The sequence below is a fragment of the Chanodichthys erythropterus genome, chromosome 10, assembly GCF_024489055.1.
Source record: "Chanodichthys erythropterus isolate Z2021 chromosome 10, ASM2448905v1, whole genome shotgun sequence".
Taxonomy (NCBI): domain Eukaryota; kingdom Metazoa; phylum Chordata; class Actinopteri; order Cypriniformes; family Xenocyprididae; genus Chanodichthys; species Chanodichthys erythropterus.
In genome coordinates this window covers 26917122-26979142 of record NC_090230.1, presented here as the reverse complement: position 1 = coordinate 26979142, position 62021 = coordinate 26917122, and the positions used below count along the sequence as shown (strand labels likewise).

General features: G+C 34.6%; 4 protein-coding genes across 6 annotated transcripts; 1 reads left to right on the top strand and 3 right to left on the bottom strand.

Moving 5' to 3' along the window:
* Positions 1-1558: 1558 nt before the first annotated feature.
* On the top strand, positions 1559-17359 carry LOC137029294 (lens fiber membrane intrinsic protein-like). Of its 2 annotated transcripts, XM_067398865.1 has the most exons (6): positions 1559-1640; positions 2796-2849; positions 3110-3291; positions 10621-10779; positions 15634-15771; positions 17224-17359. In XM_067398865.1, the coding sequence occupies exons 2-6, from the start codon at positions 2821-2823 to the stop codon at positions 17259-17261; spliced, it is 546 nt and encodes a 181-aa protein (XP_067254966.1). In that variant the 5' UTR covers positions 1559-1640; positions 2796-2820; the 3' UTR covers positions 17262-17359. The 2 variants fall into 2 exon arrangements, with proteins under 2 accessions (XP_067254966.1, XP_067254967.1); XM_067398866.1 differs by lacking the exon at positions 10621-10779.
* A 13915-nt stretch (positions 17360-31274) lies between these two features.
* LOC137028232 (uncharacterized) lies at positions 31275-35941 on the bottom strand. The gene is made up of 3 exons (XM_067397002.1): positions 35668-35941; positions 35403-35567; positions 31275-32956 (listed from the first exon to the last, which is right to left on the bottom strand). The coding sequence occupies exons 1-3, from the start codon at positions 35939-35941 to the stop codon at positions 31926-31928; spliced, it is 1470 nt and encodes a 489-aa protein (XP_067253103.1). The 3' UTR covers positions 31275-31925.
* Positions 35942-41413: 5472 nt separating this feature from the next.
* gpr35.2 (G protein-coupled receptor 35, tandem duplicate 2) lies at positions 41414-44686 on the bottom strand. Its single transcript, XM_067397001.1, has 2 exons — positions 44647-44686; positions 41414-42378 (listed from the first exon to the last, which is right to left on the bottom strand). Exon 2 carries the CDS (start codon positions 42368-42370, stop codon positions 41414-41416), a length of 957 nt encoding a protein of 318 aa, XP_067253102.1. The 5' UTR covers positions 42371-42378; positions 44647-44686.
* A 6549-nt stretch (positions 44687-51235) lies between these two features.
* Positions 51236-58292, bottom strand: gpr35.1 (G protein-coupled receptor 35, tandem duplicate 1). 2 transcript variants are annotated; one of them, XM_067398864.1, is made up of 2 exons: positions 57847-58292; positions 51236-54827 (listed from the first exon to the last, which is right to left on the bottom strand). In XM_067398864.1, exon 2 carries the CDS (start codon positions 54752-54754, stop codon positions 53801-53803), a length of 954 nt encoding a protein of 317 aa, XP_067254965.1. In that variant the 5' UTR covers positions 54755-54827; positions 57847-58292; the 3' UTR covers positions 51236-53800. The 2 variants fall into 2 exon arrangements, with proteins under 2 accessions (XP_067254965.1, XP_067254964.1); XM_067398863.1 differs by having other exon boundaries at positions 51236-54761; positions 57847-58290.
* Between the last annotated feature and the right edge of the window lie 3729 nt (positions 58293-62021).

The window sequence follows — 62021 nt, the reverse complement described above, 5'->3', positions numbered from 1 at the left end:
CAGACAAGCTTGATGACCCCAACGGCGGAGCAGACGACCACCACAGCAGCTCAGACGAGCTTGATGACCCCCATGGCGGAGCAGACGACCACCACAGCAGCTCAGACGAGCTTGATGACCCCCACTGCGGAGCAGACGACCACCACAGCAGCTCAGACGAGCTTGATGACCCCCACTGCGGAGCAGACGACCACCATTTTAATTTTAAAATGAGGTTTGTTGAAAAATAATGTTTGTTTAGCATTTGAAATTAGTAAAAAACATATCTATATTATTATATCAAGTGATATCAACTGAGCCGTTGCTCTGTTACGCACAGTCACGTGTCCAAAATGGACAGAGGAGGGAAGCGGTCTGGGGCGCAGAACAGAAAACGTAAAAAAGAAAATGAAAAACAGTGTCTTAAAATGAGGACATCGATGTCCAAGTGAATAACAATAAATTGGTAAGCATAACCTATATCACGACACTGTAAGTGTTTGATGTCATACACCAGTTGGTCTGTGTGTAGCGCCGCTTCAAGTCTTTTATGAATGGTCCGCTGAATCACTTTTGTTACATTCAAAACGCAGATTCAGAAATGCGTGGAGACGAACAGTTCTGCTTTGTCTTTATATTTTCATTGGCAAAAATTTAACAAAAACAGACAATATTTTGTCTCAAGTAACACAATAAACTTATTGAACTGTTGTATAAAATAAGTAGCCTATTGCATTTTGCACTCACTTTATTGGACAAAACAGCACTCGTGTAATATTGAAATCTGTTAATTTTGTGATACTGCTTAACTCATATGATAAATAAAACATTTGTTGGTTATCCTGGTAAAATAATAATAATAATATTGCAAGTTTTGTTCAATAAAGGCATGAATGAAAATTATTGTTTGTGTTGTTGTGTCACATTGTGTTTTGTCTATACGTGTGACTTTGATGAAGATCAGATGACAAGGGGGGGATCATATACCCTGCAAAAGAATTTTTAAGAATGAGATTTAATGTAGGAGACTTATGCCAAATATGCAAGTTAGAAACAGAAAGGTCGAACACTTGTTTTTTTCTGTGTAATATGGTAAACACATTCTGGAAGGATGCATTCAGCGAAGAATACCTGCAAGATTAACAATGTCATGGGAAACTGTTAAATGTGGCTTGTTAGTTAAGGATAAAAAGATATCTTATGTAATAAATAATATGTTGCTTGTGTTGAAATTTTACATACACAAATGTACATTTTTCAAAACTCCCCCATGATTATTGGTTTTTAAAGAGGAATTTCGAGTAAACACTGAGAGGGATGAAAAATCCCAAAGCATTGTATCTGTACTTCTTACTGAAAGGTTTTATAACTTAAAGAAAAACACATCCTACATTTCATTTTTATTTTTCTCTCTTTCCTTTGTCTTTAACTTACTTATTATTGAGAATATGTTGATTGAAATCTCAGTCCTTGTTTGTAAATCTTTCAATTGTGATTTTGTTGATGTTTACTATGCATATGAATAAAAAAGGTCAGGCTGAGGGGGCGTGTTGCAGCTGGAAAATGACGCCAATGCATACCCTGACGCGCGTTTAAAACCCTAGAGGCGCGCGGACGGAGCGCAATCTTCGCAGGAAACAGTATACAGTACTGTCATAAAGGTACGTGAAGCTAGATTTGATGTTATTAACTGATGTAAAACTTCTTCCACTTCGTTGTGTCTACTTTATTAGATGGATTATAAGTACGGTCCGTGACTTTTTGTGGAAATCTGAATATGTTTGATTGACTTGACATGATGTTATCATCGCATTTAAAAGCGTATTTCGAGCCAAAAACTGATTCCACAGAACTGCTTTTGTTTACAGACGGGATGACGCCATCACTGTACTAAAAAACCTGACTTTAAGATCATTTATTCAGATGATTATCTCTCCAAAAGAGACATCAGTAATATAAAGATGTTTAGACAACTAATAAGACAGTATTTATTATAAGCTAAGTAAAAGGTGTATTTCCATGTTATTGTTGGAATATAATGATAAAAGTAAAATACTTATTAACATAGTATTATATTTTAAATGATTCAAATATATAATTATAAAAATAAATCTATATTATTCTAATATTTTATTCTTTATCCAACTTTGGTTTCGCGTATATGCTGTGAATTTATTTTAAAATATGAAGTTAATTGCTCATATGACTGATGGATGATGATGATAATAATTGTTGTTGTTGAAATTGTGGCATATTTATTATAAAATTATAATTTTATTTAATAAATTATTTTTGTTTTTACTGTTAAAATTTAACATTTTTATTTGGATTATTTGTGTTTATTATAAAAATATAAATGGAATTTATTCTATTACTATTATTATTTAAAATTATGTTTAATTATATTAACATTTTAGTGTTAATATTAACGTTTTTATTTTATATTTTATTATTGTTTTTACTGTATATTTCGTATTAAAAATATAAATGTAATTTTCCTATTATTTATTATTAGTATTATTATTATTGTTACTGTATGTTGTGTATTTATAATAAAATTTTATTGGATTAATTTTATTATTTTATCAATAATTTATTACTATTATTAATAATATTTAATTTTTTTATTTGTATTATATACTAATTTACATTTTATTGTATATATATTATTATGTTGTATATTTATCATTACAATTATGAATGTAATTTTTTCTATTTTTATTATTATTATTATTATCAATAATATAAATAATTTACATATCAACAAGAAGGTCTCTGGTTCGAGTCTCAGCTGATCCAGAAATTATTTCCTTCAGATCTGGTTTCTCTCACAATCCAGAGATGGGTGATTTGCTAGGATGTAGTGCTGGGTAAGTTACTCAAAAAAAGTAATCCACTACAAATGACAAATTACAAAATTAAAATTGTAATTTGATTACATTACTGATTACTGCATGCAAAATGTAATCAGATTACTAATTACTTTACATTCAAGTTACTTTTAAAACCTATTGACTCCAAGCCCTATTGTTTAGTACAATCAACACAATATTAGATATTAGATTAAACATAAGCTGTTCTTTCCTGCAGTCTCTGGAAGGTTGACGTGTAACCGTGTGTGTTTGTGCAGGATCCTCTCATGGATGCTGTTCACTCTGGCAGGCTGGGCATCACTGTGTGGTGTGGCGGCCCACGTACTCCTCATCATCTCCACATCAACGGACAATTGGATTGCCTTTGGGAACGAATCCATTAGAGGCCTCTGGAGGACCTGCGCAACTGGGGAGTGCAAAATCCTCTCAGGCGCCATAGGTGAGGAGAGTCAACATTGTTCAAATGTTTTATAATACTTTTATATTTGTTATATATTTTTTTAATTGTTAAAAATATAAAACGTAAGTTTGTGTTCTTTGAAAATGTAAAAATATTATTTTATCCATCTGGGGGGAGGTTAATATTGAAAGAACATTAAATTATTTATCATTTGAATTTATTTTAAATACTTGTGTTTTCATTTTTTATGAAATACAACATTTAAAATATATATATATTTTTTTATAAAAACATAATTTGATATCAAATTCTGAGCTATATAAAAACAACCCCCTCTGCTACTGAACTGACCAGATCAATATCACAGAAATTTAACTGACTTGATGCTATTCTCTGATTAAAAAGTGCTCCTTTCATTTTTTTGAGTAGCGTATATAAGTGGAGCACACAAACCGCCTTGCGGTCTCAAACAGCTTGTGAGTCGCAAGGAGCAAAATGAATGGCTTACAGCGCTTAAACAGTCAAATACAGACGAAATTATGTCGAAATACCCATCTTGGCGAGTATCCAGTTAAACATGGTCTGCGTAATGCATGTTGTGTAACAGTATATTGGGTCTGTGCATAAACTCTTAAAGTGACAGCAGCCTAATATTCCGGCTGCTGTTAATCAAAGAAGACAAAGAGAAAATCACTCTCTCCTCTTGACTGAATAACTTTTGTAACTAATTGTAAGCAATAATCTGTATTTAATTTTTACAATGAAAACTATCCAGTGTTTATTTTACATTTGATTAATTTAATTTCTGTAGTATTTCTTACCTGAATATACTGTATACCAGTGGTCTTAAACTCAGTTCCTGGAGGGCCACAGCTCTGCGCAGTTTTGCTCCAACCCTATCAAACACACCAGATCCAGCTAATCAAGGTCTTCAGGATTACTAGAAACTTCCAAACAGGTGTGAGCTGGAGCTGGTTGGAGCTAACTCTGCAGCAGGGGCGGAGCCAGGGGTGGCCGTGGCCACCCTTGGCCTAAGCTTGGCCACCCCTTTGGCCACCCCGCTCACAACCGCTGTTTCAGAATCAATTTTTTTGTTGACAAGAATTGCGTTTATTTAAACGCAGAACCGTCTCTTTAAGACCACAAAAAAAAAAAAAAAAACGGTAGACTTTTCAGACGCGCACTCCAACTTCGCCTCAGCGCCAGGCTCAAGTCAAACGCGCGCGGAAATGATACAGGTGCCGAATGAGCTTCAGCATAACAGCAGTGAAAGGCGAACATTATATATAGCTTACGTAAATGTTTCTCGACTGGTGGGTTGCAAGACGCGCAGTTTTCAATTACGCGCAAATACGGCGCGCTGTATATTAGCGGTCCGTGTACCTTCGTATAATTTGTTTTTTCGTTTTTGTCTTCTAAACGGAAAAAGGAAGAAAGCATTCATTTATCACATATTCGACCCTCCTCACGAGCATAAATAAACAAATCTCGAGTCGTTTTTTCATTTTTTTATTTTCGTTTTAATCACACTTTGTTCTAATCCACCAAAAGGAAAAACAATAAAACCAAAATGGATAAACGGCTTGAATATTCGATTTCTACATGGGCGGGATATAATAGGAAAATTAATAGACAGCGTTTGTTTTGGCTTTGCAGCAGCTATAAAGTCTATCGAGCTAAAGGTTTTGATTGAATCACTTTCGTTGTAAAAATCAATAATTATTAACTTAAATGACGCTTAAATTACACATTTTTTAACTGAAAACAGAACAGAAACAGAAACTTTCAATGCGTCTTGCCGTTCATTACGTGTTTAAGGGTTATTGCCATCTTTTACCGTCAAAAAATTAATTAGTAAAATAAGCTATATTTAAAATAGCTATATATTATTAAAGGCATGCCATTTTTAATTTAAAATCTTACATTTAGTCAATACAATTATATTTTTTTACATTATTTTGTTTCAAAGGCATCTTGCACTGCAGAGGTGGCAATGCAGCATATGAAGTTGCTTTTAGATGTATTTACACAATTAATGCTGCTTAGAGAGGTCCGCTAATACATTCACACAGCAGAGCAAATACATAATGCAATTACATTAATTTTATGTTTTATACAAAATGATTTGAATACAGAAATATTAAATAAATTACAAGATGAAGCGAATATAAAATATCGCCAGTAGGTGGCAGCAAGTCACTCTGTTAATGAACGAGTGATTTTATTCAATCGATTCGCTCGAAACGCTGATTCATTCAGTAATAAAAGGCTGTATGGCTGGTGAATCACTCAAAGACTCGGATTCATTCACGAATTTACTACTATAGGCTACTCTGTGCGCCTTATATCAGGATCGCACAATGATCTGTGACTGATTTAGAAATTTACCTGGCAGAAAAAAAATATAACATTGTTTTTGAGGGACATACTCAGTGTTAATGAAATAAACGGTTCAAAACAATGTCAGGACTGCTGATCTGCAGTTCACTACAATGTAACACTCTGCGCTGTTCGTCGTGCATTTTTGGTGCACAGATTTCAAGAGATGATCAGCTAAATAAAACAGGCGGTGTGCCAATTAGGGGTAGTTGTGACAGCAGATGCAATATAAATAAATTAATATTTAATATGATAAACTAATTCCACCGCATGTAAATGTATGCGCAGGCAGAAGAAAGCTATGGTCTGCAGGGTTTGTGTCGAGCCATTCATTAATCTGGTTGTTTGATGAGATATAGACCCAGATGAAATGCCTGATACATTGGTCCGTGTACGTTTTGATAGTTTGTTTTCCAATTTGAAATGAAATACGCAGAAACGAGAAAATGGTCGTTTCCCGTTTTTTCGTTTGTTAAAAAAAACGGAAAAACGAGATTTTGACTCGATTTTCGTTTTTTCGGGTTACGGATAGAAAATGGAAACACGACTTCAAAACTCGTTTTCCACATGTGGGCGGTCATTACACGCCCCTTTCAGCCGATTGGTCAATCAAATCTGAGCCAGTGACGTCATCTTCAGTTCGTTCAACAAAATAACAGTCCTCTGCCGCTATATCAGTATGTCATAAATCGGCTTTCTTCTGTGCAACCTAACGCGTATTTCACAGAAATATTTATTTCAGAAATGTTAATCAGCACACAGACTGTTGTAATGCTGTTTGTAGTTTAATAGTGAAACTACCCACACAGAGGAGCGGATTAAAACCAGAGATTAAAAAAAAAAAAAAAAAACCTACAGGTTTTATTTTATTCTATTTTGAATAAATAGAATAAATCACAATAAATAAATAGCAATTTTGAAAAACGAACAATCGCTCATCTCTATTTATTTATTTTATATAGCCTAATTGCCTGCTGAAATGTTAATAACCCTTTGGTTAAAAGATTTAGGGAATATGTAAAGATCAAACATTAAAGATCAAAATTACAGCTACATAGCCTTTTTAGTTATGACAAAAATAATATATAAATGTTAAGCCAAAACGAATTAATTTAAAGCTGAACTGAAACAGAAACCGGCGTTATAACTACCTCTCTAATTTGACACAAATCCAAATGTTTCAATATTCACGATTTGGAGGCTAAACTATATTTATTATTTAAACGCTTTTATTGTAGCCTACACAGACTACTTAAAATGAGCAGTAGGCCTATAACGTTTTATATATTTGGTTGAATGTACATATTTTGACAGTTAACAGGCTGTGGCGTCAAGTTCCTAAAACTGATGTTGTGTGTGCGTGAGGCGCCGACGCGTTCACTTGAATTTTCTTATAAAAGCGGAAACAACTTAATACTTAGACATTTATGGTCAAATATATGTAACACCATTCGAATCTGTGAAAGGTTAAATAGGCCTATTATTTTTGTACACTCACAAACAAAACATTGCTCGTAAAATAAACAAAGAAATTTTCTGCCGTATTGGTTTCCTTTCTGTGAACTTCTCAAAAATAAACCGACACTCATATTGTCGCATTTTTTCCCCTTTCATTTTGGTAATATTAATTACTTAAGTGAAATAAATTTCGCGCATAGACATAGGCTATTTAGCCTATTCCTTTTTGAATCCTTTGTTCTCCGTTCACAGAAGCGCTGCAGGTGCGTGATGATAATGAATCCTCATGTTCTGTTGTTTATTCTGCTATTTGTTTATGTAGGCTAAAACTAAACCCCTGGAATTTTTTAATGATTCACAGACATTTATCAAATTTCGTTTAATTCTAATTTAATATAATTTTATCGGTTAATGAAACGATGATCGCATCAGTTGAAAGTCAGGGGAAAAAACAGAAATTATATTGACAAGGCAACAATAATTTTCGTTTAGTTTAAACTTTTCAAAACATCCACAGAACTGCATACAGTAAATTTTCCCGCTGTTTAAGCCACGAATATTTACAAAATAAAATAATTACAAAGATAATAAAACTTCTATGTTTAATATACGAGAGTTTTTGTTTTGCTGTTGTCCACTGAAGCAATTGACGCAGAATCGCCAATAGCCGTTAAATCGAAATTGAAAGTAAAATGTTCAGGGCCATTTATAGCTAATTCATTCAAAAGCGAAGGAAAGACAGAAAAAGTGAGGATAGCAAGTAAACTGTGACATATAATAGTAATGTTCACTGTGTTCATAAAAGTGTTTAATTTAAGAGATAAAATCTGTATGGCCATTTATAAGCTAAGGAAAACTAAAAAGCCCCCCGATGGTGATACCGTTATAGGTGTTGCCACCTAGTGGATAGCCTATTTTCTAATATGACTGTAGTCTACTGCAAGGAATGCGTCTGCTAAATTATTGAATTTAAATGTATAAAATGTAAACAAAACATTAAAATAAGAAAAAAAATGAGTGCAGTAGCCACTGATCTATAATAGATAATAGTCTGTCATTATGTATAGCCTATTGATCGGTGGTAGTAGCCCAAAGGATGTCATGCGCTTAGTAACAGATGTAGAGGCATTTACATTTTAAAAACAGCTTAAAAACAGACTTAATTAAATTTACTGTAGGTTTTTTAAAACTTTTTTTTATCTGTGCAAACATATTTCTGTGAAATACGCGTTAGGTTGCACAGAAGAAAGCCGATTTATGACATACTGATATAGCGGCAGAGGACTATTATTTTGTTGAACGAACTGAAGATGACGTCACTGGCTCAGATTTGATGGACCAATCGGCTGAAAGGGGCGTGTAATGACCGCCCACATGTGGAAAACGAGTTTTGACGTCGTGTTTCCGTTTTCTATCCGTGACCCGAAAAAAACGAAAATCCAGTCAAAATCTCGTTTTTCCGTTTTTTTTAACAAACGAAAAAACGGGAAACGACCGTTTTCTCGTTTCTGCGTATTTCATTTCAAATTGGAAAACAAACTATCAAAACGTACACGGACCTACATTCTCTCCGCACTGTCCAGCGCGTCGCGTTGCTCCAGCAGAGATTTTTAGAATTGGTCAGCTAAATAAAACAGCGGTGTGCCAAGCAAATACATAGGCTAGGAGTAGTTGTGAGAGCAGATGCCACGTAAATTAATATTTAATACGATATAAATCCGCCAAATATTAATATTTAAACTTAAGCTTATAAGAAAGCTCTGTTTAGGCTCTACCCCGGCATGGGTTGTGTCGAGCTAGGCCTATATATTAGTCTGGCTGTTTGATGAGAACTAGATTAAATGTAGTTGCAATAAACTCTGTAATATTCCGTACAAATGTATCGGATATATAGTCTACTGTTGCGCGGAGCAGATTCTGGAGCTGAGAACTGATGGCGCGGCTTTATCTTTGGTTGACCAATCAGCGGAAAGGGGCGTTTTATTCCCGCCCATGTAGAAATCGAATATTCAAGCCGTTTATCCATTTTGGTTTTATTGTTTTTCCTTTTGGTGGATTAGAACAAAGTGTGATTAAAACGAAAATAAAAAAATGAAAAAACGACTCGAGATTTGTTTATTTATGCTCATGAGGAGGGTCGAATATGTGATAAATGAATGCTTTCTTCTTTTTTCCGTTTAGAAGACAAAAACGAAAAAACAAATTATACGAAGGTACACGGACCATTAGCCTACTCACAATAAATAAAGCGTAAAAGAAACTACGAGCATGCAAAGTCGTAGTTCTGTCGTCTGTTAAGTTATGAAATGACAAAAAAGCGATTAAAGCTGCATCAAAACTGTGCATGCATGTATGTAGGCCTATTTGAGATTTATGCGTCACATGTATGGACTAAAAAATTCTGCTATGTCAGATCACAATATAGGCCTAAGGCACAAACTGATATGTACTTTTTTAATGCATAAATAAATGTAAGAACTGTGCATTTGTATTAGAAGATGCTAATTTTGCAATAATTTATAAAGTACAAACAAAAGTTATAACATTTAAATGCTTAAAATAATTAATTTTACATTCTGGCATTTATGTGCTGTTGACTTCTGCATCAGCAAATGGGAATTCAAAAGAGAACACTTTTTTTTCTTTGTATGAGATTAATTTAGGCATGATAGAACTGTTGCAATTATTTATTTTGACTATATAGAAAGTTTAAAATTTAGTTATTACTTTTTTGGTTAATTTTTGAAACAGAATCATCTTTGAACTACAGTATGTAGTTATCTGCATGTCTCGATATGCAACAATGGAGAACAAGTTATTGGGGGTTTTGAGAACTAGAACAAGCTGACTGGACAAGTTGAAATTTAGCTATAGTGTGAGCCACTTTACTAATATGCCTGCAAGTGAGGAACGCAAAAAAAATAAAATAAAATAAAATAAAAAGGTCACATTCACTCATCTCAATTAATTAAGTACAAATGAACTGTATTAGTTGTGTTGTAGGCACAGTTCAGTACTTTATTGTCAGACTCGTTTTTATGTTGAAATAATGAAGATTTCTGTGCCACCCCAGACTGGTTGCTGGCCCCTGCCTGGCCACCCCTATGAAAAAATCCTGGCTCTGCCACTGTTCTGCAGAGCTGTGGCCCTCCAGGAATTGAGTTTGAGACCACTGCTGTATACCCACCTGAAAAACTTAAAGAAATTTTTATTTCATAGCCTATCTCTCTTTATTCTATTGCACTTATTTGTGCTGTTGTTTGAAATTTGGTTATTTTATTTTTTTTTATTGTCTTTTTTTAATGAAAATAAAATATTGCATTGAAGAAAAGTAGATTTTTGTTTGTATATGCTGTCAATTGTACTGTAGTTATTTGAAAGAAAATTGGCATCGGCAGGTTACGCTTACAAAAAAAAAAAAAAATGGAATCAACCAAGAAAATTGCATTTCTTTAAGTTAGGTATTATTTTATTTTTGTTACATAATTTTCAAATTATTATTATTTTCTTTTTTAAAAATATTTCATTCAGCTTCTAAAGATTCAGCTCATGTATACATTGACGTCACGCGTGCCTTCATGCTGCTGTCGGTGCTGGGCTGTTTGGCTGGAGTGGTTTTGGGCATCAGTGCGAGGAAACAAGTCCAAAGTATACGAATGCGGATCGGAGGAATCGCTCTGCTTCTGGCTGGTGAGGATTACAGCATACATTCATTATACGGGTGTAATAAAGGGTGGGGGGTGGGGGGGTGTTGAACATTGGTGAGTTGCCTGATATTGTTTTTTTAATTAAAAAATAAAAATAATCTGTTTTATGAGTAGCGTTCTTGGATAATTTATTTCTTCTTTATCTATCTATCTATCTATCTATCTATCTATCTATCTATCTATCTATACTTCATAACTTTATGAAATTTATGTATAATCATTCATCAAATTCTAACATAAAAGTGATTCTAAAAATAAAGAAATTATGTTAAATATTGAAACCGCCAGTAGGCGGCAGCGATTCTCTTTTTTATTAAATCGTTCATTCAGCCAATTCGTTCAAAAGTCAGATTAGGCCCCTTCCACACGGATCCGGCGATTTCGAAAGGTGAAACCGGCATTTTTAAACATTTTTGCTTGTGTTCGTGCTGCAGAAACTACTGAGCCAAAATAAAGTATTATTTCTAAGCTTTACTAAGTTAAGTTTTTATACAGCGCGCAAGGTTTATGCGCATGCTCCGAGTCTTATTCGCTGTTTTAAGTGCATCTCTGTGGCAGAATTACAGTGCCACATACTGGTCTGGCATGTATACTACATCGTTTTGAGTCGTTTCAGTGGTTTCGTGTGGATGCAGATATTTCGAGGGAAAAAAAGAAAGATCGGATTGGGTAAGCTCCGGCTTCGTGTGGACGTAGCCTTAATTTAGGAAGAAAGCAAACACCGACGTGAATACTTTTGTCATTGATAATTACAGGCACTATTGAAAAATGAACTAACAAAACAGACGGCTGTTTTGGTAACTGGTTACAGTTACACTGTTATTTATGGCTAAACTGCAATGGATTAGCTAGCTAAAATATATGTGCAGTGTATTACACAACATTCTCATACCTCTGCTTTATTCTTTTTAACGTTCCTCTTTGACCAGCAGTTTAATATAGTTGGCTAGGCAGCGGTTCTCTTCATTCTACTGTGATACAGTCTATGTGATGTTCATGTTGAAATATTGGGGGGTTGTAACTGAAGCATTTGAATATTGGGGGGTTACCTGAAATGATGAAAATATGTCCCTCCATTTAAAGCCAGTTCTCCTAAAACTTGAAAGATCTTAAAAAAATAAATAAATAAATAAATAGGCATCGTAAAAAAATTAAATCAAGCGGCCCAATCCAAATCAGGTTTTCTTAGGATACACAAAGGAGATTTACAACGCACATACAAACACGGAGGTTTGATGCACATGTGTATGTGACACGTGAAAATTACATGAGGGGATGAGTAAATGAAGAGAGAATTTTAATTTGCCTGCAGTAAAAGCGCGAGTCCCAGCTAACAGTAGTTTGTTATAAGAACGTTCTCCAAATATTCAGTGTTTGTTCTGGGAACGTAAAAAATGTCCTGTTTTCTTGATGTTAGAGGGACGTTTTTAAAAGATATGATATGTTCCTCAAATGTTCTTTCAACTTAAAGGTGCCATAGAATTGAAAATTTAATTTACCCCGGCATAGTTAAATAATTAGAGTTCTGTACATGGAAATGACATACAGTGACTTTTGTGTATACCAGCCCATGTTCAAGGCATTTGACAAGCCAGTATTAACATCTGGACCAGCACACAGACTTTATGCAGGTAAGCAAGCAAGGACAATAGCGAAAATGGCAGGTGGAGCAATAATGATCCATGATATCATGACATTTTTAGTGATATTTGTAAATTGTTTCGTTAGCATGTTGCTAATGTACTGTTAAATGTGGTTAAAGTTGCCATTGTTTCTTAATGTATTCACGGAGACAAGACTGTCGTTACTTTCATTATTAAACACTTGCAGTCTGTATAATTCATAAACACAACTTCATTCTTTATAAATCTCTCCAACAGTGTGTAATGTTAGCTTTAGCCACGGAGCACTATCAAACTCATTCAGAATCAAATGTAAACATCAAAATAAACACTGTACTTACGCGATTAGTTATGCTGCATGAACACTTTGTAAAGATCCATTTTGAGTGTTATATTAGCTGTGTGAACTTTGTTTATGCAATGTATTATAGAGTTGCAAGCTTGGGGGCGGGGAGCGCGAGCATTTAAAGGGGACACACACAGAATCGGCGCAGTTTTAATTATGCCCCAAAATAGGCCGTTAAAAAATTCTTTGTGCTGAAACTTCACAGACACATTCTGGGGACACCTTAGACTTATATTACATCTTGTGAAAAAGGGTTCTAGGGCACCTTTAATTTTGATTATACATTGTATCCATTGGCATTCGTATCCTTATTCTGTCGTTTCTTTTGCTCTGGAAGTTTATGGTAGGCCATAGAACTGCTTGCGGAAAAGAAATTTGGCACACATATGTCTGAAATTTCACCATAGCAAATTTGGAGTCTCTAGGTCAATCCCTCTAGCGCCACCACTTGTCCAAAGTTCCACTCACGCTTATGCTAATAACTCAAGATGATTCGATTGCACCCCATGATGACATTTTCTGTGATGAAAATTTCCCCGCCATTTTGAATTATCGGAAAAACCTACTTTTTTGAACTCCTTCTAGGCCATTACTCCGCTTTTCATGAAAATGTAACCAGATCATCTTCAGACCATGCTAACAAGAAATTATGGAATTCAAGCCAATTTCTTAAACCGTTTTCGAAAAACATGCAAACAAATTTTACATAGTACTTGTGAAAATAGACATATGGCTGTATCTTCGCAACGCTTTTTCATATTCAGACCAAACTTGGTACGTGTCATCACAAGCATGAGCTGAGGCAACATGCAGTGCCACCTCCTGGTCTGGTAAAAATGGCTATTTTTACTTATAACTTCTGATGGGTTTGTCTAAATTAGGTCTTGTTATATTTGGGGCAACACTCGGTATGGTTCATCAGCTTGATGCCCTGAAGGAGCCTGAGAAGTTTTGGACCAGCACCACCTAGTGGAGAAATTTTTTTATATGTTTATAACTTTGGATGTGGTTGGCTTATTTTCATCTCCTTAGACTCCTGAATCCTTGCTGAGTCCAACAATACCATACTACAGTGGCATGAAAAAGTATGTGAACCCCTTGCAGAATCTGTGAAAATTAGAATTATTTTAATAAAATAAGGGAGATAATACAAAATGCATGTTATTTTTTGTTTAGTACTGTCCTGAGTAAAATATTTTACATAAAAGATTTAGTTCACAAGACAAAACAATAGCTGAATTTATTAAAATAACCCCATTCATAAGTATGTGAAGCATTGATTCTCAATACTGTGTGTGGTCACCTGATGATCCACGACTGTTTTTATGTTTTGTGATGGTTGTTCATGAGTCTCTTGTTTGTCCTGAGCAGTTAAACTGAGCTCTGTTCTTCAGAAAAATCCTGCAGATTCTTCAGTTTTCCAGCATTTTTGCACATTTTAACCCTTTCCAGCAGTGACTGAATGATTTTGAGATCAGTCTTTTCACACGGAGGACAACTGAGGGACTCAAACTCAACTATTAAAAAAGGTTCAAACATTCACTGATGCTCCAGAAGGAAACACGACGCATTAAGAACCGAGGGGTGAAAACTTTCTAAATTTCACGTACTTTTTCATGCCACTGTAGGTTTTGACTTACGGTTTGTGCAACGTGGTGATTTAGCCCTTAAATTTTTTTTGCGAATCTCTTCAAAACCGTTAGTCCGAACGAGATGAAACTAGTGTAGGAAACAATGCCAGAAAACCTTGGTTGGTTAACTTACAATTCCATCCCAAATGTCAAAATTTGATAGGAAGTGGCAAAAAAAATCAAAACAAAGTTGTCCATGGGTCATTTTTTATGTTCTAATACATATAAATGTTTATAATTCCAAAACGAAATTAGATATTTTCATCAGATTTAACACACGCATGTATGGGCTCACTCTTGGTGGCGCTATATTATTGAACAAAACGTGAAATTGCATTAACTACAATACAGTATTATGATATAAAATGCTGTATTTTATGAATGCATTGATGTACCATTACGAAACTCAGTATGTGTCATCGGCACCATGCTCTGAAGGTACACAGTAGGTTATGAGACAGCACCTCATTGTGTTCAAATGTTTTAATGACATTTTAAAAAATTCTAATAGCTTTATGTAAATGTGGCCTATTTTAATGAGACTGGTCTTATTAGATTCTGTGGGTCATTGCCATAGTCAGCCAAACTTCCTGTCTGTCATTTGGTTTTCTTTTAAGTCATACTTTTTCAAACTACTCCTAGATATCATCTTTGTATCGTCTTCAGACCATGCCGACAAAAGTTATGGATTTTGTGTTGATAGACAAAACGGTATTCATATACTGCAGCAACGAATTAAAGGCTTGATGTCAAAACGACTGTATCTCTGCAATGCTTTCACATACTGACACCAAACTTTGCGAGTGTCATTGTCACCTCGCTCTGACCATGCCGCATTAATAATGTGGTCACAGCTCCACCTATTGGTCGAAAGTGATAAAACAGTGAATCTTTACTATTGACTGTATTTATGATTTTTCTGCTATTTTGCCTAAAAATATCTTAATAGGTCTGTAATTGCTCACTGTTGCAGTTGGTCTGATGGTCACAGCCATGTTTGTTGTGCCTTCTTTGTGCTTGGCACAATTACTTGTGCTTGTTAATTTACACACAGAAGGTTCATTTAAATCTTGTAAATTCTTTATTAGTTGTATGTACAACAAAGTTAGTGAAAATTGTTAACGTTTTGGAAATAAATTATTTAAATTTTCATTTTCATGATTTGTGATTTTCATGATTTCGCGATTTGTGTGATTGGTTGGCAGTGATGATGTCATTGCTGTTTGTGTTTTCTGCAGGATTTCTTGCGTTCTTGGCTCTGGTGACCTACACTGTGATGAGCTTCATCGAAAACCAAAATGATAAGAAAAGCGATTGGAAGTTTGGATGGTCCTATATTCTGGGATGGATCGGCACCATATCAGCTCTGGCAGCAGGTAAATATCACTTTTTTGCAAAAACAGAAATTCCATTTTGAAAATCTAATTTAAAGAATAGATTTTTAAAATATTCAAATAAAAATTTGCACTCCTGTTTTTTTGTCTTTTTCTGCAAAATAAATAAATAAATAAATAAAAATATGTATAATGTAATGAAATTACTTCTCTTTTGAATTTACCATAGCAAATACTGGAGTCTAAGGGTACGCTTGCACAAAAGCGATGTACTAAAAATGGGAAAGTTTCTCCTATGCATCTTTCACGTACAGAAAAGCGCTGTTAAAACGATCCCCGTACACACGGATCCGAGAAAATGACTAAAATCACTGTATTCTGCTGCCAGTAGATGACGACGTCATTATGTTTTTGTAGTTGATACGGAGACAATAATGGTATTGTTTTCAAAAATGTGCACTTTGAAATCCGTTTTCAAACGTTTGTGTTTTCATGCCCCAAAACACTGTTTTTGTGTAAATGAACCGCCAAAACACATAAAAAGTTTTAGGTTAAAACGAACGGTGTCATGTAAACGGCTCCCTCAGAGTGATGATGCAAACTAATAATTGAATCAGAGTTATGAATCAGTGAATAGACTAGTTTAAATCGATTCCATTGATTCAGTCAATCAAAATAATTTTAATCGAATCAGTGAATCAAATGAGTCAGTTCACTGAGTCAGATTTATTAAACAACTATTTTAACTCATTAGGAACTCATTAGGAGTCAGTTGAATGAATTGAACTGACCAACTCAAACACCATTTTCGCTGCTGAAGAATGTCAATAATCAAACAGTTGATGGACCCCATCGACTTCCAGTCCAGCAAAGACTTACTTACAGTGCTGCTGTAATCAATAATTTAAATCTAACTCAGAGATTAGGCTTTAAATGAGTTTGTGATTCAGGTCAAATGATGATTATTTTTTGTGTAATGATTTTGAATCAAATTCATGAATCAAATGAGTCTATTCACTTAGTCGAATTTATTAAACAACTACTTGAATACTTTAAGAATCAATTCACTAAACCAGAGTCAGTTGAGTGAATTGAACTGACCAACTCAAACACCGTCTTTGCTACTGAAGTTTATGATTTGAATGGCCAAAATGCATAAAAAGTTTTCAGTTGTTAGTGTAAAACAGTGTAAACACTTCTTTCAGAGTGATGATGCAAACTAATCATTTAATCAGAGTTTCGAGTCAGTTAATCGATTCGGTTGATTCACTGAATTGGTTCATTTGAATCAACGAGTCAATTCATTTGATTCATCGCCAACTACTGGCCTGGCATCATATTGCAGCGTTTTTGGTTTTCGCAGATCCGTATGAACGGGGATTGTTTTGACAATATTGTCATCTACACGGAAAACACCAAGGAAAAACTTTTCTGTTTATAGTACAAGGTTGTCGTGTAAATATACCCTGAATCCCTCTCTTCTCTGTATTCCAGGAGTTCTGCAGCTCTGTGCTAATAAACACAGCGACTGAAACCTCTCAGCATCTGATCATCACAAGTGCTTCAATGAATTAAATAAACTGCTTTTGGAAATAAACTGCATTCTGAATTAAATAAACTGCTTTTGGACTCTTTCTTGGTGGATGTTTTATTTTTCCAACAGAACTGATGGTGCAACATTTAGTCATTCCCAGGTTAAAAACAGGTTTGTCTGTCCAACAGATGGCGTACAGACGCAAAACACCATATGATGAGGAATATATATTTAGCACACAGACACTGATTAATAAGTACAGGAACACATCAGTAAACAAAACTTTATAAAGTGCACAAAAACACCCTGTATTACAATATAAGTTTGTCTTTTTTATGAGGTTTATATGGAAAAAAGATATACAGTATTTACACTACATAATCTTTACTATTTACTTCATATTTAAATGATATATAAAAAAATGGCATATTGTAAAAATTATACAGTTGTGGGTTGAATATTTATATTCATTAATACCATTGTCAAACATTACACTGACGCTTACATCCTGTCATGTTTATGTTTTATGTTTATAAACTAATCAGCATTATGACTTTTTTTTTATTTTATTTAACAAACATGTTTTCAATTTGGATGAAATCAATGTTTGATGAAAACAATTACAGTAGGCAGAAACCAAAATATATAAATAAATATATATCTTTACAGCATATGTAGTCCAAATTAAATGATTACAGAGTTATAATTTATATTAATATTTTGTATGTATTTTAATTTATTTTGTATATATATATGTATCAATTCCTTTTATATTTATATTTCACATAAACTAAGTATTGTTTAATACTAAATATTAAATAAAACATGTTAATTTTTCCTGCTTCATGAGACCACTTATAAAGTTAAAAAAATAGTGGTTTTCATCTTGCCGCTTTCTAGGTAAAGAAAACACTTTTTTACTCAAATGAGTCAAAATGGAGTTATTGCGTTTTGGAACCAAACTCTTCAAATATTATAAAGATTATAATTGTGAATGAAGATGGCGGCGTACATGAGAATGTGGAGATCATACTGCCCAGCGTCCAGAAACATCAGCACAGCTTCATCAGCCAGACCGGTCATGATCAGAGCCGGATTAAACATGTTATTCCCGTGGGATCCGCTTCATCCACATCCAGTGCTCATATTCCAACATTTCCAGCAAAAAGTCATTACACAACGTGAAAATCAGATCTTTTAATCAGATCTTGAGAGATTTAAAGTCTTTTACCTTCGGTTGATTTCAGTTAAATGTTTTTGGCTGAAGTCAGTTGTAGTTCTTGTGTTTGTCTTTTCTTCAGTGATTCTGCTTGTTAACAGCAGGTGTTCATCACTAATGTTCAATCATCACTTAATTAATTGCTTAATTATCTCATTAACTTTAACTCTGCTTCAGTGTTACTTTAACACTATTTAGAGAGGGACCATATGTACTCCAAGCAGAGTTGATTTAACTGTTTTTGGAGTTGTTTAATCCTCTGCTCAGATCTTGAGAAATGTCTTTGATTTGATTTGCAGTTGATGTTTCAGTGGCTGAAATCAGATCAGTTATTATTTGCAGTAGAAATGAATTTAAATGGGAATAAAGTGGTTCATTAAACTGAAACATTGCTGAAACATTTGAAATAAAAGCATTCTTTACGATTGACAATTGATAATTATTTATTTGGTTGAATTAATAAAAGAAGCCACATTAGGTTACATGAACATGAACTTTGGTATTGAAAACTAGCTTAAATAACCAAATTTGTCAAGTTAAAAATACTTAATATTCTAAGTAATTAAAACTTAAAGAAGTAAGTGGAAATTAGTTCCTCAAAAAGTTAAGTTGAGTGAACAAAAATCATTTTACAGGGAACGTTTGTACTGAAAACTTAAAAAAGTAAGTTCACCTTACATTCATAAAGTTAATCCAACTAAACTTGTTCAAACAACCTTATATTTGGCAAGTTGAACATACTTAAAGGATTAGTCCACTTTCAAATAAACTTTTCCTGATAATTTACTCACGCCCATGTTATCCAATATGCTCATGTCTTTCTTTCTTCAGTCGAAAAGAAATGAAGGTTTTTGATTAAAACATTCCAGGATTTTTCTCCATATAGTGGACTTCAATGGTTGAAGGTCAAAATTAAAGTTTCAGTGCAGCTTCAAAGAGCTTTAAACGATACCAGACGAGGAATAAGGGTCTTATCTAGAGAAATGATCGGTCATTTTAGAAAAAAATACAACTGTATGTGCTTTATAAACGCAAAATATTGCCTTGAACGTACTTCCGCTTTCCACATTCTTCAAAAAGCTTACGCTGAATGTCCTATGCCTTCTCTATTCAACTTAAGGAACGAATGCGGCGCCAGTTCCATTTTTTTTTCCGTAAGTAGAATAGGGAAATAAAGTTGTTGTTTTTTTTTTTAAATGACTGATCGTTTCTCTAGATAAGACTCTTATTCCTCATCTGGAATTGTTTAAAGCCCTTTGAAGCTGCACTGAAAATGTAATTTTGACCTTCAACCGTTTGGAGTCCACTGAAGTCCACTATAAGGAGAATAATCCAGGAATATTTTAATCAAAAACCTTCATTTCTTTTCGACTGAAGAAAGAAAGACATGAACATCTTGGATGACCTGGGGGTGAGTAAATTATCAGGAAAAGTTTATTTAAAAGTGGACTAATCCTTTAATATTCTACATAATATTCTACGTAAATACAACTAAACTGAGTCAGAGCAAAAATATTTTTTACAGTGTAACCCTTTAACTCACCAGAGACGGTGACAAAGAAAACAATCCTCACACTGTTGATCTGTAGTTGATAAACTCCAGCATGTTCAGTTGTGGTGTTTGTGGTCAGAGATCCAGTTTGATTGTCCAGTTTCAGTCTGTCTCTGAATCTCCCATCAAGAACATCATCATATACAGTGAATCTGTCGGCCGTTACATTGATTTCAGCTATTAAAGTGTATCTAAACTTCCACTGAATCACTTCATCATCCTTCATTTCAGTAATTTCAGAGTTTATAGTGACTGAATCTCCCTCCGTCACTGATATTTCAACTGTATCATCAAACACACACATGCAGAACAAACAGAAACAGGTATATAGTTAGTTATTTACAAAGTAAATAATAGTTATTTACAAAAGTAAATGGTTTGAAATTTAAATTTGAAATGAATATCATCATTAAAGGTGCCCTAGATTCAAAATTGAATTTATCTTGGCATAGTTAAATAACAAGAGTTCAGTACATGGAAATGACATACAGTGAGTCTCAAACTCCATTGTTTCCTCCTTCTTATATAAATCTCATTTGTTTAAAAGACCTCTGAAGAACAGGCGAATCTCAACATAACACCGACTGTTACGTAACAGTCAGGATCATTAATATGTATGCCCCCAATATTTGCATATGCCAGCCCATGTTCAAGGCATTAGACAAGGGCAGCCAGTATTAACGTCTGGATCTGTGCACAGCTGAATCATCAGACTAGGTAAGCAAGCAAGAAAAATAGTGAAAAATGGCAGATGGAGCAATAATAACTGACATGATGCATGATATCCTGATATTTTTAGTGATATTTGTAAATTGTCTTTCTAAATGTTTTGTTAGCATGTTGCTAATGTACTGTTAAATGTGGTTAAAGTTACCATCGTTTATTACTGTATTCACGGAGACAAGAGAGCCGTCGCTATTTTCATTTTTAAACACTTTCAGTCTGTATAATTCATAAACACAACTTCATTCTTTATAAATCTCTCCAACAGTGTGTAATGTTAGCTTTAGCGACGGAGCACTATCAAACTCATTCATAACCAAATGTAAACATCCAAATAAACACTGTACTTACGCGATAAGACATGCTGCATGACGAACACTTTGTAAAGATCCATTTTGAGAATTATATTAGCTGTGTGAACTTTTTTTATGTTGTTTAAGGCAAGCGCGAGCTCTTGGGGCATGGAGCACGAGATTTAAAGGGCCACACACCCTGAATTGGCTCAAAAGTTATGCAGGAGCTCAAAATATATTATGCATTATAGGACTTATATATTCTCCTAAATTCCTAAATCACTGATTACTGAAATGTTACTGGTTCTTATGCTGTTGAATCACAGATATAGTACAATTAATAAAGATAAAATACCCATTAATTTAAAGCCTAGACACAGAAATAGATCAGTGAATTAAACAAGTCCAAGATTATTACAGCATCATCACAACAGACAAAACACCTGATCAACTTCATGTTGGCTTTTCCCTGCCATATCAAATGTGTTTTATAAACACTCAGTCACAGCAGCCAGAGAAAGATAATGTTAAAGAGTCAAGAGCCCAACTAAAGCAGACACTGGTCACCACGATGGTGACTGCAAACTTCAATACATTTTTATTTTCAATAAAATATCTGTTAATTCTCAACAAGAACTTCTGTACATGTATGAAAGAAATAATGTCAAACTGGTTTGTGAACTGGTTTCATACTCAGTTGTATTTCTTGTGTTTCTGCTCGTCTCTTCTCTTTTTTCAGGTCTTGTTTCTCTGTCCTTCAGTGATTCTGCTAATCAGGTGTTCATCAGTGTCTGAATTCACTCACTTCTTTTCATTCACTCTGTCAAGTGGACTATATTAGTGAACTAATGTAGGGAATAGTGAATGAGGGTATAGGGTGTGATTTAGTACACAGCCTCTGAGTGTCGACTTTGAGCGATGTTAACTCACAGTATATTCCTATAGGCTACTTCTCTAAGATGACAGATATTACCCAGAATGCATTATTTTCTACAGTATATTACTGTTTTAATGGAAAATGGTTTGTTACTGTCAGAATTTGGCCATTTTTTACAGCAAGGTCTAACAGTGTAGTTAATGAAGCCCAAGTGTACTGCCACATGTTTTATTATTCTCACTATTGTTGAGATTGTTGAGATAACTCAATTACATAAGCCAAGCAAAATCTACTATTAAAAAGTCAAGGGTCAAGAGCTCAACTAAAGCAAACACTGATCTCAATTATAGTGACTTAGAAACTTGTTATCATCAGGTGTCTTCAATAATGGTCTATCATCACTCAATTAACTTCTCATTAACTTTAACAATGCTTCAGTGGAGTGAATGGAATAAAAATATGCAGTACTTTTTCTTTCTGACCCCTGGACTTCCTCTGTTTCCTGGTTTTGTTTTGTAACCCTCATTATTGTCTATTATTGTTCATTACTGTCTTGTTTTTGTATTTGTTATTGTTGCATAAAAAACACCAAACGTCTCTTACTCTCTAGCTCCCTATACCAATTAAACCCACGCTCCACCCAGTGTCCAACAGTGGAACTGCAACAGCCAAAAATAGAGCATAATGGCTAATATTACAAAAGTAAATGGTTTGAAATTTACATTTGAAATGAACATCATCATTAAACAACTGAAGCAAAATGGACACTGGATCAATAATTGTATCTTTGAGCTGATTAAAATATAAAACAGGTAAAACTGATATTTAACTCACCAATGACAATGACAGTAAAATACTTCTTCACATTGTTGATCTGTAGTTTATAATGTCCATCATTTTCAATTCTGGTGTTTGTGATGGTCAGAGATCCAGTTTGATTGTCCAGTTTCAGTCTGTCATCATATACAGTGAATCTGTCGGCCCGTTTATAGATTTCAGCTATTAAAGTGTCTTCTTTTCCAAACCAACACTGAATCACATCATCATCCTTGATTTCAGTAAGATCAGAGTTTAGAGTGACTGAATCTCCCTCAATCAATACCTTCAATTCTTTAACACCAAGTGATTTTAAAGCTTTAATCTTTTTTCTTCAGGTATGTTTGATGTTGGTTTGATGAAGCTTCACTGAAATACTTTTAATCACACTGTTACAACGTATACAGGCTTTGTACAGTAAATTATTTACTGTTGATTGTACAGTTATTTACTGTAATCTGCAGTATGTTACTGTAAAGATACCATGGTATCTTTACAGTACATCTATACACTGTACAAAAAACAAAACAAAACAAAAACAAAAAACAGGAAATTTCTAACTTTTTTGAGTTATCTTTTTACATCGACTCAGTTAAGTTGTATATGCTTAGAGTTTTAAGTATTTTCAACTTGACAACTGTAGTTATTTGAACTTATAAAGTTTAGTTGGAATAACTTTACAAAAGTAAAGTAACTTATTTTTTTAACTTTTCAATACCACAGCTCATGTTCATTTAATCTAACTTGACTTATTTCTTAGTTAAACAAAACAGCAACAACAAAAAAATTGTTCTTGTTATATCATTGTTCTTCAGATATCATGTTCTTGTCAATTGTAAATAATTCTTTTATTTCAAATGTTTCAGCCATGTTTTGTTGAGATTGTTGAGTTTCATTCAAATTTAATTAATAATTGATCTGATTTCAGCCACTGAAACATAAGCTGCAAACAATTAAATTAAATCTCTCAAGATCTGATTAAACAACTCCAAAAACAGCTGTACCAGCTTCACTTATTTATTTATTTATAATTGAAAATAATATATTTTTAAAGTCACCATTTGGGACTGTTTTAACACTGTGTTTAAAAAAGACATTTGTGTTAAATAAAGCCAGAAATCAGATGCTTATACTTATTAGCAATATGAGCATCACAGAGTGGTTTGATTCATTGATCACATCTGGAACCTCATCACTGATTGTTTGGGTTTAGTGTTATTACTGCATTTAAACTTTCTACTGCTCTTGTGTTTCTGCAGCATTTGCTCCAGCAGCGTCATGACAATCTGATCATATGAAGACTAAAAAGTAAAAAACTAAAAGTTTTCATTCAGACACACATAGACATCAAGAATCAGCCTGTGAATCTCAACGACGGTGACAAGCAGCATATTCTGATCAACAGATCAACTCTGAACATTAGAAAACAACCTGCTAAAAAGTCACATGAAAACAGAACAGAATAAAATAGTGAGAATAAAGGAAATTTCTAAGACAATTCAGCTAATAATTTATTCATGTAGCAATGCATGATGGGAGCCATGGATGAATTTTGGCACCCAGAATGCACTGCAACATGCTTTATTTTTCTCACCATTGTGACCAATTTTTAAGAAATATTTTGGATTATATTGATAAAGCAGATCTTCTGCTGTAGAATCACAGTTCTGCTGTAATCAACAATGTAAATCTAACTCAGAGATTGGGCTCTAAATGAGTTCAGTGATTCAGATCAAATGATGATTATGTGAAAACACTAATCTCCATTGTGGTGACTTAAAATTGTGATTTTCTCCTTTGGTGATTCTGCTTCATAATAGATCACATTTCTGACACATTTACTGTGTTCAAATCATCACACAATGAATGTGTCAAAATTAGCACAATGAGTGTTGTCCCTAAACTCACACGCTGATGTGTAAGAATTTAGCCAATTTGAGTCCGTTTTTAACAAATGCTTTTTGACACATTCTGAATGTCTGTGTTTGACACAGTGAATGTGTCAAAATTAACACAAGTGTTGTCCCAAAACACAAACAGTGATGTTTTTTGACTGGACTTGATAAAGAGACCATTGCAAATTTGATCTTTGTGTTCAAAAATAGCACAGGTGTTTTATTTTGTTGTTGTGTTTCTCTTTCCTTCAATGATTCTGCTTGTTAACAGCAGGTGTTCATCACTACTGCTTGATTAATGACTTAATTATCTCATTAACTTCCCTCTTGATTGGTCTTGGTCTCGGTCTTGGAGGGTCTGGTCTTGACTACACCTCTGGCTAACCTTCCTGACACATTTACTGTGTTAAAATCATTCACTCACTGAATGTGTCAGAATGAACACAACGAGTGTTGTCCCTAAACTCACCCATTTATGTGTAAGAATTTAACACAGTATGATTTAGTTTTAACACATCCTTTCTAAGAGTGTACAGGCCAGTCTGATGATACACTGGAGGAGGAAAGATTCATGTTGGTAGAGGAACTAAAGAATAGGACTAAAAATGAGATCCTCATCAGTCAGAAAATGAGCCTGACATTTTCAAGAGATTGGGGAAGTGGTGCCAATGGTGTCTGAGGTGCTGGAACGATGGCCTGCCCTGTTTCTTCAGAATGAGGTAGAAGTAATAGTCTTATGAAAGATATGACTGCACACTCACAAAGTTTTATTCACCAACGTTTCGGCACAAATCCTTTGTCAAGGTATAATTTCGCTTCAAGTAAAGAGAGCATAAATAGACAATCATTAACAGGTGCATACAATTAATCCCAATTAAATATACAATCAATCAATTGATCATTCTAAAAAAACTGTCAAAATAGAACATGAAAAGAATAAATACACAACAACATCATCCAACATTTGTCAACAGAAACTTCACCAACATCAAAAAGTAAAAAACATTTATAGAAAACAGCTTAGATCAAAGTTGACATTCAGACAGTAAGGAGCATCTGTTCTTAAATTATGTATCCAGTAAGCTTCATGTTTGAGTAAAATACGATCAACCTCTCCTCGGTAAAGGAAATTGCTCGATACCTACATAACGTAGAGAGGCAATGGGATGTTAGACTCAACAAAATGTGCAACCAATGGATAGTTCATGTTTCTACATCGCATTGTGCTACGATGCTCAGCAATGCGCGTTTTCAGCTCGCGAGTTGCTTTACCGACATATGATTTCCCCCATGGGTGTGTTATAAGATAAATGACTGCTGTAGTTTTACAGCTTATTATTCCTTTAATAGGGATGGGTTTCCCAGTGTGCAGATGTTTAAACGAGGCAAGTATAGCTACTTTGGCTGCATGATAGTTACCTTCAGGAATTGGTGTTAACAAGGAAGTATTTTAGCTGTAGTTTTTTGTGATGTTTTTATGTTTGTTAAACAATTTTATAGCTGAAACCTGTTTATTCTCTCATCAGATATTTAATGAGTTCAAACGCATTACCAATGAGGGCCTCCTCGATACATTCAGATCATCGTTACACCAACATACACCACAACTTCTGAAGATGTACAGAGAAAGACAGGGGGCTTTTTGAAAAGAGATCTTTTTAACAAGCTTGATCAACAGGTAACATTTTAATGACAGCCCTGTGTAACCTCTAAACTGTATGATTTATCATAGCGCACATAAGCAGAAGCTCAACCAAACCTGAATGACGCACAAGAACAAATTTCTTCCGGAAACTCAAATGTGCTGCATTACACTGTTGGGGTTCATATGAGTCCACACTAAGAATCACTGAATCAGTGTTGAAGTTAAGTAGATAATTAAGTGATTAATTAAGTTATGATTAGTCATTAATCTGCTGTTAACAAGAAGAATCACTGAAGGACAGAGGAACAACAAGAACAGGAAAAATGAAAACTAGAGCTTTCTTCAGCCACAGCCTTAGATGAAATCAACTGAAGATAAAAGACATTAAATCTCTGAAGATCTGATCAAACATCTCCACAAACAGCATTACCAGCTTCACTTATTACTAACCAGACTGACTTTATTTCTGTCACACGTTTACAAAAGATCTTACTGAGAATGAACAGAGGTTTAGATGCTGATGAGATATTGAAAATAGGTTCTGGCTGAAGTCACCATCACAGCGGTTAGTGCTTGCTTTAGTTAGGCAGTTTGACTCTTGACTTTTTAACATTACCTTTTGTTTTCACTGTGTTTGTTATGGCAATAACAATAATATAAAATGAGATCAGATGATGTTGGATTGATGATAAGGATGTAATCATCATGTAATGTCTCATTTACTGATCTTATTCAGAGTCTAGTTTCTGGTTTTATAGGTTGTGTTTTAAGATCTGCATATAATAGATTACAGTAGCTCTGTCACTGCACATCCTGATATTCATCACTGGTGATCATAACTTGAGAAATAACTTAAATGGACACCATCTGAATACACACAGATATCAAGAATCAGCATATGAATCTCAATAATGGCGTAATGCATGATGAGAGCCATAAGTTTTACACTATGGAGTCTCCCAGCATGCATTGTGTCATGAAACATGTCACCATTGTTGGGATTCATATGCTGATTCTTGATGTCTGTGAGAATTTTTATCCTAAATATATTTGAAATTCAAAATTCAGAATAACTGATCGCAAACAAACCAGTAATGCGCCTCTTTTAGTACTGGCCTGACACCTGTAACAGTGAATGTTGATCCTCTCTGACTAAATTAACCAGTGATTTATCACATGGTACCAGAACAGAAACAACTGAAGTAATTAAAACACATTAAAACTCACCAACCAGACACCACAAACACAAGCAGAGCAAAACAGGGTGAAACATCTTCCTCGGATTCAGTCCACAAATATGAAAAGGCAAACTCTTCAAAACTGCTTCAGTAGTAAAATGACAGATGCACTGATGTGAAGCTGCTCTTTATTGAAGTGAAGTGAAAATACAGCCAGTTAAACTAACTTCCCATTTATTTGTTAATGCATGTTTTTTTTTTTTTTTTAATTCAATGCCACAAGAACAAGAGGTATTACATATGCACGTTCATATCATATTAACATTAGCTTTCAGGGAAAAAGAGTAAAAAATAAATAAATAAATAAAATAAAATAAAATTACATAAATTTCAGTGCTTCCAAAGCATTACATGTTTTCAGTGCTTTTTTGTTTTTGGTTTGTTCCAAGAGATTTACATGCAATTTGAAGTCATTTATAAAATGTGAAAAATTTGGTTTGCATTGAGCCCACTTCTTCTTATGTATATGGTATTTTCCTAATAAAATAAACAAATGTATAATATGTAATTCTTTACAATTCAAGTTTTCATTTTCTGTATAAAAAAGTACATCAAATACACAAATTTCCATCATACAATCAAGTTTCCTATTTATATAGAATTCTAAATCTTTCCAAAATAATCTTGTATAAATACAATGAAAAAAACAAATGCAAAATAGTTTCTTTTTCTTGTCCACAAAATTCACAGGTATAGGAAATATTGAGCTTAAATCTTTCAAGTCAAAGTCAAGTCAAATTTATTTATATAGCGCTTTTACAATTGGTAATTGTTTCAAAGCAGCTTTACATATTAGAAGCACAGAAAAAAAGGGAAGTGGTTAAAACTGTACAAACAAGCGTGGTAATATGTAACATATACAAGATGGTGCTACATTAAGCCAATGTCGGCTGACTTCCAGGGGTGGAAAAAACCCCCTAGGAGAAAAACCCAGCGTGCTAGCACTGGGAAAAAAGTCCTAGGAGGGAAAAAACCCCTTGGAAGATATATATATGTAAATGTATATGGAGATCAAAATCTGAATTGTACATTTTTATTATAGAGATTAAAAATCGATTATATATAAATATATGCAAGCGGATACGGGGATCCTGGGCTACGTTGTAGTCAGGTCCAGACGCAGGTTCTCCATCTGACCTGGATACGGCCTGGATCCAGCACCCGGCAAACCTCAGGATAAGCAGAGAGACAGATATTAGCGTAGATGCCATTCTTGTTCTGATGTACAGGTATATCTAGTGTTATAGGAAATGTTCTCGGTTCCGGCCGACCTAATTATTGCAGCGTAACAATCCTTTAACGGATTTGAAAAATGTTAATGTATTGATGATGTGTTATGTGTATGCAAGAGCAAAGAGATGTGTTTTTAGTCTAGATTTAAACTGACAGAGTGTGTCTGCTTCCCGAACAATGCTAGGAAGATTGTTCCAGAGTTTAGGTGCTAAATAGGAAAATGATCTGCCGCCTTCAGTTGATTTTGATATTCTGGGTATTATCAACTGGCCTAAATTCTGAGATCGCAATAAACGTGAAGGACTATAATGCATTAAGAGCTCACTTAGGTACTGGGGAGCTAAACCATTTAGAGCTTTATAAGTAAGTAGCAAGATTTTAAAATCTATACGATGTTTAATAGGGAGCCAATGTAATGTTGACAGAACTGGGCTAATATGGTCATACTTTCTGGTTCTAGTAAGAACTCTAGCTGCCGCATTTTGAACCAACTGTAGTTTGTTTAAAAGCCGAGCAGAACAACCACCCAGTAGAGCGTTACAATAATCTAGTCTTGAGGTCATGAATGCATGAACCAACTGTTCCGCATTTGTCATTGAGAGCATATGTCGTAATTTAGATATATTTTTTAGATGGAAGAAGGCGGTTTTACAGATACTAGAAACATGACTTTCAAATGAAAGATTGGTATCAAAGAGCACACCCAGGTTCCTAACTGAGGACGAAGGTTTAATGGAGCACCCGTCAAGTGTTAGAGAGTATTCAAGGTTTTTTCGTGAGGAAGTTTTTGGTCCAAAGATTAGGAAATCAGTTTTTTCTGAATTTAATAATAAGAAATTTCTTGTCATCCAGTTTTTAATGTCAGCTATGCATTCTGTTAGTTTTGTGAATTTGTAGGTTTCGTCAGGGCGCGAGGAAATATAGAGCTGAGTATCGTCAGCGTAGCAGTGAAAACTAACACCATGCTTCCTAATTATCTCTCCTAAGGGCAGCATGTACAGAGTGAAAAGCAACGGTCCTAATACTGAGCCTTGTGGTACCCCATATTTAACCTGTGATCGATACGACATCTCTTCATTAACTACCACAGACTGATAACGGTCAGATAAGTATGATTTGAACCATGCCAAAGCAATTCCACTAATGCCAATATAGTTTTCAAGTCTTTTTAAAAGAATGTTATGATCGATAGTGTCAAAAGCAGCACTGAGATCTAATAACACTAATAGAGAAATACAGCCACGATCGGATGATAGGAGTAGATCGTTTGTAACTCTAACGAGAGCAGTCTCAGTACTATGGTATGGTCTAAATCCTGACTGGAAATCCTCACAGATTCCATTTCTTTCTAAAAAGGAACACAGTTGTGTTGAAACTGCCTTTTCTAGTATCTTTGACAGAAAAGGTAGATTCGAGATTGGCCTGTAATTTACTATATCTCTCGGATCTAGTTGAGGTTTTTTAATAAGAGGTTTGATAATAGCCTGCTTAAAGGTTTTTGGCACGTGTCCTAGTGTTAAAGATGAATTAATTATATCAAGAAGTGGACCTACGACCTCTGGAAGCATTTCTTTCAGTAGTTTAGTCGGCATTGGGTCTAACATACATGTCGTTGATTTTGATGATTTGATAAGTTTAGATAATTCTTCCTCTCCTATAGCGGCGAATGATTCTAGTTTTACCTCAGGGACACTACAGTGCACTGTCTGAAGAGAAACTGTAGACGGTTGCATGTTTATAATTTTTCTCTAATATTATCAATCTTGCAAGTAAAGAAGTTCATAAAGTCATTACTGCTGTGCTCTATGGAAACGTCAGCAGTTGAATCTCTGTTTCTAGTTAATTTAGCCACTGTGTCAAATAAATACCTAGGATTATGTTTGTTTTCTATTAAGAGATTTGAAAAATAAGTAGATCTAGCATTTCTTATGGCTGTTCTGTACTCAATCATTTTTTCTTTCCACGAAAGGCGAAAAACTTCTAGTTTTGTTTTCTTCCAACTACGTTCAGCTTTTCTAACAGCTCGTTTTAGAGCCCGAGTGTGCTCATCATACCACGGCGTTGGATTAGTTTCCTTAATCTTCTTTAGACGTAAAGGAGCGACCGCATCTAATGTGCTGGAAAAGAGAGAGCCAATAGTTTCTGTTGCAGCATCGAGTTCTTCTATGTTGTCAGGTATACTAAGGCGATGAAACTGCTCGGGAGATTATTTATAAAGCAATCTTTAGTGGCAGACGTGATTTTTCTACAATATTTATGGCTGGGTGGTGGTTTTGTAGCCTTGGCTAATTGTATTATACACGAGACTAAATAATGATCTGATATATCATCGCTCTGCTGTAGAATTTCAACAGCATCAATATCTATTCCATGCGACAGTATTAGATCTAGGGTATGATTACGACAATGAGTGGGTCCTGACACGTGTTGTTTAACTCCAATAGAGTTTAAAATATCTGCAAATGCCAATCCAAATGCGTCTTTATTATTATCTACATGGATATTAAAATCACCAACAACAAGGACTTTATCCGCAGCCAGTACTAACTCTGATAGAAACTCAGCAAATTCTTTGATAAAGTCAGTATGGTGCCCTGGTGGCCTGTATACAGTAGCCAGCACAAATGTCAACTTACATAATGTTACATAAAGCACCATCACTTCAAAGGAATTATATTTGAAATTCTTTTGAATGATTCTGAATATATTACTATAAATTACAGCAACACCTCCCCCTTTGCCTTTCTGTCGAGGATTGTGTCGATAATCATAACCTTGAGGACTAGATTCATTTAAAGTAATGTAATCGTCTGGTTTTAGCCAGGTTTCTGTCAAACACAGCAAGTCTAGTTTATTGTCTGTGATAATTTCATTTACAATAAGTGCTTTTGAAGAAATAGATCTAATATTCAGTAACCCAAGCTTTATCATTTGTTTATCTGATTTATCTGTGATTTTCATTTTTTGAACATCAATTAAATTTTTACCCTTAAAAGGTTTTGGAAGTTTTTTGTATTTACTAGTTCGAGGTACAGACACAGTCTCTATGTGATAATATCTAGGTGAAAGTGTTTCTATGTGCTGTGAATTATCTGAGTTATGTGACGTGAGGCGGCTAGCAGACGGTCGGTTTAGCCAGTTTGTCTGCGTCCTGATCTGGGCCCTGGTTTGTCATGTTTCAGCTCTAAGACTATTTGCCAAATTTCTAGAGAGAAGAGCAGCACCATCCCGGGAGGGATGAATACCATCTCTTTTCAACAGATCAGGTCTGCCCCAAAAGCTTTTCCAATTGTCTATGAAACCTATATTATTCTGCGCACACCACTTAGACAGCCAGCCATTGAGTGATGATAACCTGCTAACTATCTCATCACTCCGACGAACAGGAAGAGGGCCAGAACAAATTACTTTTGCTGACATTGAATTTGCGAGTTCACACACCTCTTTAATGTTAATTTTAGTGATCTCCGACTGGCGAAGTCGAACATCATTTGTGCCGACGTGGATAATGATTTTAGAATATTTACGTTTAGCATTAGCCAGCACTTTTAAATTTGCTTTGATGTCAGGTGCTCTGGCCCCCGGCAAACATGTGACTATGGTGGCTGGTGTCTCTATTTTCACGTTCCGTGTAATAGAATCGCCAATTACTAGGGCACTTTCAACAGGATTCTCAGTGGGTGCGTCACTGAGTGGGGAGAACCTGTTTGATGTTCTAATCGGAACGGAAGAGTGGTGTTTGTTCTTGCCATTATGCCGCCTCACAGTCACCCAGTTAGCCTGCTGCGTGGCTTCTACAACCGGAACCGAATGTGTAGTGTTTACTAGGCTAGTCGCATCCAAAGCAGTATCTAAGGCCCTTTCATTCTCACTATCCTCAATTAAAGTTTGGATGCGTGTCTCTAATTCTGAGATTCTCTCTGTCAGCCTGACAATATCCCTGCATTTATCACATGTGTAAGTCTCACTGCTGACAGAAAGAGCTAAGCTGTACATGTTGCATTTACTACACATGATAATCGTCGGACATGACTGACCGTGTGTTTGATGAACGCCGTCCGAAAAACTGCAACGCACACGGGACTCGCTGGCTGGATGTCTCGGTCGCTTGCCGGTGCCTGGGGCGAGGGTGATGTGCGGGACGCTGTACCTCGCGGTGGATCGATGAATGCCGGGCAGCAACGTCTCCACAGCTTCCCGATCTGGCGAGGACAGATCAGAATAACATACATCGGATAAATCCGCCATTCAATCGACAAGGAAGGTAGGTTTAGAGGAAAAAAAGAAAGTAGACGGTAGCTAGCAGGCTATGGCTAACACTAGGTGATTACGCTGGTGGATTGCTAGTAATAAATCGTTCCGTTTAGTAATACTATGCAATAGGTTAAGTAATCAGGTGAAAAATAAGAAAGTTATATTATGCGAATAGGAATAAAGAGAAGGATTTAGGATAATCTCCACGAAGCTCCGAGCGTAGATCAGACAGCTGGCAGGCAGCAGCTGGCAGGCAGAAGTGATGGACCGCACTTCCTGCTCTTGTCGATGGTGATGGACCGCACTTCCTGCTCTTGCTTCTTTCAAAAAACATGCTTAGCAGGATAAATTCTATGAAGTATTTTGTAAGACACTTCCCTAATTTTGTTACTGATACAGAACTTATTTGAAAGTTTCCATGCTTTAACCCAAGAGATATTACCAAATAAAGAAGACCAAAACAATCTTGCAGTAGGAAAAGACACAGAACAAAGAGCATTTCTTATAACCTTGTTACTACATTGTTGTTTTAGAACATCAACATTATCAATGAAAATATTCTGACAAGGATTATCCATTTTGATTTCCACTGAACTAGAATTCTTTAAAAGTAATGTCACACTCTTTGGGATCGCATCAAGAACAATAGCAAACTCTCTTGGTTTAACTGGAAATTGAAATTTTTGGAGAAATTCTGTATATGACAACAAATACCCATGGGAATTAAGCAACTGTCTTACTAACATAATACCTTCATTGAACCAAGTATGATAGAATAATGATTTGTTTTTGAATAGTATATCTTTGTTATTCCATATGAAATAATTATGGGGTGAGAAATTGTGCTTGTAAATTAATTTCCATGCTAGCAAGGCTTGTCTATGAAAACCAGCCAATTTAACAGGAATTTTGTCGACAGAAAAATTACATTTCAACAAAAAGTCTATGCCTCCAAGAGTATTAAATATATAATTAGGAAATATGTTCCAAGGATTTTCTCTATTCTTCATAAACTCCATCAACAGTTTAATTTTGAAAGTGTCATTAAGTGTACTATAATCTAAGACCTCCAGCCCCCCTTGCTCTTTAGGATTACAAATTACCTCTTTTTTCAAATAATGTGTTTTTTCTCTCCAAATAAAGTCATAAAGTATCTTATCTAAATCTTTAATAATCTTAGGAGGCACATCCAATGATAAAGACATATACACAGATCTAGATATACCTTCCACCTTTGACAACAATACCCTCCCAAATTTCGATATATCCCTCATTAACCACAAATTAAATTTCTCCCTAGTTTTCTTAATAATTGGTTCAAAATTTAACTGACTTCTTTGTTTTTCATTTTTACAAATTACTACACCTAGATATATTAATTGGTGTTTAACTGGGATGTTCTCTATTTCTGTAGAGGAGCAATCTTTAAGGGGAAACAATACAGATTTATCACAATTCATTTTAAGGCCTGAAACAGCAGAGAATGCCTCAATACATCTAATTATTTTTGGTATTTGAAATTTGTTTTTCAAAAAAACTGCAGTGTCATCAGCAAACTGGCTAAGTTTAAATTCTACACCCAAAGCTGTGATACCATTATACTGATTTCTTTTTACATATATTGCCAAAACCTGAGTGACTAACAGAAATAAAAAAGGAGAGAGGGGGCATCCTTGCCTAATGCCACGATGAATATCAAATCTTACCATGAGCGAGTTTTACAGAACTATTACATCCACTATACAATGTTTTAACTGCTTTCAAAAACATATCTCCAAAACCAAAACATTTTATAACTTTAAAAATAAAACTATGGTTCACCGTATCAAATGCTTTATAAAAATCGATAAATAAAATAAAACTGTCATCCTCAATAAAGTGATTGTAATCAATCATATCTAAGACTAGTCTAATATTATTCCTGATATGACGACCTCGCATAAAACCAGATTGTTCTTTATCAAATTTCTTTTCCCCACTGGTTTTTCCAAAACAATGTATCTGAAGAACATGCATGCGTTTCCTGAATTAAACAAAAAATCTACACATTTCCGTTTGCAAAACAAAAACAAAGCTTTTCTCTTTAGGATATCACGAATACCTCTGGCATTGATAGAAAATAAAGAAAGAGACATAAGTCCAAAGGATTACTGAAAGGACCACAAGAGTAAGAAAAAACCTGGAACTTTAAACTTTAACATAATGGGATTCTCACATATGACTGCCAAGAATTTTAACAGTTGCAAACATTCAAGTAAAACTTAAAGTGCGTCCAATTATAATACTAGTCGAGTTTTGAACACAAAAGCAACCACTTATTTATTAACAAAGGAGATTCGTTTTAACATTGAAAATACCGCCAACTGCAACAAGACGACCGACTCTATGTAGTACCGTTGCCTTCAGGACGAATCTCTTTCCCGTCAACGAAAGCCCTTGCTCCGCTGAAGTATGCATTCTTGCCTTCCTTTCTTGCTCTCTCTACAGCCGGCCAGAGACGATTCCGAGCTTCTATGTCGAATGCAGACAAGTCTTCCTTAAAACGTATGTAGCCCCTTGCTGGTTAGATATTCGTTATTTTTTGAGTTTTTCCAAATGAAATCTCTCGCTGTTCGAGAAATGAATCTCAGGATCACCGGCCTTGGTTTCACTTTCCTACCATCATCGGATGTTTTGAGTCTGCCAAGTCGGTGTGCAACATCCAGAGCATCGATCACTGCACGTTTATCCGTATCCGAGGCCACCGCTTTGCATACTTCCATGACTCTCATTTTAACGTTTTCAGTAGATTGCTCCGACAGTCCGTATAAACGCAGGCACCATCTGCGGCTGTAACGTTCCTGGTCGTGAATTTTCGTGTTCATTTCATTGAACTTTTTTTCTAGGACAGCATTCGCATTTTTCAGGTTTTCATTTTCTTTCTGCAGAACCATTACATCATCATGAACTGAGGTAAGAGATTTGCCTAAGGCCTAAATGTTGGAAGAATTCTCCTTAACCATTCTTTCAATCTGGTCGGATCTCTCATTGATCTTTTCAGAGAGAATTCGGATGATATTCTCCTGCACATCACTCAAAGAGAGTTCACTTTATTTGGAAGATGAGACGACAACACTTTTTTTTGTCTTTTGGGAGGTTGATTTTTGCTTGGTGTATTTGGACAGGAATCACAAATTCCTCCGTTTTTTACTTTACAGGCATACGAGTGAGTATCGTTAAAGTTTCTCTTCTCTTGCGTAGTGTCAATCTCCATCTCTGCGCCAAGATCCCCATCCATGTTTTGAACTGTAGCGAAGCGGTTGATTTTGTGATTTACAATCTTTTTCGACGCTCCAATGTCAATATTTGATTAAATTCAACAGTCAACAACAACCTTTAGATAACAGTTTGCAACTTTCTGAAATTTATATAATCATTTGTGAGAAAAACCCGATTTATTTCTCAGCTTAGAGAAACACGACCATCCACGGCGCCATCTTGGAGCTCCCCCTGTTAATGCATGTTACTGTCTGGCTCTATTTAGCTGATTAAGTCATCATTAATCATGAATGCACTAAACATTGAGCTCCAGTAGGCCTCACCTTCCTGTAAGTCAACAGAAATAAACTGACCCATAACATTTTAAAATGTCTTAAACCCATCGGTGGATGACGTCACTCTTAAAAACACAACGTGTTACATCTTAACACACCCGTGTGTCTAGTTAAGCACATCACATTTTGTTTTACTTTTAACTCAACCAGTGTGTTATTCTTATACACTAATGTGTCATAAATCACACAATTTGTGTCATAGATGTGCTATTTTTGACCAGTTAAAATGAATGCAATACACACTCTTACACCGTTACACCTTGCCCGGCTTGTTTACAGTAAAATACTGCCAGTTCTGCAGCTCTGTGCTAATAAACACAGCAACTGAAGCCTCTCAGCATGATCTGATCATCACAAGTGCTTCAATGAATGAAATGATATAAACTGCTTTTGGACTCTTTCTTGGTGGACGTTTTATTTTTCCAACAGAACTGATGGTGCAACATTTAGTCATTCACAGGTTAGAAACAGGTTTGTCTGTCCAACAGATGGCGTACAGACGCAAAACACCACATGATGAGGAATATATATTTAGCACACAGACACTGATTAATAAGTACAGGAACACATCAGTAAACAAAACTTTATAAAGTGCACAAAAACACCCTGTATTACAATATAAGTTTGTCTTTTTTATGAGGTTTATATGGAAAAAAGATATACAGTATTTACACTACATAATCTTTACTATTTACTTAATATTTAAATGTTATATAAAAATGGCATATTGTAAAAATTATACAGTTGTGGGTTGAATATTTATATTCATTAGGGTGATTCTTCAATTGGGGGCTATTTTGCCATCTTCCATTTTGATGAATGAAATTTGTTTGAATTTTGTTAGAATTATGTCATGACAATGTTTACATGCTTTGATGTAAAGATATAATAATGGCCACGACTGAGCTTAAATATAATTTGAGTATTTTATATCTATTTGCCAACTGGCACTGCAAAACGTCATTACCATCACAACATCAAAAAGTATCATAATGCAAAGAATGTATCAACGAGATCATTTAAACTCATTTATCTTGTAAACATTGTTAACCTTCAACAATACGTATAAAAAACAAAATGTTTCCATTCAGTGAATTACATATATTTTCTTGTTCTTACCATCAAAATGTGTTTTTCTGTGTTCATCAAAGCACACTTTTGTTTAATTTCTGGAAAATTAATTTGAGATGTTTTTTCTTTGAATAGGTGGATGAGTATTTCATTAGGCTTTTCATGTAGCACCTCAAGATTGAACATAAAACAGTTTTAAAGGTATGTTTTCTGTAAATTAAGCAACGTGGCGGTAATGACATACTGTTCTGGTAATGACATAGTGTTTTGGTAATGACATAAATGAAAAGTGCACTGATACATAAAGCAAATTTAAAGGATTAAATAATGACTTCTGGTGAGTGTTGTTGAAAGAAATGGACAGATGTGAGGAGATATATATAAATATGACACAACCATCAACTTGAACATGTTTATTTCAATCATGAAGAAACCATACAATATTTTCTAGAGAATCAGTTGTCACAATGGGATAAAACAGCATAAAAATATCCTTCAGAAACATTTCAGAACTATGACTATTAGGTGAAATCAAGTTTTTAACATAAAAGTTTAACATAAAAGTTTTTAACAGAAAACAAAAAGTTTTCAAACTCATAAAAGTTGCATTGAGTTAAAACTAACAATGCATACACTGTGTGCAGAATTATTAGGCAAGTTGATTTTCTGATCATATTTTTTTCCAGGCACATTTTACAAATTCCAATCCACATCAATCTTAATAACTACTATTAATATTGTTTTTAATCATTTATAAGTGATATATAATTGTTCATGAAGGCTGGAAATGAAAAATGCCTTGTATTCAGGTGTGCAGAATTATTAGGCAGGTTTTCTTTTACAGATAAAATGATAAGATTTAACTCAGACTGAAAAGTCAAAAATTATTAAATACTCATGAGAAGGACACAATACTAATGTAATACTAGAAAATTGCAAAGTTAAAGCATGACCATTGGACAGTGAAATGCTCATTGGGTCAGCGGGGTCATACAAAAACAGCTGGAGAAGCAAAGACACGTTAACTGCAAAATAATTAAGAATTAAGGTGAAGAATTAAGTGTGAAACCATCAGGAACCCTTTAGTCTCCAGCGCCACCATTTCCCAGTACTGAAACCTACCTGGAGTCTTCAGAAGTGTGAGGTGTCAGGATCTCAGAGACTTACATTAGCTAAAGAATCCTAAAAATGACCTGCTCTTAATAAGAATCACAAGCTGAAGTGTTGTGAAATACATACCAGCAGGACCAGCGCCACATCCTCTTGTACCACTTTGTGAAGAATTTATCTTCCAGAATCTGGCAGTAAGTTTTGGAAGATCATTTAGTCCATCTCTGCAAGATGGACATTTCAGGATAAGAGATGGACTAAAAGTGAACTCCCACACCTTACTGCCAGATTCTGGAAAATAAATTCTTCAAACAGTGGTACAAGAGGATGTGGTGCTGGTCCTTCAGAGTCACTCTCAAGCTGTCTGTCTATAAGGCCTATAAAAACCCAGTCTTCATGTACTTTATTACACTTCAGCTTGTGATTCTTATTAAGAGCGGGTCATTTTTTAGGATTCTTTAGCTAATCTAAGTCTCTGAGATCCTGACACCTTGCACTTCTGGAGACTCCAGGTAGGTTGCAGTTCTGGAAAATGGTGCCGCTGGAGACTAAAGGGTTCCTGATGGTTTCAAACTTAATTCTTCACCTTAATTCTTAATTATTTTGAAGTTAACATGTGTCTTTTCTTTTCCAGCTGTTTTTGTATGACCCTCTCTTTTTTGGCTCATTTTGCCTGTAAAAGAAAACCTGCCTAATAATTCTGCACACCTGAATATAAGGCATTTTTCATTTCCAGCCTTCATGAACAATTATATATCACTTATAAATTATTAAAAACAATATTAATAGTAGTTCTTAAGATTGATGTGGATTGGAATTGGTAAAATGTGCTTGGGAAAAAAATATGATCAGAAAATCAACTTGCCTAATAATTCTGCACACAGTGTATAATGAAATGTGTTTGCTTTCAAACATGTATTTTACAGGATCTTCCTTAAATTTTTTTCCTTAATCTCTAGACCTTTTAGCTGATTTCTTGGGAGCCATTCTAGTTAAAAAATAAGAAAAATAGTTTTAGGAAGTAAGGCATCTCATTTAAGTTTCATTGTAAAATAACACTATTATGCTTCTTTAACTTAATTTATAAACACATAATATGATATAGATAGTGACACAGAACATGTCATTACCACCATCACTTGTCATTACCATCACAACAAGTTGTGTGTTGGTAATGACGTGTTGCGGTAATGACATTTTTTTTGTTTTTCAGGAAAAAAAGATGCTAGGTCATGGATTTGCTAACATCACTCAACAGCTAGTACAAAAAGAACTTTAAATACACATAAATCATGTGAATATATACATATATTTATCACAATATTGCCGCTACAGCATTAATGGTAATGACGCTGAATAAGTCTACTCCATGATCAGAAGGAATTCATGATTAAATTACTTACTTTTTCAGACATCAAATGTCACTGTTCTTCCATGGCTGACATGTGCTCCCCTGCTGGTCTTCATTTCCATGGTTACGGCATAAACAAGTCTTACCCCCAAAAAAATCCTTGTTGTAATCATAGACTGTCGCGGTAATGACAGTATTGTTGTGGACAATACTAAATTGTTAAAAATATTCACAAATTGCACAGATATGAACCCAAATTATGCATCAAGTGCCTTTTTAAGTTACTGTTTAAACATATATTGTGATTTTTTAATGAACTGATAACATTTTATCACATTTTCAGAGCAGACAAGTTTTAAAGTCTGGGTTGGGGACAAGGCTTGAGTAGCCAAATATTAGTGATGAAAACATTTTTAAACATGGAAATCATACTGATTTTTGTGTATAACATTTTTTGGTGGTGCAATAAATATTATTTGACATAACTAAACTATTTATTTTATAATATATTATTTTTAACATGAATGTATAATCTGGGGACATAAAAGTTCCCCTAATTGAAGAATCACCCATTAATACCATTGTCAAACATTACAATGACGCTTACATCCTGTCATGTTTATGTTTTATGTTTATAAACTAATCAGCATTATGACTTTTTTTTAACAAACATGTTTTCAATTTGGATGAAATCAATGTTTGACGAAAACAATTACAGTAGGCAGAAACCAAAATATATAAATAAATATATATCTTTACAGCATATGTAGTCCAAATTAAATGATTAAGTTATAATTTATATTAATATTTTGTATGTATTTTAATTTATATTGTATATATATATATATATATCAATTCCTTTTATATTTATATTTCACATAAACTAAGTATTGTTTAATACTAAATATGAAAAATACACAATTGTATTATGAAATAAAACGTGTTAATTTTTTTCTGCTACATGAGCCCACTTATAAAGTTGACAAACTGTAATATACATATATATTTCACAGTTTATTATAATTCAGATTAGGGCTGTCAAAGTCGACACTGACTTTTTTTTCAGTTTAACACATTAAAAATATTTTCTTTATCTTTTACTCTTTATATTGTTTCTACACTATTTTTGAGATTCAATGTGAAAGTATTACAATATAAAAATACATTAAAAACGTTAATGTTAGGTGCAATGAATCGCGATTTTATTACTTCAAAATGTGCGATTAATTAAGTATTTTTAAATCAATTGACAGCACTAATTCAAATATATTTTGATAATGCTAAGTCACCTTGTTATATTCACATTCATATTCTTCGTTTCTTTCAGTTTTTTTCGTGCAGCACAATATCCAAGAAGTTCTGGTGGCGAAGTAATAACTGAAGCAGTCCAAAGCGCAGTTCATACTGGAGACGCACATGGCGAAGTGAACAAAATTATGCGCGAAAGACTGCACGTCACAACTGTACCCATAAGCCTGCGCGATGTACTTCAAGAAAAACCCGAAGTGAACGGGGAAGAAACATACGAGGAACACAACCAGGTTAGCCGCGATGATGAACATGCACTGGATCATTTTCTCGCTACGGGACCCGATTTCCAACTGTTTCCTCAACGTGTAAATGACTCTGACGGAGCAAAACAACATGATGAGAAACGGCACGAGGAACCCGACGATGTTCAGCACGAGAATGAACGCCAACGGCAGTTCCTCTTCTTTATTCTTCTGAAAGCACTTGATCGTGGTGATATTCTTCGGATCATCCACGTGATGGAAAGCCGCGCTAAAGGAGCACGTGACCAACCAAATGAGCGCGCAAACCACCAGAGCGTTTCTACGAGACAAAATAATTCTGGCCTTCATGGGATACTTAATGGCCACGTATCGCACCACACTTATGGCAGTGATGGTGAAGATACTCACATACATGTTGACGTAATAAACCGACACAAGAACGTAACACAGCTCTTTGTTCGTCTGGTCCCAGAGTTTGGACAGTTTCCAGGTGTTTTCATAGTAGGACGCGATGCGAATGGGAAGAAGCACCAGAACGATGCAGTCGGCGATGGCCATATTAGTGATGTAGATGTTCATGTAGGTCCAGTCTGCTCTGGAACGCCGGAAGAACATCACTAAGACGTATATGTTTCCCGGGACCCCGAGGATGAAGGTGGGAATCAGTGAGGCCAGCTGAAGGTTCTGGATGCCAGCGGTGATGTTCAGGTTGCAGTTGGACATCTTAAAAACTGTGGGAAATTTAAAATACAGACTTCATAATTACACTTTGCATTGTGTTGAGTCAATGCAGTTTATGGTAATAAATGATTTTCATGAGGACATTTTTGTTTCCTTCTTTATGATAAACAGCTTTACTATCGTGTGTGTTAGTCCATCTTAGACTCAGTAGCAGCCTTTGCTATGTTTCACCCATTTCACTTGCCAGGAAAATCATCATGGTGCAGATGAGACATTTCGACTGCCGTGGGAAGAGTTGCATTATGGGTCATGGTGGCAGTCTATCTGCACTATTATTACTGTATTAAAGGTATTAGGTATTATAAGTTCATAATTAATATAATTATTATTATATTAATTATGAACTTAATATAATAAATATCAATATAAAATAACAAAAAAGTGGAGATATAAATCTAAGTCCTGCACATGAAAAATAAAAAAATCTTGGCCACAAATTACTAAATTGTGGGTACACTGAATTAATTTGTTCCCTTGTTTTGATTTAACTAAAATAAGGGAACAAATTATTACAACATGGCCACAATTTATTAAAATATGGGGGCAAATTATCATACACACAATTTACTTAAAATGAGGAAAGAATTAGTAAAACGGGCCGACGTTAATTAATTTCTTGCCAAGATATTCATATTTTTTTCCCCGGCATGCCATTTTCTTTTCGTCCTACCTCCAGATAATGCCTTTATAAGTGCAGCACTGTTTGTTTACCGGGGTAACCGCTGTATTTCTGCTGCGGGTCTAGTCTATACCTCGATGGGTCAGGGCTGTTTTGGCTGCAGAAGGGGAACCAACACAATATTAGGAAGGTGGTCATAATGTTATGCCTGAGTGGTTTATATCTTCTGACATAATTTAAGGGGATTTTACAAAATATTACTAAAATATTTACTAAATATTTATCTCTAAATTATTCATCATTTATCAGCTGCAATACCATCGTGTAACCAATAGATGCCTGTATCGCCCCACATATAAACATACATGGCTGTGTGTTCCCTAGTTGCTGGATTCCCACATAAATATTAGTACCTCATATTTGTATATTTAAATATCTAAATTTCCTTTATGCCCTGTCAGATGTCAAACAGACGTTTAGAAAATGTATTTAAGATGTTTATGAATTAGAATGTATGTAAAACTGACGTCTATCAAAAGCTTGTAAACAGCAGATGTTTTCCAGATGAAGTGTTCTTCAACAGACATCTTGCAGACGTTACGGGGATTTACACCGTTACACATCTTCAAATGCAGATACAAAATTAATTTACTCTTACACTTCCACAAATATTACCCTGCATATGCGATTCTTTATGATATCATTTACCTTCATATGAATCATTTAATTGAATGACGATTTGCCGCCACCTACTGGCAGTTTTAGTATCATTTCATTTTAGCTGAATGCATTTTGTGTTCAGTCTGGTTAAAGACGCGTTTATAAATAGACTATTAAAATGTGCGAGAGCTAAAATTCAATATTTGTAGATAATGTAAATGTGTGATATAAAGTTTATGAACATATTTTAATACACTTATTATTACAATAGCAAAGTAACATAAACGTTGTTGAAAGAATACATTGTTCAAAAGTCTAACCAACACAAAAAACTCTTACCTCTTCACACGCTTTACTAGAGAAAGAAAAAATGAGATCTGTTCCTCATGGAAAAACACTTAAAACATCATGCCCTTCAAAATAAAATGCAGTACTTCATGTAGACCTAATGCAATGCATTTTACACAGATATGTTAATACATGGAGACGGAGCGAAATAACACACTTTCTTTGGTGGTTCTGTGGGAAGAGTTACGTGATTCTGTTTCGGTTTTCACCTTTTAGGGATCTGTTTGTTCGGTTCGTTCTAATAAACGAATCGTCTGACCGTATATTGTGGGAACGTGTGGTTAAATGATTGAATTTTGTCTGTTGATTTATATGAAAAGTACTCTAGGCACTCTAGCTTATATTTGATAAACTTTCCCGCTGTGTCACCTGCAAACACGAGAGTGAATTACAACCATGTCTAAACAATGAATTAGATTACCATTGAGAAATTCTATTCATTTCATCGAGTCAGTTCTTTCGGACTGTTTGTTTAAAAGTATTCACAACTTCCGCGAATTTCACGCGCGGCGAATATAGTCTATTATCATTTAATCAGTAAAAATGAAGCGTTTCCATTGAAAGTTTTACTGGAAATGTATCTGTTCCAGTCTGATTCTGACACGTTTTTTTGTCAGATAAAATGTCTTACCTTGTTTGCGTGCAGGTATCCTAAAGTGATGCACCTGGGGTGAATTCCAAACGCGTTTGTGCACCTTGAAGGGCACTTAAGGAGGGGGACGCTTATTCAAAACGAAAGCGCTCACCTGAATACACTGGCGATTAATCCCCCCTAGCGACTGAAAGATGATACTATAGTTTTACAAGTCATTTTCACAAGTCACAAAATCATTTTCAACTCTAAAGTAAATATGCATATAAGGGCCAGAATTGGTGCAAACTGCTATCCCGCAACAACAACAAAACTCATTTAAAAATCATTTAAGTATTCAAATTTTAGATGTTTATCAAGATCCTTCTATTAAGGCCTATCGATTGAATCCCACAATAATATTTAAAATATCAGTAAGATTATTATATATAAAATCATCATACTACTCATAGTTGGGAGGTCTGTCCTGAACCCTAAACCCTAAATTTTAACTTGTGAAAGTGATATTGAAATAATTTTTGTAATTTTTTCCATTGTTGTTCTTTAAAATATATTTTTATAAATGTGTCCCGCATTTTCACGTCACTACCGAAACACTGAATGTTTTAGTTAATTGGCCGAGATTTTAACACACTTCTAGATTTTTGATCAGGAAATATTCCTGTTCCTCCCGCTCTCTTTCACAGCAGGTAGATCATCATTCTGAGTTAAATGTGTTCAAAAGTCTGAAAATCTGTGTGGAACTTTAAGGAACGTCACTAACAAACACCTTTTTTTCTGCAATTAAGCAAACTTTGTTGGGTGTTACTCCATAAAATGTAGTTTTTATGTGTGTACTACTGTTCAGAGCTGTGCTAGATAAGCATGTGCTGATTATCATCTTTGAGCGCTCAATAGTGTCTAAAATTGTCACTACATGTGGTGAAGTTTCAGTTGTAACATCATTGTTTTTTTGAGTGTTATCCAGTAAAATTTAGTTATCATCTTTGAGCTAGACTCAAAATCTATTGTCACTACTGAAAAAGTCATGACCAAAACATGTCATCATTGTTTTGGTAGTGACAAAAGGGAGTACATTTCATTTATTTGGGGGAAATAAACAAAATTTTAATACAGTTATGCATATCAATAGTATTTTATTATGTTTTAGTATGTTTTATAAGTTAACATGATGTGGTCACTAAAAACACATTACTGTCACTGCCGAAAATGTGCAGTCACGACTGAAACATGGATGTTTTGTCAAAAATAAAGTACATTGAATGATCAACTAAGATGTTATTATAGTGTTTGGTTCAGTGTATATTCAAACTAATGAATGTAAATTATGATAAACTTTACGCATTTTACAAAGAAAGATTGGATTTAAAATACAACAAATCTCATAAATTACACTTGAAATATTGTTAAAATTGTAATTGTTATTGATTTACCTGTGAAAACTGTGAAAAATAGCAAAAAATATACTTACAAGGTAGATGTAAACAAAATCTTAATAGGTCAATGCAACCCTTCTTATTAAATGATTTATTATTTTGTTTCGTTAGTGACAAATTTGGGGAGAGGAAAAATATTCCAAAACTTTCTGAAAATACAACAAATATGTACCTTAGATATTATACAATTTGCATACAAACAAAATTTGTGTAAAAATACATATTTTTTTCAAGACGTTTCCAACTCTGACTTTGAACCAATTGTGCAGTTAATTCTCATATTGTATTTTCAGAAAGTTTTGGAATATTTTTCCTCTCCCCAAATTTGTCACTAATGAAACACAATAATAAATCATTTAATAAGAAGGGTTACATTGACCTATTAAGATTGTAAATATATTTTTTTCCTATTTTTTTTTTTTTTAAAAAAGGTTTCACAGGTAAATCAATAACAATTAAAATTTTAACAATGTGGGGACTTTTTTGAAAATGTGGGACTTTTTTTTTTTTTACATAAATTTTCATGATTTAATAATAAAACAAAACTTCTTTTTACTTCACTTTTTTTCCCCTTTAAAAAAAGAAGAAGAAAAAAAGAAGCACTTTTAAAAAGAACAATAGAAAAAATTGCAAAAAGTATTTCAATATCATTTTCACAAGCTGGCATGTATGGAACAGACTCCTCCCATTTGAAATACCCAATAAATAATGATTTTATATACAATTGAGCTTACTGATATTTTAAATATTATTATGGGATTCAATGGATAATAGGATCTTAGTAAACATCTAAAAATTGAATATTTAAATGCTTTTTACATGTGTTTTTTGGTTATGGGACAGCAGTTTGCACCAATTCTGCAGAACGGCCCATATATGGGTTTACTGTCATGTAGAAAAGTCTTCTCTTTCTTGCCAATGAAGCTCAGGAGGCAGAGTTCCAGAACTCAAAAAAAAAAAGACTTTATTGGAAAAACCAACAAAGCAGAGATGCTGCACGACATTTGACCATCTCACTCGCAATTCACATGTTTATATTTAACCAATGTTCTCATTTGCAGGGTCTCTCCTTCCTTTTCTTTCCCTGGATTCTTTCGCCACAGTTACTTGGCTAGCATGTTCTAGCCAAAACATATCTTCAAAACACATCTGGATATTATAGTATTTAAGCTATTGTTTATACTACAATTGATTTTTACAGGATAAATAACAATGTGTATGTAGGTTATATGGAAAAGCTAAAATTTTATTAAAATGGTGACTAACCAAAGCGACTTCCAGGGTTCGGCCCTTCCTGTGCTCACTTCCAATTGGAATTTGGCCATGGATGCAAATCTTAAAAGAACAACTAAAGTACCTTGGAATGTGCAGCATTATTCATTGTGTTGACTTCAATTCAACTGAAACAGGAAGACAGGGTGGGATATATCGAACAGGTTCATGTTCAAAGTTGACTTAATTCCCAGAAAACAGCTTTAGCTGGATGCTGTGGAAAATTGTAGCATTAGTAGGTTAACAAGCAACTGTATTGTTACATAACTAACCATCTAGGGCTGGGGAGCCAGTAACAAAGTAAAATTAAAAAACAACTAAAGAAAGAAAAACTTGGAGAGAGAACCAGGGCAATCCAACCTCCCATCCCAGAGTCAACACAAACACCAATTAAAATTTATATAATTTAGATAAAGATTGATAAACAAAAATAGTGATGTAAGGCCCGCCCAATCGGCCCAACGGCGGTTTCCTACCGGACGGGGAAGGTTTCTTGCGCGTTACGTCTTTTCAGCGTGGCAAAGTAGTTTAATTCCAAATAATCTCCATGTTATTATGACCTCGAATTTAGTTTAGAATGCCAATTGGTCATTTGAATAATAATTTAGCTTTACATTTGAATATTGTATTTAACTCTTTACTCTTACTGTACTTGTTCATTCTGTTCTCAGTGTCGGACAGGGTCCTCGCACTGGCCATTCATTAATATGCGGGCCCACGATCACAAACTCGTCAGTCTTGGTCACTAGACAGAGGTAATTGACTATACTAATAGAGTGCCGCTCTCATGCTTGCTTTCTCTAAAAATATTTGTGTAGTCCCCTTAGATCTGTATACACTTGAATTAAAGTAACACTAACTCTAGTCAGGGGTCATAACCACTACTACAGATAAGCCGACCAATGTTACTTCTCTAGCTTTGGTTTGGTTATGCCATGGTTTCCCATGTACACTTAGCTAGAGTAACGTTACAATAAACAGAGGTAAGGCTCACCCTATTTAGGTTGGTCGATCAACATTTGTTGCCCTAAACGGAATTCCCTTTTAGCCTTTAAAGTCTAAGTACACTTGAACTAATGCCAAGCGTTAGTAGGAGCTCTAAAATCAATTCAAAGGTGATCAATACAAAACATCAAATGCTCAGAAATAGAGTAAGATGCACACCTGACATTATAAAAATACACATTGCTGAGTGTCTTGGAGTCGCCCTGAGCCTTTTGCAACATTTCTTTAAATACTCAGACCAAACCCCCAATGTGAGGGTGATGAACTCACAATCAGAATTTGCATTGACTAGGGTCACAGACCTCGGGGGTTCGCACCTTGCTGTGGAACAGAAGATAATTTGGATGAAAGACCCTGGGAAAGGGGCACACCCACAGTTGGAACCAAAGTATCTCTTAAAACCTTTAATACCTTTGGTTTACTTACATGTAGATGAGAACATTGTATCAGTTGCACTGAGACATTTCAAACAATACAAAACATTGTATATCATTCTTTGATGATTGTTCACATTAAACCAGATAGATTTTGGGTGAATTTCAGGTCATCTCTGTATGTAGAGAGAAGAGATGGGGGAAGAGGGTGAAGGGAGTGAAATGTAGATTAAGGCATTGCTGAGGTGTGATTGCATCTCGGAAGGGGATGCTAATTTGCAAGATAGAGTTCAAATGTTAATTTACTTTGTTTTCTCAAAGAGTAGACCTTTCTTGGTCCAGGCACTCTGGCATCAGTCTTACAGTATTCTCAAAGTATTAATGAATGTGTAGGGAACAAAGACTTCTAACCCTAACTAACCCAAGAATTGTATAAATGACCTAGACAAATACACATCAAAATCACCAGAGTACATATGGTCCCTCTCTAAATAGTGTTAAAGTAACACTTAAGCAGAGTTAAAGTTAATGAGATAATTAAGTGATGATTGAGCGGTAGTGATGAACACCTGCTGTTAACAAGCAGAGTCAATGAAGAAAAGAGAAACACAAGAACTATAACTGACTTCAGTCTTAGATGAAATCAACTGAAGATATAATACATTATATCTCTTAAGATCTCAGTAGGGGGTGAATATCTTTTCAGTGATTCTGCTTGTTAACAGCAGGTGTTCATCAATAACGCTCATTCATCACTTAATTAATCGCTTAATTTTTTCATTATCTTTAACTCTGCTTCATTGTTATTTTAACACTATTTAGAGAGGGACCATATGTACTCTGAGCAGAGTTGATTTAACTCTGGGGATTTTGCTGTGTATAATCCACAAATAAAATACATACTTCCCTCTCTCCCTATAGCAATAACCAGGAGAAAAACAGTGAAGTACAAACAAAAATGGCTCCCTCTCCCTACATTCCCTTAAATCAAAAAGAACGTAAAAGGTTAACAAACATAGATAATATAAGGCATAAACAGAATCAAAAGATGTTGAACAACTTCAACTTAAGAGCAAAACACGTACATGATTGTAAACACATTGTCACTAAAGTGCACACTCGGGACAGCGCATCAGCGATAACATTATCTGAACCCTTGCAATGTTTAATTTCAAGGTCGTTGAGTAAACAGTTCTGAGTTTATTTATTTTATTAGTTTATTTAACAGGGACAATGCAGTATAATATTGATACAATTTCAAGCAGTTGATGCTCCACATTCAGGCTCTAGCCAAAGGCTAATTTGCAGCCCCAGCAAATTAAAATATTACAATGATGCCAAAAGTTTTAGTGTTTGTTTGTATAGAGATCAAACAGGTTTGATAGTCAGTTGAGAAACCTGATTCCAGACAATCGCACAATAAGATAATTGCATGCATGTATAACGTAACTGCTTTTAGAGATAGATGTGGTCTAATCATATAAAAACAATTCAGGTTTGTTCTGATTTTCTTCACATGCACATCAAAGTATGAGAATCTAAAATAACACCTAAATATTTAAAACTGCCTCTATTGCCTTTTGATTGATCTTAATTATAAAATCATTCATTTCCTTCATCCTCATTGAAAAACACATTGAGAAAAATCATTTTTGAACAATATTTGAACAATTCAAGATCAAACCGTTTTTTTTTTGCAGCCACTGTGACACGACAGTCATTTCATTTGTTAATATATCTGCAGCTAAGCATGGAGTCTGTGCCGATACATAAATGACTGTATCATCTGCATATAGCTGATATTTAGATCCCTTACAACAATTTGGTAAATCATTGACATATAAGGAAAATAACAGTGGACCCAAAATTGACCTTCATAAAGCTGATCTTGAATTATTTATTTTAACACACTGATCTCGAGATTCTAATTATGAGTTGAAAGAGAAACACTTTAGACTCATTGTACAGCTTAAATAATTTAAGTTAACTAGCCATTCCAGCATTAATATACAAGTTTTTTATTGATGCAAAAGCCAGGTTTAATATTGTAATCCATTATACAACGTTCACAAAAGGACTTTATAATGAAAGCATTTTTGATAACTTTCACAAAAGTTCAGTATTTTGTAGTATGAATATCTGAACGTGTATGAATATCTGAACATGTATGAATATCTGAACGGGTATGAATATCTGAAAATGCAATGTATGAATATATGAACATGTATGAATATATGAACATGTATGAATATCTGAACATGCAATGTGAATATCTGAACATGTATGAATATCTGAACATATAATGTGAATATCTGAACATGTATGAATATCTGAACATGCAATGTGAATATCTGAACATGTATGAATATCTGAACATATAATGTGAATATCTGAACATGTATGAATATCTGAACATGCAATGTATGAATGAACATGCTTTTAAACAAACAAACAAACAAACAAACAAACATTTTATTCTAGCTTCATGCATTCTTTTTTATCAAAACTTGAATGTGGGTAAGTTTTCACAAAAAAGCTGAATTTTGAGCAAAAAGCTGAAAAATTCTTCACCAGGGCCCATATGTATAAAACTTCTCAGAAATGCTCTTAAGAATAGTCTTAAGTTTTGAATTAAGTGCCAAAAAATTCTTAGTAAAGAGTAGGAGTTTTCTAAGAGTAGGAAACTTTTATAAAGAGGCTAAAAGCAACTTTTAGTAAAGTGTAAGCCGGATTCTTAAGTGCTGACTTAAGTGTTGTGAACTAAGGACTACAATGATGTCAACTCAAAATGGCCGCCCTTAACCTCTGAATCAGCCAATAGGGACCCTGGAAGGGTGAAGTCACAGCAGCACAAAAACAGTCATTTAATGTTATTATAAAAAACAATAATAACGATAATATATATAAAAAAACACAAACGTTTTAATATTTACAATTATTTAAAAGCAATTGCTTTGCATTGTGCAAAATTATCACAAATTAGTATTGATGATGTGGAATCTTTTTCTATTGATATATGTCTCCTCATTAACAGTTAGAGCAATGATGTGTCACGAGTTCATCAACGGCTCCAACATCTGCAGGGAAGCCCACAGTCAACATAAACGTGGCTTTCTTTTGCCGCATGGTTTGATGGTCAGTTGGAAAGTCAATGAACTGCCATAGAGTAGAGGCCAATTGTGATGTCCAGCGATATGAAAACGGACATCTTCAACCTTGAAATGAAGTTTCAAATTATTTCAAATTATGTTTGGCCAGTCTGTCATACAAAGAAATTATGAACACATAAAAAAACAAGAGACAACCAATTAAATATGAAAAACGAATTTTGTTGTATTCACTAGAGAATGAGGTGTTTAACATCATTGGTAGTGCATTCGCCTCACGTGCCAGCAGCGATCAGGCCGGGGTTCTTGACCGACTCAGAGCAGGGTGGCGCCTCAGAGGTTAGGATTGGACAGTGAGTTTTGGAGGCGGAGCAATGAAGAGAGGGGTGTGTTTGTTTGGGTTGATTTCAAATATCAACAGTGGTCAACAATGAATTTGAGAAATCGCAAAAAGCACCTTTCAATGTTTTTAAAATGCATTAAACATGAATTATTGTTTAAGTAATATTTATTACATTTACTTAAAGTTATTACATTTCTTATTAGTGCAGTTACAAAAAGAATTGTCAATCAAGTTTATATCATTTTATCAACTCCATGTCATCATATAACTCCAATACATCATATCTTCATTGGAAAGCATATATCTCCTCTTTTTTGCTGCCATCTTGTTACTCTTAACTAGGTTAAGACCAGTGGCGTGCAGTGGTGTTCTGAAATGAGGAGGCACATTTTTTTTTATAAATCAATGTAAATTAAAGTTGACACATCTTCCTTGTTAAATGAACATTACTTTACAGTACATCAAAAAAAAAAAAAAAATTATATTTTGTAATTTTACATTAACAAACCAAGTCAATCTCATCAAGTTAGTGTTTTAAGCATTTCTACATTCATTCCAAAATAATAACTAAAGGCAATAATAATTTAAACAATATATTTTATTTGTGTATTGCGTTTTTTCTTTTTAATTGTCAACCTAGGATATTTTGGATCATCAGTCATGCTCCGTAAACACCGTCTGACACAGACACGAATTGTATTTTTAATTTCACCAAGCTGATCGCACTAAAAAAAACCCGCAGTCATCATGATTTCAGTCCATTTCAAGTTTAATTTTGACGTGACATAAAGCGGTAATATCTAACTGTGATCTGTTTACTTACTTTTCAATTAGTCTTCCGATTGACGCCATCATTTGTTCAGTCAAACCTACGCGCGCGGAAAGCGCACGTCAACAAGAGGCGGGATTTATCGCACAAACCAATCATATCCAATCATAACCAATTACATCCAATGACAGCGCGATGGAGACGTTGCCTCCTCTCACGTGACTTTCCCCCATTCATTCTCAATAACCCCCCACAAAACGCACCGCGCGCCGGGGGTCTGATGATTTTATATGGTTTTCTATGAGAGGAAAGGGAGGCAAGACTCCATAGACTGTAAAGAATGACTCCTCTGTGAACTTTACCTGCGGGAGTCGCTGTTGGGCAGTGTTCCTTAAGAAATACGCGTGACTTGCGCTCTTTTTAATGTCATAATTTGTAATATTTGTTTTGTTTTATATGTAATATGGATTATTTCCTCATCCTATTTTTTGAGGAGGCACTGCCTCCCTTGCCTACTCGGATGAAACGCCCCTGGTTAAGACACCTCTCTAGCACTCTTAAATAATTTAAGATCTAAGACCTAGTCTTGACACTTATGAACCTTTATGAATCACACATATTCTTAAGTCTAAGAATAAGAGTAAAATCACTCCATTCTTAGAATTTTGACACACTTAAGACTAAAATTTTACTCTGAGCGGCTTTATACATACGGGCCCTGGATGGGATTCAGAACGATGATCAAAACACAGATGCAGAAGATGTCCATCAACACCTCCAATGCTTCAAAGTCATTTCCTCTTCATGGTTTTGACAATGTATTTTGATAAATGCATTATTTTACATGTGCGTAAGCAATGCCTCTATCGCTTGTTTCTGGTTCTTCTTCACTTTTTGCTAACTCTTTCAGAATATGCATGTGTCATAATTCGTTTTCCTTTCTCATTTTTGTTTGCGCGGCACATATTCCATGAGGTTTTGGTGGCAAAAAAATAGCTAAAGCAGTCCAAACCGCAGTTCATACTGGAAATGGAAAGAGTGCTGTGCAGGAAGTTGTGCGCGAGCTGCTTATCGCTGCAGCTGTATTTATCCTCTGGGTTTACGTAGTCGTATTGCACGACGTATTTAACGAAGTAGCCCAAGTGGACGGGGAAGAAGCATATGACAAACACAATGAGATTGGCCGCGATGATGAACATGCATTGGATCTTTTCCGAACGGGATCCGATGTTCAGCTGCTTCCGCAGAGTGTGAATGATCCTGAGGGAGCAGAACAGTATGATCATAAATGGCAAGAGGAACCCAACAATGATCAACAACAGGATGAAATGCAACGACAGGCCTTCTCTGACCCTCTGGAAACACATGGTTTTATCGTTACTAGAGTCTGTCACGAAGTAAACCGGGCTGATGCAGCCAATGGTGAACCATATGAGACCGCAAATCACCAGAGCGTTCGTACGAGAGAAAATTTGCCTGGCCTTCAAGGGATACTTGATGGCCACATACCGCACCACACTTATGGCGGTGACGGTGAAGATACTCACGTACATGTTGATGTAATAAACCGACAACACACAATTACACAGTGCCGTTAATTCGACTTCCAATGGCCTGTTGTAGTAATGGATCTTAACGGGAAGGAACACCAACAGAATGCAGTCGGCGATGGACATATTGGTGATGTAGATGTTCATGTAGGTCCAGTCTGCTCTGCGACGCCGGCAGAACATCACCAGGACGTATATGTTTCCCAAGACCCCGAGGATGAAGGTGGGAATCGAAGTGACTGTTTGTAGGTTCAGGACTGTGTCGGTGATGTTAAGGGTGCAGTTGGACATCTTCAACCTGTGGGAAACGGTTTCAAAACCAATGAGCAATATATGACTGTGATGAACAGGATGAAATATTGACCTACCAAGAAATGGAAAAAAAAAGTTTAATATAACTTCTGTTTATGCAGAAATCGACTTATATCAACGAGATCATTGCTTTCATGTGCTCAACAACAAGTCTGTGATTAAATTATATATAGAAAGCAATCAAAGAACGATCCCTTTACAATCAATCAATCAATCAATCAATCAAACAGCGCCAGTTTATCATTGAGTTGATGTGCAATGAGGATTTTTAATTAGCATGTTAATGGATACAAACTATTTTTGGTTAGTTTATTCGGCATGAACTAATTTGTATAAACTGAAAAAAATATATACTTTTAACCATGTAATTTTGAAAATATATAATAATAAATATGTAACCATATAGTAACCATATAGATAATATTTATAATATATAATACTACTTAAAGACACAGAGGTATTGGCATTATTCACGTCTTTCACATTTTATCATTAAAGCTTTTTTTTTTTTTTGGATTTGTCAAAATGTATTATTCATGTTAATATTTAATAAATATTAATTAATAAAACTTAATTTTCAGGGATGAAAAGACTGGTCTTTCTGCAGAAATGCCATGATATGGGCTTATATAAGTCAACATCTTTGTGTTTTAAGTTGATTGTTTGCATGTTTATATTTTTATTATGAGCATTTAAACACATTTTAAACCTATTTTTATATATATATATTTTTAAATATCCTATTTATACACATTTCACTTTTTCAAGGCTTTGTATTAAATGGTTATTTATATGACATTAAATACGTTACATAATCTAAATATTTTTTTGTATCAACATGAGCGTGAAGGAAATAATCACATATGTAGCCAAATGGGAAACACTTTACAACACACATTTATTCATATTTTTCAAATAAATGCGGTGTATAGTTATAGCCTATATCCTTTAAGTAGCAAGATGTGTTTGTATCCAGTCATTGACATTAATAGTTCACCCAAAAATTTGAAACACTGCTTCAAATCTTTTGTTACGAATCAATGATTCAGAGCGCCCAAGTCACGTGACTTCAGCAGTTTGGCAGTTTACCGCTGATCAGTGTTGCCAAGTCCACTACTTTTACACTGTTGCCGCGGGTTGTTTTTCATGTTCGCGGGTTGAATCGACCCCAAATAACGTGATATTTAGCCAGAAAAATGCGAATTTCCCCAGAGGAGCCCCACCAAAAACACGTATTTTACCCCCCAGAACACGATTTTAACCATGGGACCCCCCTGAAATGCGATTGGGCTAGTTTTGGGCTAGTTTTTAGGAGCAATTGGGCGGGTTTTGTTGTGAAAACCTGGCAACCCTGCCGTTGATTCGAAACAAAACATTCGAAGCAGTGTTTTGAAATCACTAGATATCGTTGAAAAGTCGTTATTTTGGCGCACAAAAAAGTATTCTATAATATTAAAGGACTACTCCACTTTCAAATGAAATTTTCCTGATAATTTACTCACCCCCATGTCAACCAAGATGTTCATGTCTTTCTCTCTTCAGTCGAAAATAAATTTTTGATGAAAGCGTTCCAGGATTTTTCTCCTTATAGTGGACTTCAATGGACTCCAGATGGTTGAAGGTCAAAATTACAGTTTCAGTGCAGCTTCAAAGAGCTTTAAACGATACCAGATGAGGAATAAGAGTCTTATCTAGAGAAACCATCGATCATTTTCTAAAAAGACATTAAAATTTTATACATTTTAACCATAAATGCTCATCTTGAACTAGCTCTCTTCTTCTTCTCTATTAGAATTTCAGCAGTGTAGACGCTGCTAAGTGTATTACTGCCCTCCTCAGGTCAAAGTTTGAAATAAATTGTTATATACTTGCACTAGCATATTGAATATGACAATTTAGTCATATACGTTTAAAGCCCTTTGAAGCTGCACTGAAACTGTAATTTTGACCTTCAACTGTTTGGAGTCCATTGAAGTCCACTATATGGAGAAAAATCCTGGAATGTTTTCATCAAAAACCTTCATTTCTTTTCGACTGAAGAAAGAAAGACATGAACATCTTGGATGACATGGGGGTGAGTAAATTATCAGGAAATTTTAATTTGAAAGTGAACTAATCCTTTAAGATTGAACCACTGTACTCACATGAACTAATTTAAATACATCTTTAGTAGCTTCCTGGGCACTGAAATTGTAAATTAACTTGCTGGCTATAGAGACCTCACTGAGCCATCGGGTTTCATCAAAAAATATCTTAATTTGTGTTACTAAGATGAACGAACGTCTTAAAGGTGTGGAACGACATGAGGGTGAGTAATAAAAGACATCATTTTCATTTGTGGGTGAACTAACCCTTTAAGTAGCCTGTTTTAAACTTTTGTACATCGTGATATCTTATGCATATTGTATGAACATAAAAGTGATTTTATTTAAAAGTACTGTTGGTAAATATTGTAAACATCAATCAAAATCCATGTGAAAACAGCTTATATTATAGAATATTGCGTGTATGGATAACGAAACTATTAATGTATAAGCCTCGCCCTCACTTCCGGTTATGTGCCTGTGGTTCTGAAACTGCTGGTGCTGCGGTTCTGCAGCTGGATATAAACAGCGCTCAAATAAAAGGGTAGGAAAAATATGATGAACCCCTCCATTGCTCAAAAGGTTCTTTATAGTGGAAAAAAGTTTCTTTCGCTTATATATATATATATATATATACAGCTATGGAAAAAATTAAGAGACCACTCCAAGTTCAGAAATCAATGTTAAGTGGTCTCTTAATTTTTTTCCATAGCTGTGTATATATATATATATATATATATATATATATATATATATATATATATATATATATATATATATATATATATATATATATATTAATGAGTTATTTTAAGAAGATTCTTTGGGGAACCAAAGTGATTCTTCTATGACATCAATGCAAAAAAAAAAAAAAAAACATTTTGGAACCTTTATTTTTAAGAGTGTAACTTAAAGCAGAGATAAAAGAAAAATATATACAAGTGAAATAGTAGCCTAAATCTCCAATATCAGAAAAAAATCCCTTACCTTTTTGTACACGAATGACTAGAAGAAAACCGTTTTCCCTGGTGAAATCTGGAGGAAAGTCTGCTGCCAATTTTCAAGCACAAAAGGACTCCATTTATAACGGTTCTTGTGAAGTTTAATGTCGCTACAGAATAAACACGCAGCAATAATCGAGATCTTTCCCAGAGCCACTGAAGAGAGAAATTTGAGTCACGTGCGCCCCTCAAAATCAACAATAATACTGCAGAACTGAACTAACTATGCGAGTCAGACGGTATGAACGCTTCAGGGGTTTCTGTCCGGGTGGGAATGAGTTTTATTCCAGTCCGCGTGAACGAACGCCCCTCAACAGCACACAAAAATGTTGTGGTCACATGTGCTTTTGATTTTCTCCGTCTACAAGTCTGTGCCTCTTTCTGCAGCACAGACAGTCTCAGAATTAGATTAGATTAATAGGGTATGCAGTTTTGAATGTGTTAAGACTTGTCTTGACAGTATCGTAAAAACGAAATGTTTTGACTGTTTCATGCTGCTGATTTTAATAAAGTCATAAAGTCATTTTTAACTATCGTTATGTCGAATAGAAGCAAGAAACGCGAAATACATTTGAGAAATCGATTTTTTCGCTACTGAAGCGACTGAATCAACGAATATACTTTTTTTTATTAATTAAACAGTGTAAAACATTAACACTGACTAACTAACATTTTCACGATTCGATTACTATTCACATGCTTTCGATTCGATTTAAATTCGATATCGATTATTTTGGATGTAGTATTTCAGTTTCAGCACATGGCAAATTTTCTAGATGATGAAAATCTCTCAACTAATGCTGTAAACTACACATGAGAGTCAGCTGGTACTACTATAATAACATTTAAGGTTAAACTTATGTATATACAAACACTTAAATTACACTCAATGTTTTTATTTTAAATAAAGTTTAGAATTACATAATCATATTTCTACTCCAGTTCATTATTTTTGTCAAATATAAACATTTAAATGGCGGCTGTCATAACTGATTTATTTAAAACATGCATTAAATATTGAAGAAAATGATAATGAATATGTAACGGTGCATAGCTATATTTATCAGAATGCTGCTTTCTAGAGTTAATTTTTCTAGCTGACTAATGAGTTTATGGTCACTGAATATGTTTTTCTGAGGTAAATGTGACGTTACGTGACATTGTTTAAGTTTTATTGACGTCTTTCCGAGGTTGAAACACTGATTGAGCGATTACACGAGACATGATACGGATTTCAGTAAGTTGTACTGTATATTTTAACATACCTTCAGATGTTCATGTTTATTTCGCTGTAACTGGTATTAAAGCGGAGGAGAGGATGATCACATGCTTCTCTTTAACTGAGGCGCTAAAGTGATCTGTCACGCCACATTAAACAGCGCCAAAACGGTATTTATTTTCTGAATCTCATAATAAGATGGACGTCATTTGAAATCTGAGACTTTGCTTAATATCAAAAGTAACAAAGCACAAAGATTATTGCGATTTATTGGATGGGAGACGCTACATATTCTGCTCATTCATCAACTGAAAACAGACTAGACTAATCGATTCTTGGGATTTAAGAATCAATATCGGTTCATTAAATGAGAATTGATTAAAATAGAGAAATCAATATTTTTTACCCAGCCCTACTTTTACGCAAGTTGAATAGGGAAGGTGTAGAGCGTAGCGTAAGCTTTGCAAGAGTTTTACACTTTCTTCATATGTAGAATACGGAAGGTGATCTGGTGGAATATCTGACTTCATAACTTGTTAAATATGGATATTTATTTGCGCAAACACATCATGTCGCTTCAGAAGGACTTTATTAACCCCCCGGAGCCATGTGGAGCACATATGTATGATGGATGGATGCGGATGGAGACACTTTCTTCAGTTCATACTCGTTGGTATCGCTCACTACCATTATAAAGCTCAGATGCGTCAGGATATTTATTAATATTTCTCAGATTGTGTTCATCAGAAAGAAGAAAGCCATATACACCTAGGATGGCTTGAGGGGGAGTAAAGCTTGGGCTAATTTTCATTTGAAAGTGAAATAATCCTTGAACAAAGCATTGGATAGTTTCCATATACCTGTCCAGATCATGTTTGAATAAAGAAAAGAGAGTTTGTGAAATTTAGATAGCAGGAAACACAAATTATTTAACACTGAGTAGTCAAACAATCCAAAGAAAACTAGTTTAAACAGAAAAAAAAAGTCACTTGCAAAATAAGATTGGATGAACATTTTGACCATAAATGTCTCTATGTGTCTGGAGTGTACACTGCCAAAACAAGTAGCCCTAAAAAAACATTTTCCTCAGAAATCAGCAACTCACTCTAATGTCTGATTTATATTCCCTAAGAAAGTAACTTTTTATCTCTCTTATTTCTTTTACTTTATTTGTTAGTGGATATTTTTGAGGCAATGACCATATTTGTCCAATACTCTCTACAGTATTATTCCAATATGGGATTACACATGGAATTGTGATCATCTTTCATGGGAAGAGAGCTCATTATTTTTATGTTGCTCTACAGAAAAGGATACGCTTCCTATCATTGTGTCAGTTAAGTTCAAGTGCGTGGACGTGGAAATGTAGTCCCGTGTGACAGTAAGGACACTCCAGAGGGGATAGTGTTGAAACAGCATATTCATGTGTATCGCCTCGGTCTTTAACTTTGCATGACAGAGTCAAGAATCTGGTGGTCATCTTTCATTCTGAATAATTAATCTTCGTCCATTGCCAGGTTTCTTTCAAAAAAGGACTTAGAACCAGTGAACTCATCACATTACTATTGGACTACTGCAATTCCTTATATGTACAGTAGGTTTGCCTAAATCGTCTCCTTCATTGCTTGCAATTATTTATTTTTTCCCCTGTTTATGTTACCGTTTTTGTTTTTTCTCCCTAATTGTACAGCACTTTGGTTCTTTTATAAATAAACTTGACTTTAGGTTCCCAAGCTATCCCACTGATAGGCTCTTTCTTAAGCGCCTGATTACAATTCCTACAAAATCATGTTATGGTAAATACTGCTTCAACTACATTATAATGATCATTTATGTCTGTATTCACTTAATAGGCTATTATCATTAGGCTGATTAATTAACTATTAATCAAGTGTAAGAATTTCTGCTTATTTGGTTTTATTATGCACTAATGTGTTTTCGTAAGCATTATAATAGAACATAATTACTATATACTTAAGAAAATTTTTCAGGGAAGACCCGATTGGTCATGACACGGACTTGAATTACACTGAAATTCCCAAAGGAATGACTCTACTGAATGAATCATAAACACAAATTGCGCCACGTGGTCTGTAGAATACGGAAGAGGATTAGGGCCAAGCAATAATAAAAAATAAAACCATCGAGATTAAAGTTGTTACATGTTGAGAATAATCTCGTTAAAATTCGAGAAAAAAGTAGAGATAAAATGTTGACAATAAACTCGTTAAATTACGAGAAACAACTCTTTAAAATGAGAAAAAAGTCGAGATAAAATGTTGAGAATAAACTTGTTAAATTACGAGAAAAAAGTCGAGATAAAGTGTTGAGAATAAACTCGTTAAATTACGAGAAACAACTCTTTAAAATGTTGAGAATAAACTCGTTAAATTACGAGAAACAACACGTTAAAATTCGTGAAAAAAGCCGAGATAAAATGTTGAGAATAAACTTGTTAAATTACGAGAAAAAAGTCGAGATAAAATGTTGAGAATAAACTTGTTCAATTACGAGAAAAAAGTCGAGATAAAATGTTGAGAATAAACTCGTTAAATTACGAGAAAAAAGTCGAGATAAAGTGTTGAGAATAAACTCGTTAAATTACGAGAAAAAAAGTCGAGATAAAATGTTGAGAATAAACTCGTTAAATTATGAGAAACAACTCGTTAAAATGAGAAAAAAGTCGATATTAAATGTTGAGGATAAACTCGTTAAATTACGAGAAACAACTGTTTGAAATTTGAGAAAAAAGCCGAGATAAAGTGTTGAGAATAAACTCGTTAAATTATGAGAAACAACTCGTTAATTTGAGAAAAAAGTCGATATTAAATGTTGAGAATAAACTCGTTAAATTACGAGAAACAACGGTTTGAAATTTGAGAAAAAAGCCGAGATAAAGTGTTGAGAATAAACTCGTTAAATTATGAGAAACAACTCGTTAA

Bases quoted from the DNA above. Each gene is read 5' to 3' on its own strand.
- gpr35.2 (XM_067397001.1), bottom strand. From the start codon at position 42,370: ATGTCCAACTGCAACCTGAACATCACCGCTGGCATCCAGAACCTTCAG.
- LOC137028232 (XM_067397002.1), bottom strand. From the start codon at position 35,941: ATGGTTCTGCAGAAAGAAAATGAAAACCTGAAAAATGCGAATGCTGTC. The intron at 35,568-35,667 runs GTAGGAAAGTGA...ATATCTAACCAG, and splicing joins ACTCAAAACATCCGATGATG to CAAGGGGCTACATACGTTTT. The intron at 32,957-35,402 runs GTACTACATAGA...TGTCCTCGCCAG, and splicing joins GATTCGTCCTGAAGGCAACG to ATCGGGAAGCTGTGGAGACG.
- LOC137029294 (XM_067398865.1), top strand. From the start codon at position 2,821: ATGGGTGATTTGCTAGGATGTAGTGCTGG. The intron at 3,292-10,620 runs GTGAGGAGAGTC...TATTTCATTCAG, and splicing joins AATCCTCTCAGGCGCCATAG to CTTCTAAAGATTCAGCTCAT. The intron at 15,772-17,223 runs GTAAATATCACT...TCTGTATTCCAG, and splicing joins CATATCAGCTCTGGCAGCAG to GAGTTCTGCAGCTCTGTGCT.
- gpr35.1 (XM_067398864.1), bottom strand. From the start codon at position 54,754: ATGTCCAACTGCACCCTTAACATCACCGACACAGTCCTGAACCTACAA.